Source organism: Nyctereutes procyonoides, unplaced genomic scaffold, assembly GCF_905146905.1.
Source record: "Nyctereutes procyonoides isolate TBG_1078 unplaced genomic scaffold, NYPRO_anot_genome, whole genome shotgun sequence".
Taxonomy (NCBI): Eukaryota; Metazoa; Chordata; class Mammalia; order Carnivora; family Canidae; genus Nyctereutes; species Nyctereutes procyonoides.
The window spans coordinates 1,249,219-1,321,307 of NW_026575037.1; the positions used below are offsets into that span (position 1 = coordinate 1,249,219).

The 72,089-nt window shown below is 38.2% G+C and overlaps 1 protein-coding gene and 1 pseudogene across 1 annotated transcript; both read right to left on the bottom strand.

Annotated features, from left to right (window-relative positions):
• Positions 1–6,411: 6,411 nt before the first annotated feature.
• Positions 6,412–11,781, bottom strand: LOC129505778 (cytochrome c oxidase subunit 7A-related protein, mitochondrial-like; annotated as a pseudogene).
• Positions 11,782–48,258: 36,477 nt separating this feature from the next.
• Positions 48,259–71,145, bottom strand: TNFSF4 (TNF superfamily member 4). Its single transcript, XM_055319022.1, has 3 exons — positions 70,993–71,145; positions 50,157–50,205; positions 48,259–48,608 (listed from the first exon to the last, which is right to left on the bottom strand). Exons 1-3 carry the CDS (start codon positions 71,143–71,145, stop codon positions 48,259–48,261), a joined length of 552 nt encoding a protein of 183 aa, XP_055174997.1.
• Between the last annotated feature and the right edge of the window lie 944 nt (positions 71,146–72,089).

The following is a 72,089-nucleotide window of genomic DNA, read 5'->3' on the forward strand; positions in this document are numbered from 1 at the left end:
TTATAATCCCTTTCACTAAAACGTTCTACTCAAAGTGTTAAACATTGCTCTCAACCTTTCTGATATTCAGGGCTTGCAAACAGGAACTGAATAATACAAGAATCTATCTGGAGTAGACTCAGTACAGACAAATTGCTCCTTCCTTTGAAATAAAGCCTTGGAGATTCCACATTATTACTTCTTGTTTTTGTTTCACAAGAAAAAATTTGCAAGTCAGAAGGCCCTTTTACTCTTGAAGTAGAGTTTTGCTAACACATATGCCTCTTTGGAATGTTCACATCAGCTCTAAAGATGTTGCTATGGGTATTATTTCATGGAATATTCTCATTTATAGACCAGGAGTCAGACCACACACACACAAACTAATATAAAACATTGCTCTGCCCATTGCCTACCTTCCTCTCCTGCTGGAGCACCAAACGTTCTGCCACAGCTTTCCATCCAAAATGAATTTTGAGGTTTCAAATAATAGGATATCTCCCACTCAAACAGATGGTAACAGACTTTAAGGCCACCAAGCCAATCTATAAGCCCCATGGTCTAAGGCTGGATTACCATAAACTCTAAATTATGTTCTATTAACTTTACCAATCCCTCTTAAAAGAATTATCAATCACTAATTTGGGATTTATAAAGTTTTGCCTTCAGATTCATTTCTCAGAATCTGAGGATATAAATCAATTAATGATGCTATAGGGCTCTGGACTTTTGGAAAAATAACCAACTCCACAAGAAATGTATAGAGGGGAATCGCAGAAAAGGGACCAAGGTTTTAGGCATTAAAAGGAAAACATGGGGGTCTTAAATACTTCAAATATACTGATGTAACTGAAAATTCCTGAAAGATGTATGACTAACAGATGGATCAGGCAAGACTATGACTCAAAGTAGTGCTGTGTCTAAACAAGAGGACATTTTAGAATTAGGCTTCCTACACTGAAGGAAGCATGAAAAGATTACATGAGAGTAGAAGGGTGGAGGGAAGAGGCTGCTCATAACTCCAGGAGGAGAGTCAGAGAAGGAGAGAAAACAAGATTTCTCATAATAAGACCACACTAGCTGTGTTGTATGACTCTGTGCATTTGATAGCATCTTTGGGTATGATTTGGCCTGGAATCCTTTTGTGAAAAATTTTGCAGATACCATATTTCTTGCAATATAATTAGGGCAAAAAGCTAATTCTGATTAAGAATGGCAAATGGTCATGGCTTTAAAAAAAAATACCTCCCCTTTTTTATTAACCACTCAGGTGAAGTCTGTGGAACATGACAAAGCTGGGAGAAGAAAGAGATATTAGTCCCTCTAGATTCAGAGAGTATGTGGGGAGAGAATCTGGTGTACCTTAGCCTGAGAAGGGAACAAAAATCCATGGAACAAAAAGACAGGGCAAGGAGGGACAACCCTACTTGCTCCTATCTTTTTGTTTTGTTTTGTTTTTCTGAAGCACAAATTTTTCTCTGAAAGCCATGAGAAAGAGGCAAGAAATTTTCTGCAAACAGAGAAATGGTTTTATTTAGATCCAGAATTTCATTTCTAGTGTGATGCTTTCTTGGTGAATGAGCATTCTCTGGGCCAGTTTACCACAACACATATTTATCATCACTCTCTTGTGTGGCAGGTGCTGGAAATACAACAGAAAATATGAGGGCTTCATCTTTTTGAAGTCTGCAGTCTACTAGGAATGCTGTCTGATAAAAGTTGGTGAGTAAGACCAGTTTTGTGTTTCTCAGAACAATCCAAACTGTAATAGGTTCCTGGGGAGTTTTTTCTCAAGGGACCCTCAGCTGGCTGTTGGGATTACTGCAATCCAACCCCAGGAATTACATAACTATTCAGATAGTTTATTAGTTGAGGCTGTTGGGGGAGGGGGGAGGTTCTTTGTGTTTAGTTTAGTTTTGTTTTTGGCAATGCTATAGGTCTCTGCAATGCTGTTAGTTCATAGTCCCAAAAGCTGAAGCAAATTCTAAATCAACTCAAATGTGGTGATGGCCTAACCTCATGAAATGCTTCTTTCTTGAACTTGTGACCTTTTGATTGCTTTATTATTGTTGTCATTATTATTGTTACCATTCTTCTCATGAATGGAAATGAGTTGCCTCATTCTACAGGTGTGACTTTATCTTATCAAGTGACTGAGAGAAATGTAAACTCACACAGAAGCTAAAAACAAAATTTGAAGGAGTACCAAAGAAGTTTGTGGGTGTGAAAGTGAATCTATTGGAAGTTTGCTCATCCTGCTGCTTTCTTAGTTCTTCCTTCCCCAGAGTCTAAGGAGCTCTAAACTCAGGGAAAGGAACATCTACTGCTTCATTTTTAAGATTGCTATATTCTCTAAGGCACTCTAGAAGTCCCCTCATTTGTCCACGGTTAGCCCACCAGTGTTTTTCCAGACTCATTTCAAATGCATAACCTGTGATACCCTCCCAAAAACTTTGTGGAAGAACCAGTCATTCCAGCATACCAGTTGTTCACACCATTACCATACCACTTGCCATGCTGAATTGGAATTGCTTATGTTCAGTATCTCTTCTATTGAAGTGTGAGCACTTCTAGAGAAAAAGACTTATCTTATTCCCCTTCTTTCCTATAGAGCATAACAGAAGTTTGGTTCATTTTGTGGAATAAATGAATAATAATGTTTTACTTAGGTTCAAGGAAACATTCTGAAATCTGTCCAAATCAAAATAATAAATGCTCATCTTGGAAGAAAAGGAAGTAGTAAGAGAAATTAAGAAAAAGAAGTAGTTCAGCCCTACAGATGCATAGTTGACCAAATATACTGACCAGAGGTTTTTTTTTGTTTTATTTTGTTTTTTTTTTTTTTCAAGGAGAATCTCATAAGGATCAGCTTTAAGAGAAAATACTTTACTACTTTACAGATAGTAAAGCCATTGCCTAGAATGAGTAGTTTAAGTTAGTAAAATACACAAAAAAGTTGCCCTCCTTTCTTTTAGTAGTATAACAATAACACATTTCAACTAACTGTGGGAATTTGAGACTTGAAATTTGAAATGTTTTAGATCAGGAAAAGTCCCTATCCTTCTCAGAAATGGTAGTGGTAGAACCTTTCCTAAATCAGTTACTCTAATGCTGGACAGATGGACAAATGCTTACATCCTCTGAAGTGTCTAACCACTCTTCTACCACAAAATCTATTAAACTAACTTGAATAGGAGAGGATGCATAGGCTGCATGGTTTAGGCCAGATGATTTTGTACACTACTTTCAGTCTAGGAGTCTGTTTTATCAAAGGACAGTTGCTTATGATATTTACAGCCTGCAATAGCTTTCATGATTGATTTAGGATTTTTTAAAAAGGGCAATGAGACAATTCGGCAAGGAAAAGGAAATAAAAGGCATCCATGCTGGAAAGAAAAAGTAAAGTGCTCTCTGTTGACAGATGAGATGATCTTATATGTAGAAAATTCTAAAGATAGCACACACATGCACATGCACACGCACACACACCTGTTAATGATAACAAATGAATTAAGGAAATTTCCAGGTTATAAAACCAACACACAAAAATCAGTTGTATTTCTATGCACTAACAATGACTAATACAAAAAGGAAGTAAACAGTTCCATTTACGATAGTATCAAAATGAATAAAATAGTTACAGATGAATTTAAACAAGGAAGCAAAAGATTTGTGCATGAAAAGTTATAAAATTTACTGAAAGAATTTAAAGAATACATAAATAAATGGAAAAACATCCCACGTTTATGGATTGGAAGATTTAATTCTGCTAAGATGACAATACTACTTAAAGTGACCTACAGATTTAATCCAATCCCTATCAAAATCCCAATGTTTTTTTTTTTTTTTTGCAGAAATAGAAAAAACAATCTTAAAATGTATATGAAATCTCAAGGGACTCAGAATAGCTAAAACAATCTTGAAAATGAAGAACAAAAGTGGAAGAACTCCCTTTCTTGATCTCAAAACTTACTACAAAAAATAGTCCTCAAAATTGTATGGTACTGGCATAAGGACAGAAATATAGACAAATGGAACAGAATGGAGAATCCAAAATAAGCTTGAATATATAGTCTTGATTTTTAACAAGGATGCCAAGATCATTCAATGGGGAAAGGGCAGTCTTTTTAATGACTGGTGCTGGGAAAACTGGATATCCAGGTGTAAAACAGTGAAATTGTATGCTTCCTTATACCATATACAAAAATTACCACAATTGGATCAAACACTTAAACCTAAGAAATAAGACTCTTAGAAGAAAACACGGGAAAAAATCACATAACACTGGATTTGGCAATGATTTCTTATATATGACACCAAAGGCCTAGACAAGAAAAGAGTAGATAAATCAGACTTCATCAAAATTATAAACTGTTGTATATCAAAGGTTGCTGTCAACAGAATGAAGAGGTAACCCATGGAATAGGAGAAAATATTTGCAAAGCACATATCTAATAAGGGACTAATATCCAGAATATTTAAAGAGCTCCTACTACCTAACAACAAAAAATAAAGAATTGAAACATGAGCAAAAGACTTGAACAGACGTTTCTCTAAAGAAGATATACAAATGGCCAATAAAACACACGAAAACATGTTCAACATTACTAGCCATATGGAAACGAAAATCAAAACAATAATGAAATACCACTTGACACCTATTAAAATAAGTATTATCCTAAAAAAGGAAAAAATAAAAAGTATTGGTAAAGATGTGGAGATATTGAAACACTTGTGCATTGCTGGTGGGGATATAAAATGATATAGCTACCATGGGAAACACGGTGGCATTTTTCTCAAAAAGCTAAACAGAATTACCGTATGTTTCAGCAATTTCACTCTTTGATATACGCTCAAAAGAGTTGAAAGCAGGTATTCAAACAGGTACTTGTGTACCAGTTTTCATGGCAGCAGCATTCACATAAAACCCGGAAGTAGAAACAACCCAAGTGTTCATCAACAGATGAATGCATAAAAAAAATGTGGTATATACATGCAATGGAATATTATCCAGCCTTAAAAAGGAATGAAAATCTAATATATGCTAAATATGGATTAACATTGAAACATCATGCTAAGAAAATAAACCAGAACATAAAAGTTGACATATTGTTTAATTCCATTTATATAAAACTGGGCTTTTTTAGAGAAAAGTATGTGGGTATAAAGAGAATTTTTTTTCATAGAAATTAGTGGAAATGTCAGGGCCTTTGATAATGTTTTTGAAGATGATTTGTTTCTTTTAAAATTTGCTCTGACCTTAGTTCTATCCAGACATACTGGTGTGCCAAAATTCCTAGTAGTTTACTGTTAGTTGAAATAAATTTTTTAAAGAGGGGATTTATAATTCCTTTATAATCTTCTAGTAGTTAAAAGAGGGAATTTACAATCCCTTATACTCAAATATCTCAGATGGTATCTTAATTTAGTACATATATCCCATATATTACCCTGGTTAATTGCATTTGACTTTTGTCAACTTGTACATAACTGCAAGATTTGGAAAATTGAATCATCTAAAATATGTTCACAAATATTTTGCTGGTCACAATGTTTTCTTTCCAATCCTCACTTTTAATAAAACCATCACATCCAGTTCCTTAAAGATTCAATTCCAAAGTGGCTTTTGATTACACCAAAGACTAAAAATAGTTTGGTATGATTCATGATGTGGTTTTTTTTTTTTTTGAGATTTTTCATTCATGTATTTATTCCACAATCAAAAAAAATAATAATTTAAAGCCATAACATTTTGAAAAGATAAAGGAGACTTTGTGTCACAGTTGCATTAATAAAACACACTGGTCTAAAGTGCAACACTAAACAGGTGTTATCTGTTCCCGAGGTGGAATAAATACATAACAATTACACATAAAATTTCACTAAAGATCTGAGATGAGGCAAATAACCCTTGAAAAGAAACTCTCCAACGAACAGAGGCAGATTGCATGTAATTTTTCTTAACATTTTACCACAAGAAGGAAAAATTCTCACGGTGTCGACTAGCGCAAACCCCTCTTTCATGCTCCTGGCCTTGGCTTCTCTCTTCCTCGGTAGCATCCAAATCCAGGAAAGCCTCTGCCCACCCTTCCCCCCCATATTCAAAAACACAACCGTGGGTCCCTAAGGACTTCAGCATAGACTGCTGCCAATAAGCCTAAATGTGCAACCTTCCTCTAGAACCTCCAGGGAAGTCAGGAGCCCAAGGAGCAGCAGCATTGCTTTACACAATAGTTTTAACTGCCCAATGAGCTCTGATGGACCATGTGTATTTCATAAACAAACCAAAATATTGCCTTAATATCTTTCTACTTTTCTAGAAAAATATTAAGCAAACCATTCAAGTAAAAAAGAAAAATATTTACAGAACACTGAAAAATGAAAATTCAAAGGGTTTATGCCAGAACGTAAATCAGTCCTCTGCAGCCTAAGTCATTTGTTTCTGCGCTGCGAAGCCACGGAGAGAGCAATCAGACAGCAGATGGTCCCCCACCCCCACCCCCACAATGTCAGTGCCATGGTGGTCCGGTAAAGCATTTGGTCAGATAGGCCTCGTTTCGGGTGGATGGGCACACCATCAGACTTCTGGAAAAACTTCTGCAAAGTTCCAGAGGGAACTTTGTTTTCCCTAGCATAATCATATACAGTAAAATCAGAACTCAAGTTTGGTTGGTGTGGCAAATGTGATAGGCGGTGCTTCTGGGGAAACCACAGGCCTTAATCCCTGCGGGCTAGCATAGGCTTCCAGAGGCTTCGAAGCCCACATTCCAATCAACTTCTGCGTGAAGCCGCTAAACTCGTGATACAGGAGGCGGGTGCCCGGGAACCCCGCAGCCGGGCCTGCCCGACTGCCTCAGAGAAGGCGATTCACGAGGTTTGTCTGTATATGCTGCTTCCCCTCCCTAACCCTGACTGCTGACCATCTTTTAGCATTTCTATTAGAATGTGGACACATAGAAAGATAGATCCCTATTTGACAAAATATTCTCATAATGTTAATGGAAAAAAGTTGCTCTGTGATCAAATAAGTTGAGAAATAATTAATAGAATAGAGTTGGTATAAGAGTCTTTTTCTGATTTAGAGGGAGAAATTCAGCTTTTTACCATAAAATTTGAAATTAGAAATGGAATTTTTGTAGCTTCTCTACAAGGAAGCTTCCTTGTTTCTACTGTGTCAATTTTTTTTAAGATTGATTGATTGATTGATTGATGTGAGAGAGAGAGAGAGAGAGAGAGAGAGAGAGAGAGAGAGAGAGGCAGAGACACAGGCAGAGGGAGAAGCAGGCTCCATGCAGGGAGCCCGACATGGGACTCAATCCCGGGACTTCAGGATCGCGCCCAGAGCCAAAGGCAGGTGCTAAACCGCTGAGCCACCCAGGGATCCCCAAGTGGTTTGTTTTTTTTTTTTTAATCGTGAAAGAGTATTGGAGTTTGTCCAGTGCTTTTTTGTATTAATTGATCATATGCTTTGTTTTATTAATAGTATATTACTTTTATCGATTTTCACATGTTAATGTAACATTGCATTCCTGGGATAAATTTCTCTTGGTCGCGGTATATAATCCTTCTTATGTCTTGTTAGATTCATTTTGCTAGTATTTTTTTAAGATTTTATTTATTTATCCATGAGAGATAGAGAGAGAGAGAGAGAGAGAGAGAAAGAGAGAGAGAGAGAGAGAGAGAGAGGCAGAGAAGCAGGCTCCACACAAGGAGCTCGATATGGGACTCGATCCCAGGTCTCCAGGATCATGCTCTGGGCTGAAGGCGGTGCTAAACCGCTGAGCCACCCGGGCTGCCCCGCATTTTGCTAGTATTTTGTTGAAGATTTTTAGATTTACATCCATCAGAGATATTGGTCTGTCATTTTCTTTGTGATATCCTTGTCTGATTTTCAAAACAGGATAATGCTGGCCTCATAGAATGATTGTAAAGTGTTTCTTTCTCTCCTCCCTCCCCTGCAGTCATTTCAAATAGTCTAGTCAGTGAAAGACTGTACTAATTCTTTTTTAAATGTTTGGTGGAATTCACCAATGGAATCATCTGAACTTGGATTTTTATTTATGAAGTTTTTAAATTACTAATTCAGTCCTTAATATGTATGGGTCTAGGGATCCCTGGGTGGCGCAGTGGTTTAGCACCTGCCTTTGGCCCAGGGCGCGATCCTGGAGACCCGGGATCGAATCCCGCGTCGGGCTCACGGTGCATGGAGCCTGCTTCTCCCCCTGCCTGTGTCTCTGCCTCTCTCTCTCTCTCTCTCTTTCTCTGTGACTGTCATAAATAAATAAATAAAAATTAAAAAAAATATGTATGGGTCTATTCAGATTTCTTATTTCTGCTTGAGGCTATTTTGGTAGTTTGTGTCCTAGGAATTTGTCCATTTCACCTAAAGTTTTAAGACTTGTCATACAGTTTTTCATATTCCCTTATAATCTTCTCTAATATTGCTAGTATAGTCCCTCTTATATCCTTGTTAGTCTAGCAAATTGAGTATTCTCTCTTTTTATCTTGCTAGCATGGCTAAAGACTTCTCAATTTTGTTGTACTTTTTAAAAAACTAACTTTTAGATTTTTTTCTATTATTTTTCTGTTCTCTATTTCAGTTATTTCTACTCTAATCCTTGTTATTTTCTTCATTCTGTTTGCTTTCAGTTTGGTTTTTGCTTTTTTTCTGAATTTATTAAGGTAAAAGGTTATTTTTTTTTTAATTTTTATTTATTTATGATAGGCACACAGTGAGAGAGAGAGAGGCAGAGACACAGGCAGAAGGAGAAGCAGGCTCCATGCACCGGGAGCCCGACGTGGGATTCGATCCCGGGTCTCCAGGATCGCGCCCTGGGCCAAAGGCAGTCGCTAAACTGCTGCGCCACCCAGGGATCCCGTAAAAGGTTATTAATTTGAGATCTTTCTCTTTTTTAAATATAGGCACTTTTTTGCACCTATAAATTTCTTTTTAGGAATTACTTTAGCTGCATTCCATAATTTAGTATACTTTCTTTTTTTATTTGAATACTTGTCATTGTATTTTCTAATTTCCCTCATGATTTCTTCTTTGATCCATTAGTTATAAATTTCTACATATTTGTGAATTTCCCAAATTTCCTTCTCATTTTTGATACCTAATATAATTCCAGTGGTGTCAAAGAAAATAACTGGTATAGGTGTAAGTCAATGAAATTTACTGATGCCTGTTTTACAGTTTAGCATATAATTTATCCTGACAAATTTTTATATGCACTGAAGAAAAATGTATATTCTGCTATTGTTGAGTGGAACATTTTGTAGATGTTAGATTTAGTTGATTAGTTTTGTTCTTCTAATTCTTTCTTGAATTTTTGGGATTGAACTCTTTTACTTTTTTTTTTTTTTTTTTTTTTACTTTTTTGGGGGATTGAACTCTCTTTCAACCTATTTGTGTCTTTGAATTTAAAGCATATTTCTTGTACACAAAATAAAAAAGGATTGTATTATGTTTTCATATATTCTGCAAACCTATACGTTTTGATAGGAGTGTTTAATTCACTTTATTATAATTGCTGATAGGTATGATTTATATATGGCATTTTGCTCTTGTTTTTAATATATGGCTTATGTCTTTTTGCTCCTTTGTTTTTCTGTTACTGTATTTTTTTGTGTTAAATACATATTTTCTACTGTACCCATTTGATTTCCTTGTTGTTTCTCTTATTATATTTTTTAATAGTGGTTGCCTTAGAGATTCAATCAGCATTTTAACTTAAAACAGTCTAGTTCAGGTTAATATTAACTTTATTCAATAGTATATAAAACCTTTGCTTTGATATACCTCTGCTCCCTCTCCGTTTTTAGTATTATTATTTTCATACAGATTATATATTTATACATTCCAAGTACAACAGTTTTATAGTTATTGCTTTATGCAGTTATCTTTTAAATCAGATAAAAGAATAAAAGAGAAACAAAAATATGTTTATACTGTCTTATATTTATCTACCTACTTACCTTTTCTAGTGCTCTTTATTTATTCATGTGGATTTGAGTTACCATCTGGTGTCTTTTCTTTTTAGCCTGACGGGCTTCTTTTAGTATTTCTTATTGGATAACTCCGCTAATAACAAAGTGTCTCAGAATTTGTTTATCTGGGAATATCTTAATTTCCCCTTCATTTGTGAAGGATAGTTTTACTGGATATATCATTCTTGGCTGACAGTCTCTTTCTTTAGTATTTTGAATATTTCATCCCACTTCCTTCTGGCTTCTATGGTTTCTGATGAGTATCCTTTATATGTGATTAGTCACTTTTCTTCTTGCTTTCAAGATTCTATCTTTGTCTTTCAAATGTTTGTTTATGAAGTATCTTTGTGTAGATCTCTCTGAGTTTATCTTATGGTTTATGGAGGTTTTGGGATATGTTGATTTATTAATGCTTTTCATCAAATTTTGGAAGTTTGGGGTTATTATTTCTTCAAGTATTCTTTCTGCCCCATTCTCTTTTCTTTCCTTCTTAGACACTAATTTTTCATATGTTTATATGCTTGAGTGCGTTTGCAGGTCTCTGAGGTACCACTCATTTTTTTTTTCATTCTTTTTCTTTCTGTTTCTTAGGACTGGACAATCTTAATTGGCCTATCTTCAAACTCATTGATTCTTTCTTCTGCAAGCTCAATTATTTTAGCACCTCTAGTGAACTTTTTAATTTTAATTTTGTACTTTCCAACTCTAGAATGTCTGAGTTATTTTTTTTAAAAATTCCTTTTTATTGCTATTCTCCAATTGGTAAGATATTATTGTCATACTTTCTTTTAATTATATTATTATCTTAATATTTTAATAATAACTGATTTAAAGCCTTGTCTACTAAGTCCATGATTGGTTTTCCTTCAGGGACATTTTCCCTTAGCTCTCCTTTATTCCTGTGTATGTGTCATATTTTCATTTTTTTGCATGTCTCATAATTTTTGTTGAAAGTGGATACTTTAGATGCTATATTTTACATTATAATAACTATGGTATCAGATCCTCATCCCCTCCAAAGTTTGTTATTGTTACTGATATTCTGTAATATGTGGCCACTGAGTTCTCTGATAGGTTTCTTTTTTTTAAGTTCTCATTTTTAATCTGGACTTCTAAGGGTCATCTTTGAACCAATATTATTTAGTGACAGCCAACAATCTTTCATGAGATTTTCCTAAAAGCTTTACTTGTATGTCACCCTTCGCCAATGGGATCTGTGTGTGAAGACATGTCTTCAAACCTCGAGCAATTTATCAAACAGTCTTAGCTTTCATTTCCTGCCTATGCAGGAACTCAATGTCAGCCAAACATGGACTGGAATGACTAGAGCCTTCTTTTTTTCCCAGGTCAAGTCTTGCATACACGCTGTCTTCTAGATCTCTAGCAATATATCAGGGCTTTTTAAAGTTCCCCAGTTCTAGCTGTGGAAGGGTCTCAGTGGAAACATCCAGATGCACATACCTGGGAATCCTGAAGGATGGTACTCAGGTGATTCTGAAGTTCTTTCCTTATTTCCCAAGGCCTGTCCTTGGTACTCGAACATGTGGCCAAATTGTTGTTAGGAACAATAGACTGGTTAAGACCCAGTATCTGGTTGAAGTAGTTGCCACATTTAAAATATCATATAAATGCCATATACTGTGGATTCTAGCCACAGATGCTTACATGTCCTCCAAAAGGTTAAGTGAAGCCAGTTGTACCTGAAAGGTCACCAATGCAGGAAATATATCTGAGTGGCTTTCCACTGAGAATGAGAATAAGGTTTTAGAGAATGCTGCATACATTCCAATCACTTGTCTTACCTGTTGCCATGAGGTTACACTTGGCAAAGAGAGGGGGGCAGGAGTAAAGATGGGGAGATGAAATCTGAGAAGCATTTACCCAAAAGAGACTAAATCATTCAAAATACATTATTCAAACTGGAAAAGCCTGTGTTGCAAGAAATAGGGAATCTTTGTATAAGAAGAAACATGACTATGCCTTCATTGAGATAGAAGATTTCACTGCTTCTGTTTCCTGAGTCTTGAATGCCCTCCACCTCTACCCCTTTTCCACCTGACTGGCTACCTGTCCCTAATGAATTAACTTGAACATCTGTTTCTTATTCCCCAGTCTGAGTTGAAGACTGGTTCCCTGGCTCCCGCAGTACCTTACCCATCTCTATCTTCCTCCCACCAATACTGCATGTATTCACTTTTCTGTTTTTCCCACTGAACTGTGAGCTCCTGGATGCCTTTTGTCAGTGTTTAATCTAGTACCTGGGAAAAAGAAGTTATTCATTTCAGTATGTATGACTGAAGTATGTAGTACTGACTGTTCATTACTTTTTATTCTGTTTCTTAAATTTTATCACTTTGTACTTTTTATTCACTCGAATTATTGAGCACCTACCATAGATTTAGTACTAAATAAAATTCAGTCCTTAAAGCTGAAGAGCTTATAATTCTTTGGGGCAGATAAATGCAACTTCAAAATCCAATGTATTAAATACTTTAAGAAAAAAAAGTTGTGGGATTAGAATAGACAAAGCTCTAACTTTCATGTGGTATCAAGATAGATTTAATATAGAAGGATATGTTTTATTTGAACCTCAAAGAATAAGTTAAATTTCACAAAAAAATATGGATATGGTGGAGAGAATCACTGAACAGATGTGAATAGCAAGATTATTCAAGTTTACATGTTTATTTTTTTTCAAGTTTACATGTTTAACATTTATTATTCCATCCAAGACTTGAAAAGATGGAGATAGATTGACTAAAAGCCTCAACTATATTTACTAGGTGGAGTCTAGAAGATACTTGAATTATAACTTTATGTCATAATAACTATGGTATCAGATCCCCATCCCCTCCAAAGTCTGTTATTGTTACCATATTCTGTAATATGTGGCCACTGAGTTTTCTGAGAGGTTTCTTTTTTTTCTTTTTTTTTTTTTAGTTCTCATTTTTATTTTTAATCTGGATTTCTAAGGGTCATCCTTGAACTACTGAATTTCAATGTCAAGGTAATTTCTAAATAAAAATGCAGACTTAATCATCGTATCATTCCATCATTAAGTGGGAAAGGATTTTCAGTGTAACCTCTTCCAATTACATTGGAATGAAATGTAACTTCATTTCATTTCATTTCATCCATTTCAGGGATGAAAATGTAAAATTCTTCCTGAAGTATCCATGTCAGGAGTTCATCCTGTAGTCTGGCCCATACTCTGGCCATGTTTTCTCTAGAGTGAAATGCTGAAGAGAGACATGTACTACTTGGGCCTAAATGCCATCTTTATCCAAAACCAGAGACATTAAAGTGCATGAAGATGAAATCAGATGCATATCTGGAATTCTTAACATTTATTATGGTGTGAAGAAGTGAATAATAAAGAAGGACATTGAGATTTTCAGTGTGTGAAACTCTTGAATATTCATGTACACTACCTCGAACAATATCTTGCTTCTCTCTCTCTCTCTCTCTTTGTGTAGATTATATTCTATTTCCCTTTCTCTGGCTGAGTAAGTTTCTGCCTATTACTTGCTCTATTATGTTTGCCTTTCACTCAGTCACTAGTTACCCAATCAATAAACATTGAGCATCTATAATGAGATTTTAACTATAAAGGTAAAACATACACAATAATATAGAGAATACATAGCATACTACAGCATACATACAGAATCACAATGTCACACAGCTGAAACTAACATAACACTGTGTCAACTATACTCAAATAAAAAATTTTTTAAATAAAATAAGAAAGAATAAGCATCAAAAAATTTTAAAGATCAGAGTGGGCACTTGATGGGATAAGCACTGGGTGTTATGCTATATGTTGGCAAATTGAATTTAAATTTAAAAATCTAAAAAATAAAGATCAGAGAGAGAAAGGGGTATATGAGGTCAGAAGAAAGATAACAATCGGAAAAGGACAAACATTATATGGCCTCATTCATTTGGGGAATACAAAAATTAATAAAAGGGATTAAAGGGAAAAGAGAGAAAATGAGTGAAAATATCAGTGAGGGTGACAAAATATGAGAGACACCTAACTCTGGGAAATCAACAAGGGGTAGTGGAAGGGGAAGTGAGCAGGGGGTTGGGGTGACTGGGTGATGGGCACTGAGGGGGGAGCACTGGGTGTTATGCTATATGTTGGCAAATTGAACTCCAATAAAATAAAAAAGTAAAAAAATAAAAAGAAGAAAGATGAGGTGGAATGTGGGGATGGTGGCTTGAGCTGAGAATAGATGAAAAGATGGGGGGTGAGTGTTTACCTTTGAAGAGGAGACAAGAGGATGCAATTAAGGGAATGCAGAGGGCTTCTAATGAGCCAGCAAATTCTAGTTTTTTAATTTGATAATAAATATATGAACGTTCTTTTCACAATATCTTATTAAGCCATTCATTTGTTTTATGAAATTTTCTGTATGTGCTAAATTTTATAATAAAATAGTTTAGAAAAGAGATTGATGGGTGGGAAAAGGCTGAGTTAATTAAAAATAAGGTGTCCTTAAATCCTCTAACACTGGGAAGTCAAAGCTAAGTAAGACAAAATTGAGTTTCATGGCTATCCAGAGGCTCCCATTGTATACACCGGAAGGAGAGATGGTAACTGGAGATAAGTCTGGAAAGGTGGACCTAGACATGATCACAAACATTGTACACATGTTGCTAAAGCACTTCACTATCTTCCAATAAGTAATAGAGAACCATAAAGGGCTTTAAGCATATTTATGTGATGAGATTTTCATTATAGAGAGATAACTCTGGTCATAATATAGAATATGGATTGGGGAAATGAGGTAAAACTGAGGGTACAATATCTGATAAAGACTTATATTGTTCTAACTGCTCAGATACATGTTTTCCTTCTCTAGTAGTTTTGTGACCTGTTGTATCACAATCTTATATTGTCCAGAATAGTGTACACAATCCTTGTGAGTGAACACCAGCTGCTTTAATCCTTTTTGTTAGTGTAGAAAAAAAGAAACAGAAATACTAGTTGAATGAATGGACTGCTGAATTATCTTAATGTCTTGATACTTTTAAAAACTGTTGAGAAAAAGAAAAAAAAATAAAAATAAAACCTGTTGAGTTATGCCCAAATTTATCAACATTATTAGCTTCTAAATTTTGATATACTCTTAATTGCATTTATCCCGTCTCTATCTCCTTCAATCCCTTTCACCATACCAGGAAAATTTAAAAAGCAATTTATAGAACATAAGACCCTATAAGTATATATGTATATAAAAATATAAGTGCAATATAAGTAAAGGAGGACATCGCACTAAGCTTTTCTTGTAGGCATCGTAGGGTTTTTGTTTACAAGGTCACAGAGTCACTGACCAGAACCTAGGCTCGAGAAAACATTGATAGGAAAGAAGAGCAAAGAACTAGAAATCATGTTATTGGTGTCAGCAGTTCCTTAACTGTATAATGCTTGCATCATGTCTGTAGGGAAATATGAGAATATGAGGTATTTTTGAATTTTCTTTTCCATGTTCTGACAAGAACCCTTCCCTTTTTTTTTGTCTTAATGTTGTTTTTTTGTTTCTTTGTTTTCTTTTAAGTAAAATGCCCTAGCATTAATAGGAGGAAAGAAGTTCCAGAAAACATCAGTGATATTTTTTCTAGTTTTTTTTCCAATTTTTATAGGAATCTTGTGTGGCTCTGTACATATGTGTATAGGTGTTTTTGAGGTTGGAGTGAAAAAAAATGAGTGGAGTGCAGAGGACTTTATTCTTTTCTGCTAATTCTCAACATACCAGGATACAGGAAAACTTCAGGAAGGACCTAAGATAACACAGAATCAATACAAACTGAGGCCCTTTTTGAAAAGCTATATAAGACCTCTTACCTTAAACCAGCAAGATAGTAAAGATCAGCCAGTGGTCATATTTGGAAATCTCTAACTACCTCAGACAGTAGACTTTAGGATGGAAACTTCGCCAGGTATTACCCAGAAAGAAAAGAAGCCTATCTTATGGGGGAAACATCCTTCTAAGCAGATCTACTTCGAATATTCTCAGGTCTGGGTGTGGAAAAATAAATGAAGAACCATGTACTATATTCTAAATATTGGAAAGTTCTAAGTCAAACTAAGAGGCTGTTAAATTAAATATGTTTTATCATCTTACATGGAGTGTAATAGTTTGGAAGACCAACTTCAAGTTCGGAATTTGTATACTCTTCTCAGAGTTCTGTATTTGAATGTGGTAGGATGAGAGAGCTAGTCCTCACACCCTCAGCCCAAAGCTTTCTCCCTGTTTCCACGTCTGGCTGTGTTCCATAATACGATGAGCTAAGAAGACATGCTTAGGCACTCCAGCCTACCCACCCAAGCTCTGTCAGTATCCCCTGGGCCTACCCTTGGGTCATCTTTTGGATGAGTTTTAGAAAAAGTGTGAATTCATGGACACAGCATAAGTTACTGGTGTCTGGGAAGAGAAGAGCCAGGGGAGACTGAAGGCCCAAAACAAACTGTACTTTAACTTAATTGAGAATAAGAATACTTTCTCTGATTCAACCTTAGATTTCACACTTGACCAGCAGGGGAAAACAGGAAGAAATCTAGTAGAAGTGGTTGTTTTAGTAAGGGTGAGCTGAGCTCATTAAAAGAGTTGAAAGAAATGGCACCTGGGTGGCTCAGTCAGTTCAACATCCGTCTCTTGATTTTGGTGCAGGTCATGATTTCAAGGCTGTGATATTGGGCCCCGTGTTGGGCTCCGTGCTGAGTGTGGAACATGGTTAAGACATTCTCGAGGAGGGGTAAGACGGCGGAAGAGTAGGGTCCCCAAGTCACCTGCCCCCACCAAATTACCTAGATAACCTTCAAATCATCCTGAAAATCTACGAATTCGGCCTGAGATGTAAAGAGAGACCAGCTGGAACGCTACAGTGAGAAGAGTTCGCGCTTCTATCAAGGTGGGAAGACGGGGGGGGGGGGGGGGGGGGGGGGAGAAATAAAGAAACAAAAGGCCTCCGAGGGGGAGGGGCCCAACAGCGCAGGCCCCGGAGCACAGGGCGCCGGGACACAGCCCAGGATCCGGCCTCCCCCGGGACAGGCAGAGGCCGGGAGGGCCCAGGACAGCAAGGACGCTCCTGCCCCGAGCTGAGCAGATCAGCGGCCCCGCCCCGGAGCCTCCAGGCCCTGCAGGACAGAGAGCCCCGTAGTTCCTGCGGGAGGCTGAATCCAGGCTTCCAGAGTTGCCATAGCAACTGCGGCTGTTCCTCCTGGGGCCTCACGGGGTGAACAACCCCGCTGAGCCCTGCAGCAGGCAGGGGGCAGAGCAGCTCCCCCAAGTGCTAACACCTGAAAATCAGCACAGCAGGCCCCTCCCCCAGAAGACCAGCTGGACGGACCAGTTCCAGGGGAAGTCAAGGGACTTAAAGTCTACAGAATCAGAAGATACTCCCCCGTGTTTTTTTTGTTTGTTTGTTGTTTTTTTTTCTTTTTGATTTGTTTCCTTCCCCCACCCTTTTTTTTTCCTTTCTTTCTTTTTCTTTCTCTTTTTCTTCTTTTTTTTCTTTTTTTCTTCCTTTTTTATTTTTTCTTTTTCTCTTTTCTTTCCTTCCCTCTCTCCTCTCTTTTTCTCCTTTTCCCAATACAACTTGTTTTTGGCCACTCTGCACTGAGCAAAATGACTAGAAGGAAAACCTCACCTCAAAAGAAAGAATCAGAAACAGCCCTCTCTCCCACAGAGTTACAAAATCTGGATTACAATTCAATGTCAGAAAGCCAATTCAGAAGCACTATTATACAGCTACTGATGGCTCTAGAAAAAAGCATAAAGGACTCAAGAGACTTCATGACTGCAGAATTTAGATCCAATCAGGCAGAAATTAAAAATCAATTGAATGAGATGCAATCCAAACTAGAAGTCCTAACGATGAGGGTTAACGAGGTAGAAGAACGAGTGAGTGACATAGAAGACAAGTTGATGGCAAAGAGGGAAACTGAGGAAAAAAGAGACAAACAATAAAAAGACCATGAAGATAGATTAAGGGAAATAAACGACAGCCTGAGGAAGAAAAACCTACATTTAATTGGGGTTCCCGAGGGCACCGAAAGGGCCAGAGGGGCAGAATATGTATTTGAACAAATCCTAGCTGAAAACTTTCCTAATCTGGGAAGGGAAACAGGCATTCAGATCCAGGAAATAGAGAGATCCCCCCCTAAAATCAATAAAAACTGTTCAACACCTCGACATTTAATAGTTAAACTTGCAAATTCCAAAGATAAAGAGAAGATCCTTAAAGCAGCAAGAGACAAGAAATCCCTGACTTTTATGGGGAGGAATATTAGGGTAACAGCAGACCTCTCCACAGAGACCTGGCAGGCCAGAAAGGGCTGGCAGGATATATTCAGGGTCCTAAATGAGAAAAACATGCAACCAAGAATACTTTATCCAGCAAGGCTCTCATTCAAAATGGAAGGAGAGATAAAGAGCTTCCAAGACAGGCAGGAGCTGAAAGAATATGTGACCTCCAAACCAGCTCTGCAAGAAATTTTAAGGGGGACTCTTAAAATTCCCCTTTAAGAAGAAGTTCAGTGGAACAATCCACAAAAACAAGGACTGAATAGATATCATGATGACACTAAACTCCTATCTGTCAATAGTAACTCTGAATGTGAATGGGCTTAAAGACCCCATCAAAAGGTACAGGGTTTCAGACTGGATAAAAAAGCAGGACCCATCTATTTGCTGTCTACAAGAGACTCATTTTAGACGGAAGGACACCTACAACCTGAAAATAAAAGGTTGGAGAACCATTTACCATTCAAATGGTCCTCAAAAGAAAGCAGGGGTAGCCATCCTCATATCAGATAAACTAAAATTTACCCCAAAGACTGTAGTGAGAGATGAAGAGGGACACTATATCATACTTAAAGGATCTATCCAACAAGAGGACTTAACAATCCTCAATATATATGCCCCAAATGTGGGAACTGCCAAAGATTTAAATCAATTAATAACCAAAGTGAAGAAATACTTAGATAATAATACACTTATACTTGGTGACTTCAATCTAGCTCTTTCTATACTCGATAGGTCTTCTAAGCAAAACATCTCTAAAGAAATGAGAGCTTTAAATGATACACTGGACCAGATGGATTTCACAGATATCTACAGAACTTTACATCCAAACTCAACTGAATACACATTCTTCTCAAGTGCACATGGAACTTTCTCCAGAATAGACCACATACTGGGTCACAAATCGGGTCTGAACGGATACCAAAAGATTGGGATCGTCCCCTGCATATTCTCAGACCATAATGCCTTGAAATTAGAACTAAATCACAAGAAGTTTGGAAGGACTTCAAACACGTGGAGGTTAAGGACCATCCTGCTAAAAGATGAAAGGGTCAACCAGGAAATTAAGGAAGAATTAAAAAGATTCATGGAAACTAATGAGAATGAAGATACAACCATTCAAAATCTTTGGGACGCAGCAAAAGCAGTCCTAAGGGGGAAATACATTGCAATACAAGCATCCATCCAAAAACTGGAAAGAACTCAAATACAGAAGCTAACCTTACACCTAAAGGAGCTAGAGAAAAAACAGCAAATAGATCCTACACCCAGCAGAAGAAGAGAGTTAATAAAGATTAGAGCAGAACTCAATGAAATCGAGACCAGAAGAACTGTGGAACAGATCAACAGAACCAGGAGTTGGTTCTTTGAAAGAATTAATAAGATAGATAAACCATTAGCCAGCCTTATTAAAAAGAAGAGAGAGAAGACTCAAATTAATAAAATCATGAATGAGAAAGGAGAGATCACTACCAACACCAAGGAAATACAAACGATTTTAAAAACATTATGAACAGCTATACGGCAATAAATTACGCAATCTAGAAGAAATGGACGCATTCCTGGAAAGCCACAAACTACCAAAACTGGAACAGGAAGAAATAGAAAACCTGAACAGGCCAGTAACCAGGGAGGAAATTGAAGCAGTCATCAAAAACCTCCCAAGACACAAGAGTCCAAGGCCAGATGGCTTCCCAGGGGAATTCTATCAAACATTTAAAGAAGAAACCATACCTATTCTACTAAAGCTGTTTGGAAAGATAGAAAGAGATGGAGTACTTCCAAATTCGTTCTATGAGGCCAGCATCACCTTAATTCCAAAACCAGACAAAGACCCCACCAAAAAGGAGAATTACAGACCAATATCTCTGATGAACATGGATGCAAAAATTCTCAACAAGATACTAGCCGATAGGATCCAACAGTACATTAAGAAAATTATTCACCATGACCAAGTAGGATTTATCCCCGGGACACAAGGCTGGTTCAACACTCATAAAACAATCAATGTGATTCATCATATCAGCAAGAGAAAAACCAAGAACCATATGATCCTCTCATTAGATGCAGAGAAAGCATTTGACAAAATACAGCATCCATTCCTGATCAAAACTCTTCAGAGTATAGGGATAGAGGGAACATTCCTCAACATCATAAAAGCCATCTACGAAAAGCCCACAGCAAATATAATTCTCAATGGGGAAGCACTGGGAGCCTTTCCCCTAAGATCAGGAACAAGACAGGGATGTCCACTCTCACCACTGCTATTCAACATAGTACTGGAAGTCCTAGCCTCAGCAATCAGACAACAAAAAGACATTAAAGGCATTCAAATTGTCAAAGAAGAAGTCAAACTCTCCCTCTTCGCCGATGACATGATACTCTACGTAGAAAACCCAAAAGTCTCCACCCCAAGATTGCTAGAACTCATACAGCAATTTGGTAGCGTGGCAGGATACAAAATCAATGCCCAGAAATCAGTGGCATTTCTATACACTAACAATGAGACTGAAGAAAGAGAAATTAAGGAGTCCATCCCATTTACAATTGCACCCAAAAGCATAAGATACCTAGTAATAAACCTAACCAAAGAGGTAAAGGATCTATACCCTAAAAACTATAGAACACTTCTGAAAGAAATTGAGGAAGACACAAAGAGATGGAAAAATATTCCATGCTCATGGATTGGCAGAATTAATATTGTGAAAATGTCAATGTTACCCAGGGCAATTTACAGGTTTAATGCAATCCCTATCAAAATACCATGGACTTTCTTCAGAGAGTTAGAACAAATTATTTTAAGATTTGTGTGGAATCAGAAAAGACCCCGAATAGCCAGGGGAATTTTAAAAAAGAAAACCATAGCTGGGGCATCACAATGCCAGATTTCAGGTTGTACTACAAAGCTGTGGTCATCAAGACAGTGTGGTACTGGCACAAAAACAGACACATAGATCAATGGAACAGAATAGAGAACCCAGAAGTGGACCCTCAACTTTATGGTCAACTAATATTCGATAAAGGAGGAAAGACTATCCATTGGAAGAAAGACAGTCTCTTCAATAAATGGTGCTGGGAAAATTGGACATCCACATGCAGAAGAATGAAACTAGACCACTCTCTTTCACCATACACAAAGATAAACTCAAAATGGATGAAAGATCTAAATGTGAGACAAGATTCCATCAAAATCCTAGAGGAGAACACAGGCAACACCCTTTTTGAACTTGGCCACAGTAACTTCTTGCAAGATACATCCACGAAGGCAAAAGAAACAAAAGCAAAAATAAACTATTGGGACTTCATCAAGATAAGAAGCTTTTGCACAGCAAAGGATACAGTCAACAAAACTCAAAGACAACCTACAGAATGGGAGAAGATATTTGCAAATGACATATCAGATAAAGGGCTAGTTTCCAAGATCTATAAAGAACTTCTTAAACTCAACACCAAAGAAACAAACAATCCAATCATGAAATGGGCAAAAGACATGAAGAGAAATCTCACAGAGGAAGACATAGACATGGCCAACATGCACATGAGAAAATGCTCTGCATCACTTGCCATCAGGGAAATACAAATCAAAACCACAATGAGATACCACCTCACACCAGTGAGAATGGGGAAAATTAACAAGGCAGGAAACCACAAATGTTGGAGAGGATGCAGAGAAAAGCGAACCCTCCTGCACTGTTGGTGGGAATGTGCAGTCACTCTGGAAAACTGTGTGGAGGTTCCTCAAAGAGTTAAAAATAGACCTGCCCTATGACCCAGCAATTGCACTGTTAGGGATTTACCCCAAAGATACAGATGCAATGAAACGCGGGGACACCTGCACCCCAATGTTTATAGCAGCAATGGCCACAATAGCCAAACTGTGGAAGGAACCTCGGTGTCCATCGAGAGATGAATGGATAAAGAAGATGTGGTTTATGTATACAATGGAATATTACTCAGCCATTAGAAATGACAAATACCCACCATTTGCTTCAACGTGGATGGAACTGGAGGGTATTATGCTGAGTGAAGTAAGTCAATCGGAGAAGGACAAACATTATATGTTCTCATTCATTTGGGGAATATAAATAATAGTGAAAGGGAATATAAGGGAAGGGAGAAGAAATGTGTGGGAAATATCAGAAAGGGAGACAGAACATAAAGACTCCTAACTCTGGGAAATGAACTAGGGGTGGTGGAAGGGGAGGAGGGCGGGAGGTGGGGGTGAATGGGTGACGGGCACTGGAGGGGGCACTTGACAGGATGAGCACTGGGTGTAATTCTGCATGTTGGTAAATTGAACACCAATAAAAAATAAACTTATTTAAAAAAAAAAAGACATTCTCTCTCTTCCTTTCCCTCTGCAGCTACCCCCACTCTAGAAAGGGGGCGGGGGAGAATTGAGAGAGCTTTGACAAAGAAGAAAAGAATATTGAATTTTGGTCCCAGATCTATCACTCACCAACAGGTCTACCCCCAAAATTTGTGGATCCATAGGTAGAGGACAAAGGGAGGTCCTACACTGTATACCTAGCTGTGTAAAAGTTAAAATCAAGTATCAAGCTGTTAAATAAAATATATTCTGTCCTCTTACTTTGACAAATATGCCCTCATAATGATTTGAAAGGCTGTTACAAATTTGAAATTCTTGGCCTTTTCAAAGTTAGTATGGAAAATGATGGTGCCAAAAGTCTGCTCCAGACCTGATCCTCAACCCTATCCTTGGTTCCTCCTACACATTGAAGGATCTCACCTGAATGTGTGTCGACACCTTAACTTACACATCCAAACAATATTCAGAGCCATCCCCTCTCCCAACCTTTCCTATCCTTGAGGCAAACTGCTGCTCTGACCACTCTGAGGCCTAAGGATGTGCACACCACAAGCATGGTTCACTCTCTTGTGGATGGACATAGGGAAAAAACCCAAACAGGTAAGCCCAGAAGCAGGTAAATGAAGTAGTCCTCATACTCCAGGTAGGTATATCCACTTGGCTGTCTAAATCCTCACCAATGAAGAGCGCAGCCAAGGAAAGGCTAGCATGTGGCTCATGTGCTACAAGTACTACCTACACATGTACCTGGCCCCTGGTGACAAACTGCCCCTGGAGGCCATCATCAAGAATCTTTGAAAGCCACTGTGATTCAGGCTTCATGGCCTCCTCACCCTGAAAACTAGTCCAATGGAGACAAGAAACTGGGAGCTAAAAAGCCTGACCAGTTCAGACTACCTGCTGAGGTCATAGCCACCAGACACTGGAAAAACAAAGTTCTTCTAGATCTCAGGGCCAGAGGTATCTGAGGCTTGATCCTGCACAAGAAGTTGTAGCTGTGGCATTTAATAACAAATAGTGAAGTTTTTTTAAAATAATTTCCCAGCTATGGTTAATAAAAACAAATTTTGTGTTGGTGAAAGACTAGACAAATAGGTCAATGTGGGGATCCCTGGGTGGCTCAGCGGTTTAGCCCCTGCTTTCGGCCCAGGTTGTGATCCTGGACTCCCGGGATCGAGTCCTGCATCAGTCTCTCTGCATGGAGCCTGCTTCTCTCTCTGCCTGTGTCTCTGCCTCTCTCTCTCTCTGTGTGTCTCTCATGAATAACTAAATAAAAATATTTAAACAACAACAACAACAACAACACAACAACAAATAGGCCAATGGAACAAAATAGAGAACTCAGGGATAGACCCACATGGATACAGTCAACCAATCTTTGACAAAGGGACAAAGGCAATACAATGGAACAAAAATGGTCTTTTCAAAAAATGGTGCTGGAACAACTTGATACCTACATGTAAAAAAACAAAATTTAAACATAAACATCATATGTTTTACAAAAATTAACTCAAAATGTAAAAGACGAAAGTGTAAACTTCCTAGAAGATAATATAGGAGAAAATCTGGATGACCTTGGGTTCAGTGGTGACTTTTTATTTAAAAAATTTTTTTTAGATTTATTTATTATTTGAGAGGAAGAGAGACAGACTGTGTGGGTGGGGAGAAGCAGAGGGAGAGGGAGAAAAGGATCTCAAGTGGACTCACTGCTGAGCGAGGAGCCTGACAGAGGGCTCAACCTCCCAGTCCTGATATCATGATCTGAGTTGAAACCAAGTTGGACACTTAACTGACTGAGCCACTACGATGCCCCTCATGATGACTTTTTAGATACCACAACAAAAGCATGATCCATGAAAGAATTGATAAACTGGATTTCATTCAAATTAAAATTTTCTGCTCTGCAAACGACACTGTCAAGAGAATAAAAGCACAAGTCACAGATTAGTAGAAAATAATTTGCAAAACATATGTCCGATGAAGAACTGTGACCCAAAATATACAAAGAACTCTTAAAACTTAATGATAAGAAAACAAACAATCCAATTAAAAAATAGACCAAACATCAAATAACTCACCAAAAAGATATACAAATGAAAAATAAACATATGAATAGATGTTCCATGTCATATGTCATCAGGGAAATGCATATTAAAACAAAATGACTTACCACTACACACCTACTAGAATGGCCAAATTCCAGAACACCAACATCAAATGCTAGTGAGAATGTGAAGTAAGGGGAACTCTTCATTCATTGCTGGTGGTACGGCCACTTTGGAAAACAGTTCGATAGTTTCTTACAGAACTAAACATATTCTTACCATATAATCCAACATTATACTCTTTAGCATTTACTCACTGAAGCTTAAAACTTATATCCACACAAAAACCTACACATATAAGTTTGTATCAGCTTTATTCATAATTTCCCAAACCACGAAGCAACTAAGATGTTCTTCAGTAGGGGAGTGGATAAACTGGGGGGTATATCCAGACAATGGAATGTCATCCAGCACTAAAGAGATGAATGGGAGAAAGTGGGGCAGAAGGAGAGGGAGAGGGAGAATTCCAAGAAGGATCCATGCCCAGTGCAGAGCCCAACACAGGGCACAGTCCCACGATCCTGACTTCATGATGACCCAAGCTGCAATCAAGAGTCGGACACTTAACCGACTAAGCCAGCCGGGTGCCCCTGAATTTTATTTTTAAAAAGATATTGCTGTAGTCTGATTTGTGTCCCCTCAAAATTCATATATTGAAATTTTCATCACTAATGTAATGGTATTAGGAGGTGGGGTTTGGGGGAGATTATTAGGCCATAAGAGGAGAGCCCTCCTGAATGGAATTAATGCCCTTATAAACACATACACACACACAAAACAGAGAGCTCCCTCACCCCTTCCACCATGTGAAGACACAGTTAGAAAATGGCTATCTATGCTTCAGGAAGTCCTCACCAGACACCAAATCTGCCAGAACCTTGATTTTGAACTTCCCAGACTCCAGAACTCTGAGAAATTAATCTCTGTTGTTACAAACCAGCCTGTCTATGGTATTCTGTTACAGCAGGCTGAACAGACTAAGACGGAAATCTAGGAAGAAAACAAAAACCACAACACAGTCGATGGTCAACCTACTCCCACCAGTTTCTGTAAAATACTTGTTAATAGGTTTTTTTTTTATTTTATATAGCTTATCTCCATGTAATTTACTTTATCCTCATTTCAGTGATGGGGCATGAAGAGGTTAAAGAATGTGGCAGAAAGCACACAGATAGATAGTACTTGGTGGGACCAGGACTGAACTCTTGTCTGATTTTCTAGAACACACTCTTTAAGCCCTGGGCCTCACTATCTTCTGGAGTTGAAAAACCTGCATCCTACCTAACCCAACAACTAGCCTTGCCATCTTGGGCTGATGTATTTAATCTTTCTGTATTCTTTTGTAAAATAGAGAAAATTATGTCACTTTCCTAGGACTGTTCTAGGGCTGGAGGATTCAAGCCATGAAAAGCACCTATGAAAACAGAATGCTAGGTATGCTGTAAGTGTTGCTTCCTCCTTTCCCTCTTTCCTTCCTTCCTTCCTTCTTTGGCTTGTTGGCTATTTTCTCTGACTACTTTCTTTTGACTCTCTGAATGTGCAATTCACAGCAATGATACTGATTTTCCTTTTGGCATACTTGTCCATGTTCAGGCTGACAGGAGCCCCCGGCCTCCTGAGGACCTGCTGTGAGGCTTCCAGAAGGATGTGAGGCATAGTCCACAGTGACAGGAGACCCGGCGTCCTCAGGACCCGCTGACTATGACTCAGGAACACGTGGGGCCACGTCCGCCCTCACAGGAGCCCGGCTTCCTCAGGACCCCCTGGAGGACTCTGGAGGCGCCGTTGGGGGCCACGTCCACATCAGAAGGGACTACTCAGAACCACAGGACTGTTGTGCCCAAGACTGTGAATCCGAGAAACCACCGAGAAGCCGACACCAGTGCAAACACACGAGGGTTTATTTACAAGGTCGAGCTTGTGTCCAAGTATACCCGACACAGCGGAGCAGGGACTTGGACCCCGAGCTCACTCACTCATCAGGAAATGCATCTTTATGGATTTGGAAAGAACTGAGAGACATTATTACCAATGGTCCTATTATTATGGGAAGGATTCTTCCCTGAGATTCTTCCCCTGTTTCAACTGACACTGAAACACTGTGAACTCTTTGGATGACAAATGTCAAGGAAATAAATATAATTTATTAAAAATAAATAAATAATGAATAAATAAATAAATAATAAATAATTTAAAAAACCCACTTCCCTCTACCTGTCTTAAGTCTTCTTTTCGACTGTGATCACCTTGTTGCACATTTTGTTTTTGTAATAGGCCACCACAAGTCTTTTGTTCTATGGGGAAGAATTACAGGGTGTAATTTACAAATTATGAGAGTAGGAGGCTCTCATAACCCTGTCATTACTCCTGGAAATGATCTTGTAAGGCACATACCCTTTCACTGAAGTCAGCAGTTCTGTTTTGACGCAGAGGGACAGAAAAGCCTCCTGAGGACGTCTGTTCTTCAGTTCCTGCACATACAAGTTAGGGGCTGGCACTTACTTGGTTTGGGCTGTCTTCTACTTCCTACAACTATGAGCCCCTTGAGAACTGCATCCTCTTGACTTTACGGGTGAATCACAAATACCATATGTGAAATCAAGTTGCTGGCACAGACCTGGAGGATCAATCTCCTTTCCTGAGGAGAACAAACTATTTTATTCTCTGCTTAATGTGGTCGAAAGCAAGACCGGTCTATAGAAGGAGAGAAAAAAAAAATCAACTTAAAATCAGAGGAGCTGAGTGATTGGGAACAGACTTCATCCCCGAAGCTGTGTCTCCATTCATTGGGTGGATTGGAGAAAGCAAAAGTCTGAGTTGCTTGCTCCTCCCACCGGACAGGGATGCCAATTTTTATCCTAACTGAAAGAAAATCCCCCCTGACTGTTCCGCCCACCAGAGATTCCTCCTGGGCGGGCCCAGGCTGTTTGCATCACTCCTGCTTGCACAGGACCGGTTGCATCACTGAGAAGCAGAAGCCCTGGAGGGATCTGTCTCTGCCAGTTTCTCTAAGTTGTTATTACTTTTAAAAGTGAAACCAACCATCTGCTTCCTCCATTTAGCACATTCCTGAGGAGCTGCAGCCACATGCTAGATTCGCCAGGCAAGGGAGGGAGCCCTGGGCTCAGAAGTAAAGGCCAGCTTCCTTCTTTTGTGATTCAGAGCCTAATTACAGCTCAAACCTCTGCCAACCTGCCTTTAATTCCCCCCAACTGCCAGTTTTTCTAAGTCATCGAAGAGGTCCTGTCTTCCTAATACCCAAATAAGGAGATTCAGGTGGGGTCCTGCTCTCAGAGAGACTGAAGGGCTTGGACTAGACTGGGCCTAGGGTTCAGTGCCAAGATGACCCTGGCACCCAAGGATTTGGAATAATAATTCTTCTTGAAATCATGCAAAATAAGCCCATGAGACACTGGCTGGTACCTAATTAAGGCAGCTTTGCAAGTACCAAGTTTATTCCCTTCCTTGTTTTTGAGCTCCTTGTTATGTAAAGCCTAAGAAGGTTTTTTTGAATAAAGAAAAGCTAGAGAGGAAAACCAAACATGTTCTCCTTTGTCTTTGGTGTATAGGTTGAGGGGGATTCCAGTTTGAAGACCTGGCTATAAACATCCCATGGTATTCATCTTGTGCCCCAGCTCCTCGCCTCTACTTTTACCTACTTCTCTTTGAATTTGCTGAACCAGGGGCACCCTTTTCAGCTGCTGTGTGGTGCTACGTCATGGGGTTCCTCTGTTCGCTGGCATCGTGCAGACTGCTCAGTCTCTGCCTGCCCAGAAGTGGAGAGAGCTGAGCCAGCTTCTTATGAATGAAAAGGAAGGAATCATCATAGTCACACCCCACTGCTTTTCCCAAGCAGCTTCCCGGGTATTAACTTGTGCTAACAAATGAAAGGGAAATTTCTTAGGTATAAATTTCCACACCTCAACTCCAAACAGCACAAACTTGCTCCATCCTGAAGCCTAAAAGGAATGTTTTGCAGATAATCAGTATGTTCTAACTTAATTCTTTAGATGCTTTCTTGCATTCCATTGCTGGCCTGGATTTGTACCCAAGAGGCAGTTTGCAGAAGGATAAATACTGAACAAGGCATATGTTTTTCCACTGAATCTTCCAAACATATTACCTTTATAAAATTCAGACTATCAGATATTTTCTAAAGCTCAGGACTCCATCTTAATTGCTGAGACTTAGCCTGGAAAAATGTTTTTTAAATAAAAGCCTCAAAAAAAAAAAAAGACTTTCTTTAGGCACTTTTTTAAAGGACAAAGCTAGAAATAACTGGATGCCACCTGTCCTTCACAGTCACATGCTATTCCAAGAAGGCAAACTGAAGGGAGTGCTCTGGATGGCATGCTCTAAATGGCACTTTCACCGGAGACCAGAAAGCCATTGCCTTATTTTTGTGTAATGTCTCACACACAACCCTTAAGGATAAGGAGGAGTTAGCCAGGTTAGCAATGTAACAAAACCCGGCTGGAACTGGAAATTCAATGGTGCCAAGACTCTCTTTCAGTCTTTTTCTGATTTATCTGCATGTGGACCTCATCCTCTCTCACTGCTGAGTAGTTTTCTACACGTTTGGGTAAAACATGCTCACCAACTCTTGAGTTTGACCTCTTGCAACTTCTACCAGCTGAGATGGTATCTTTTCCTCCACCTTCATTTTTTTCTCTCTCTCTTCTCAAGCCCAAAAGTCCTTTGGCAGAGAGTTCATTGATTCAGTTTGGAAGACCCAGAGAATGGTTGAATCTGACCAGAGATTTGAAACAATGAGATATGTTCACGGGAAACCAAAATGTTTTGAATGGCTCAAGTGAGTAAGTCACTAGTGGCCAAGATCATGAATGGTCTTCTAGAACGTATTTGAGTTTTACTTTGAAGATAATGAAGGAGTCATCGGCAGATTTTAAACAGCAGCAGGATAAGAGTATATTTTAGTAAGCACACATTCACGTGGAAGACAAGACTTGCAAGGTATTGAGTTGGTGCAGCCATGCATCAACCTGCGAACTACCGTGTCGTCTCCTTTCTGCACATCTGTGCCTCAGGTGAGATACAGTGCCAGAGTGGCAATGACCTGGGCTCCACCTTTAGCCTTTAGCTAGACCAAGAGCCACAAGGCCTTGCCCCCTTTAATTGGATCAGCAGAATCTAGTGGAATACACTTAGGCCTGACCCAGGGTAAAGAGAGAATATCTGTGGGTCCTGATTCCAAAGAAGCTTTTTCACCACACTCTCTCTGCCCTGCTTGCCATAAGAGGATGCATCTGAGGGATTATGTTAATAGAAACAGCTTTCATTACTTTCTAGAGTCATTATGGCCCTCAAGAAAGGGGGGGAAAGTTCATTTTAATTGCATGTTTGGGAACTACATTAGAAGTGTCTCTACTTATGTGTAGGAGAGCAAAAAAATTTTCTTAAATCTCTCAGAGTTCCTAGCCGGGCCTGAAAATGAAACTGACAAAGACAGCACAAAAACAGATAAATAAATAAACGGAACAGAAAAAAAAGCCCAGAAATAAATTCTAATTATATGGTCAATTAATCTAAGACAAAAGAGGCATAAATATGCAAGTTTCTCCAGCAAATGGTACTGAAAAAACTGGACAAATACAAGCAAAAGAATGAAATTGGATGACTTTTTATGCCAAACACAAAAATACACTCAAAATGGATGAAAGATATGCATGTGGGACTTGCAACCACAAAAATCCTAGAAAAGAGCACAGGCAGAAATCAATGGAAAGAAAGAAAGCAATGATGAATCTTCAGAGGTCAAAAACCAAGAGAAAGTAGGAACCCAAAGAAGACAGGCAACACTTGGGTGCATAATGGCTGAAAATTTTCCAGAATTGCTAAAATTTTACTATCAGGTTCAGGACATCTCAAACAAGGTAAATGAAAGGAGACTTACACTCATTGTACTAAATATACTCATCTGCACTTGACATCAATTTCCACCCCCCTTCTATAGGTTTGGTTTGATTTGGATCCATTCAGTTCTGTTGTTCATTGGGAACGCTACAGACTACATTTCCTAGATTCCACAGCTGAGGTTCTGGATGTGATTTAGCTTCTGCTTGTACTCTCCTGTGCAACTTGGAAGACAAAAGGGAAGCAAAGCTGTCTCCCTGCTACAGCTCTGTCTGATATGAGTACAGTCCTAAGATACGAATGTTTCAAGATAACGGTGACAACCGCACTCAATGATGCAGAACCTGACAGGCACAAGCATGGCAATTCCACAGGTATCTGAGGCATTTAGGCTGTTGGACACAGCATTTCTCCATTGGGTCACCCACTCATAGAGCTTCCTGATTTCTAAACTGCAGCTGCATTGGTAAGTTCTGCACCCAGGAGTGAGGACAGACCCCACCTACCTTCCCCCATGTTAAATGTCACTTGTTCCCTATATTAAGTTTCAATCTCCTTCCTCCTAACCCTGAGGAAGCTAGCAGAGAAGAAATGAAAAATATATAGAAAATCATCACTCCCAAATGCTCTGTGTTCACTCTGAGGAGCAGCTGCCACTCCTCTGCCTCTGTCTCTGTCTCAGTATTAGATGGAACTCCTTATTCCAGGTGCCTGCCTGGAAGGGTCCCTGAATGGCTGGAGGGAAGAAGCTTTGCTTCAGCCGCTGCCACCTCTGATTGCCTGGATCATCTGCTGCAGTGCTGCACCTCTGCCGTCTGGCCCTCTGACAGGTTTCTGCTCTTTTTTCATAGAACTCTTGCTAACAGTCCCTTCTCTAGTGATTTTTCCTCCTTTTCATTTCCATTTGTTTTTTCCTTGATAAAGTTGCAGCCTTATAAGAATAATGATAGCTCTTGGGATGTGTTAGTTCTGCTGTAACATTTTTTGCTTACCAATTTATTTTTTTCAGATTTTGTTTTTTTCGTTTCCACTAATTTCCCTAGGACTTAGGCCTTTTCCTCCTACATAATCAAATTAAGTATTTTATTTGTTTATTGTCTCATTATTTTTAGCGGATAAAGCATTGAAGATAAGAATTGACCTCTGAGTATTTCTGTGACTTCATCCCAAAGGTTTTCTGTATTATGAGGAGCTCTAATTTTGAATTTATCCAAGGTTTGTTATTAAGTCATTGGCTTATGTATTTTTTAGTGGTTATACTGGGGAGTTTTAAAGCTTTTTTCATATGAATTTTGTCGTTATTTACTTGAATTCTTGCAATAATAATAGTAATAACAATAAAGTATTACTGATAACCATTTCTTGTTGTATTGCAATGTGACCAGAGAACACAACCTGGAGAATTTCTTCTGCTGTTCATTTATTTGGATCCAAGAAAAGTAATTCTACTTCTTAGAAATTCCTGAACTTATCTTACTGATATTCACTGATGTTCTCAAACAATGTGTGTAGGCACTAAAGCCAAACAAAGTGTGCAGATGTCTGAAGCCATGAGCCTCCCAGATGTCACTTGAGGTGTATTCACAGGATAAGACATCACAATCTAAAACTGCTCTGTAACAAATTGAAAGGAAACTCCCCCCTCAATAAGCCAAATTCCTAGCCTAATCTGCTCTCTCAATTTGAAAATTTCCCACATTTTCTTGTCAATCTGGTACTTGCAGACATTTTTCCATTGAGTTAATGTAGTTTGGTTCCTCTTAAAAATATCATTACTCATTCTACTCCTGTGGCCACATCACTTTAGCAGACTGGTTGACACCATCATTTCTCTCTGACACATGCCATTCTGCAATTATTGGTTTGCAATGATAAATCTGCCACACAGGGAGCAAGTACCATTTTTGGTTTATTTTTGCATCTCTAGAGCCTAACTCACTACGTACTACATACATGCTTGCTGAGTTCAGTTAATCAAATTTTGAAAGCATTTTGTTTTTTAAAAAACATGTACCTGTCCTTTATTTCTATAATAAGATGTTAGAAAGAGATGCTTGCCCCTTCATCTCACTTGTAGGAGTATGGCTTTCCATTAGGCTACTGAAAAAAAGCTTAATTTGTGATCACTGTATGTTATACAGGTTTGAGGTTTAATGTTCACCCAAAGATGGTTTCTGGGTGGTGCTGGATGGTGCTGAGTGGCTCAGTGAGTTAAAGCATCCAACTCTTAGCATCTGCGCTCATTGTGGAGTCTCCTTCAGAGAGACTCTCTGAAGAGAGTCTGAGAGACTCTCTCCCTCTCCCTCTGTCCCCCAATCATGCTCTCACTCTCTCATGCATTCTCTCTCTCTCCCTCAAAAAGAAAATAATTACAATAAAATAAAATATTCATCCAAAGAACCTCAACTTGAATATGAGCTAACTGCTCTGGTGGTAAGGAAACAGAACATACTATTATATTGAGATTGGCCAACAGTACTAGAGTTTGTCAAGGCAAAGATGTTGATGGGAACCAGGTGTGAGAGCTCACCTTGGGTGTTTGTCCTATACAGTCACCTAAAAGAGGCAGTGGAACCCCAGCAGCAAAAACCTGGAAATAAATGCCTACAGAGAGCACAGAAACTACAGAAAGCTCAAGTGACCGTCTAGATTAGAGAAGTATCTGCTCAGGATAAGGGAACTGAACTTTGAGAGACTTGAACCTAGTTTCAAAGAGCCACAAAAGTGCTTCATGAAAGACTCTGCTTTAAACACTTGCCATATTTAAACTGACTTTATTCGGTTAGTTCAATGGATGCTTTTTCTATTCTTTTACATTCCCACACCAGCAAGGAAAGAAGGGATGAAAAGAGAGTTAGGAAAGAAGTTAACCATGCCCTTCTTTCCTACCAAAAGCTTCCAGGCTGAAAGAGGCTGATCCATAGGTAGGAGGAGATGAGCCATTGGATCACATTGGATCACATTTTGAGAGCTCCTAGATACTGTAATTACTGAACATATTACTGTGTTCTTTACTTAAAGTGACCATATGTTCTGAGTAGAAAAGTCCTGGGTCTACCAGAATCTTCAGAATAGGGAAAGCTTGCTTCTGAATAAACATTAAAGGGATGAAGGGAGACAATGGACCTGCACTCTGCTTATATCATGAGTTATATAAGGTCACTCTACTGCTTAGACTTCATGTGGTCCATCCCCAGTGACAGATACAGGGCAGTTCTAAAGCCAAGAGTTACAAAAGCTATAAAGAGCCAATATAATGTCAGCAGGTCTCCTAGTTCCAAAAAGAGAATTTACTCTGGTAACTTTAAGCAGAAAAGGAATTTGTTACAGGTTAATAGCTCAAGGGGATGGAGAAATAAACTTATGGTTGGGTTTCCAGAAACTCCTCTCAGAACCTCACCACAGAATGGTGCTTCTACATTGACCCTGACCTCAGAACCAAGCCACAGCCATCTACGCATAGCATTTTTCCTCACATAGCTCACTCTGAAGTTGCATGTCTACTTGATAGAATCTAGATGACCTGCCAGCATCATTCTACTCAATAAAGGTGGAAATCATAATAGAAGAACAATCAAAGTATAGACTCTGTTCAAAAGACATTGGAGGGACACCTGGGTGACTCATCAGTTAAGCATCTGACTCTTGGTTTCAGCTCAGGTCATGATCTCAGGTTCCTGAGATTGAGCCCCACATTGGGCTCCATGCTCAGCGTAGAGTCTGCTTATTCCTCTCCCTCTGCTCCTCCCCTTCCACTCTCTCTCTCATAAATAAAGTTGTTTTTTTTTTTTAAAAGACCTTGGACAGCCATACATGACAATGTCTTTAACTCACAGCATACTTAGTATGCTGTGATTCTGATTTCCCATCCTGTTCATTGCACTGTAGAGTAATTCTTGGCTTTTTTCCAAAGCCTGGAGGAATGTCTAGGTTTCATAGCTTTTTTTGATTATAGGAGGCTTGTGCCTGTTTAGGATCCACAAAGTTGGATCCTAGTTGCCGCGCTAACTGCCTTAACAGTTTTATTTTTTCTGCTATTCAGTCTTAACACTCAGCTATGGACCATCGTGTCCATGCAAACTTCTCAGGGAACTACAACTCACGAGGACTTCTTTTTCCAGTACAATAGCAGTCCGTATCTGTCTCATTCATCTGCACTTGTAACATCTTTCACTGTGTTGTTATTTAACTATTATCTTGTTTGTAAAGGCGGCTAGAATGGAGTGAAGAGAACTCTCTCGAAAGTTACTTCTCTTAGACATTCATACATGAACATGACAAGCGTTCAGAAACTATTTGTATAATTGTCACATTTAGAAGGCAGGACACCACTGGATAGTAAGCTTCTGAAAAACAATCCAAAGTCATGTGATCAAAGTTTTGCTACTTTTTCAGTGTGTACCCACCTTTCCTATGGCTTATAGGGAGCCTGCCCACACAAAGTATCTAACTCAGTGCTTGTTTGCCACTCCCACGTTTCAGTGTCTCTGCCCACTTCAGTATCAATCCCCAAAGCATGGCTAGCTTCCAAATTATTCTTCACAATTCTCTAAAGAAAGCTTCTGTAATACCAGTGTGAGCTGTGAGGACATGTCATAAGCAAGCTATGTGACTTGTGACATATGCTGTAGGTCAGTGGCTCCTGAAGAGCTTCTGGGGCATAAGTGAACCCTCACAAACAACTTGGTCTGAACTAGCATCAAATGACTCCCTTCTATGAAAACCAATCTCTTCTTCCTCATAAGAATTTCTTTTTACACTGTTTTTCTAATCAGAGGAATCAGTTCGGTTTGTTACCTTTGGTGCCTCTTTTTTATGGTATAGGCTTTCTTTAATGGTTTGGGCTTTTTTGTACTGAGGATCCTGGTTTTAGGTCTGCCTATTCTGGTTACCTGCCTCTGGTCATTGTGAGAAGGGACAAGGGCATGAAGCTGGACCTTAGTCTTACTCTCTGCTTTCAGAATGTACATATACCACTGCCCACTGCATCACACAACAGCCAAATTACTTCAGATATAACAGTTTATAATTTACAAAACTCTTATGATTATCTCATAAAATTCTCACAATTTTGTCATGAAATGTTACAAATAAAGAGAGAGCAATTTGAGAGTGTGGTGACTTGTGCAAAGTCACACAATCATAAATGAAGGAAATGAGATCCATGTACTCTATGCAATATAAGTAGGTCACAGGAAGCCCAGTTTTCCTGCAAAGTGTCAAAAGTTCCGTTCACATCTTCTTCCCCCATTGGAACAACTCTCTTACCTATAGGACTCACATTCCAACTCAATCCCTTTATTATGTTGACTAGAACTTTTGATAACGTCCATCTCCATGGTTAGTCATGGTCAATTTTTCACCAAGTTTTAAGCATTTTCAGTACTTACATTTTTAATACTTTAGTTACAAAGAACCCTTCTTTATCTTACTAATGTCAATCAATTTTAGCATCTACCTGAACACTAGCTTAACAAAAACAATGAAGTTAGCTCAGGCATGACAGAAAAGAATGTCTAGATCAATAAGCAATGTCTGCCATGAGGTGGAGGGGATGGTGACAGCTTTGAGACACTTAAACCTACAGTTCTCCACTTATTCTGCCTGCATTTCTCCTCACAATGACCTGTCTTTCCTGCTGGCTAAGTTTCTTTTAGTAGGTATGAGACTCAAGTATATTATTATATACTTATATCAAAATATTTCTAGTTTGTCAGGACTATCTGTCTGTTCCACAGTGACTTTTAAAGGATTTCACTGACTTTGACCAAATTTGCTACAGTTACAAAAAGAATCCAGATATGCAGCGAGTTTTATTTATATTTCAGTCTATTTTGACTTTGACCAGGAAGGTAGGAGTAGGTGACTATTGATAAAATTTTTCAATATGTGAGTAATTTCATTAGGTAATTTTTAAACAAACACAAACAAAAGTTGATATATAAGTCTCAGAATGCAGCATCTCTGGTCCTTGGTCCCAAGTCTTTAGAATTCCAGAACTCCATTTGAATACCTTAAAAGGAGAAAGTTCAGAAAGTACTCCTTTATTCAGTGATAGAATCTAAAGCTAAGGGAAACAAAGAACTGATTTTTTAAACTCTTGAAACTCAGCTACTTTCTTTGGTCAGTCTTTGAGGGTGGATGTTTTATTACTTGCCCAAATCATTGGAATTTTTGGAAATCCCAGGTAATTCCTCTATTTTAAGTAACAATTTTATGTTATCTTACACTCACAGACTCATCCACGTAAATCACAAGCAGTATAATTCACTCTTCACCAATAAGTATTTCCAACCAGTTTTCAATCTCTCCCTAGACACAGACCCCAGGATAAACTAACTTCTGACAAATTATTTTTTCAGAAAGAGAACAAAGAACAAGAAAGTGTGAGTAATAATAAAAACTGCAAAATAAATTCAAACTTACGCAAAGAGTTAATGGTATCAGTACTGCATCTGGCACAAGGAGACATATTCCTCCAAACTCATTACTTAACCTCAAAAGAGCCAAACTGACTTCTTGGATTTTGTTTGGTTTAAATTACAGAGGATGTTTTCTTTGAAAAAATATTCATCCTTGAATGAATTTTCTTCTAAACCATGGAGTGTGGAAAGAGAGGAGAACAAGGAAGAGGAAGAGTGAGGAGTACATATTGATAATGGCAGATTATAGACAAAAGTGGAAATCTGCCATCTCTTCTTCCTCCTGTGGAACAGGAGTCTATGTTATGTAATATCAGGAAAACAAAAAGGACCACCCATCTCCTTCAGAGAAGCTACATTCAGAACTCCTTTTATAAGGCAAAATAGCCTAGTTAGTAGCTCATTTGAATAAATTCATAATTTTTACTTTGGTGTGAATTTGTCCACTAATTTATTCATTTTCATTCACTTGTCACCGTACATTTACTAACTGGCTCTGAGATGCCTGAATTGCTGCTAGATGTTAGAGATAAAACTGTAGACATGACATAGCTATTGCTTTCACTGAACCTAAATTCCAGTAAAGGGAGCATAGAAGCAATTTATCAATTACGGTGGATAAGAGTCAAGATAGAAAGTATAGGATTGAATGAATGAAAAGGAAGTCTTCCTGGAATAAATAATAATTAAGACTAGAGAGAAAACAAACATTAAACTAATTATAGAGAAGGGAAGGGAAGGGAAAGGAAAGGAAGGGAAGGGAAAGGAAGACAATATCTTATGTAGAATATAGCAACCAGTTTAAGGAACCAAAAGGAATTTATATTTGAGATGTAGGTCTTTGAGGGTTGATGGCAAAAGTAGGTAGGCAAACTATATAGCGCTGAAGAGATAGGTAGACATCAGACCTTAAATTCACATATGTCATTTAGAAACTGTGTAAGGATGTAAGAGAAGTCACCAAACAGTGGTTTAAATAAGACACAGGGTTATTTTTCTCTCATGTACCACAAATCCAGGAATAGGCAGTCCAAATTATCTCCATGATGGAGGAACCATCAAAGACCTCAGCTCATTCCATCTTTCAGTTCTTCCATCTTTAGTGTGGGACTTCTCTCCTTAAGACCATTTTAAGGTCCCAAGATGGCCACTTCAGCTTCAGCCACTATTTCCTTCAGTCAAGGAGATGGAAGAAGATAAAAAGAACAACAGATTACATTCCTCCCTAGTCAGTTCCTTTTTGATGAAACTTTTCTAGATGCTACACTTGAAATTTTGGCTTCTATTCCACTATTCCATTGACCAGAACTTAGTCATACAACCGTTCCTATCTATATGCAAGGAGTATTAGAACATATGGTTTCTTAGCTAAGCACAATTGCTCTAACAAAAGTAGGCTCTGTTAATAAGGAAGAAAGAAAAAAATATATTTTTTTGAAAGAAAAAAATATATTAAAGGCAAGTCTAATCTTTGCTTTACCACACCATTTTAACTCTACCCTAAAGACTATGAAGTCTTCCAAGAATCTCAAGTTAAGAAATGACATGGTCAAATTTGTATTTTCAAAAGGATCACTTTAAAAATAAATATATATATATATTTAAGAGAAGGAGAGAAAGAACATAAACGGGGAACAGCAGAGGCAAGGGAGAAGTAAGCTCCCCACTGAGCTAGGAGCTCAATGTGGGGCTCTATCCCAGAACCCTGTGATTATTACCCAAGCCAAAGGCAGACTTTTAGCCAATGGAACCACCCAGGTACCCCTCAAAAGGACCTCTGAATACAGGGTAGAGACATGACTGGAGGGGACATGATTATTGGCCAAGGAAACCTGTTAGGAAGATGCTAAATAAAACCAGGCAATAGGTGATGGTGGCCAAAAAGTGTGATTTGGTAAGGACAGAAGGTGAGACCAGAAGGAAACCTAGAGGATGAAGGAGTAAAGACAAGAATCTTGTTGGCATCAAAGACAAATCTCGTCCACTTACCATTGTATCTAATATGACTTATCTCCATGTAGTCTCATTCTTCTTGGCAAAGCAAGCCAACATGCATTTAATTCAGCTATTTGAGTTGTTACGCTACAACTGGGATAATCAGAGTGCTTATACCGTGATTTTTAAAATACTACAAATTCATTTCTTTTTTCTATTTGAAATAGTTTTATGAATTTTAATCATAGCAAATGTGTTTTAACAGTAGTCATAAAATCAATATTGCCTGTGGAATCATGACAATGGTGATGATAGTGGTGTTGGTGGCAGTGCTGATGATATCTTTTCCCTTAAATATGGCTGCTTCTCTACTAGAATGTTAGTGTAGTCTCTAAAATTTCACCAGTCTCTAGCATTCTCAACTGATTCCTTGATGCTCTGAGGTTCTAAACTTGGCTTTGTGAGTGGTTCTATATATAATTAATTTCTTATTTTCTCCAATTATTTTAGTTAAGCAATCCTACTTAATGTAAAAGAAAAATCCCCAAACCTCAATGACATAAAATACAGGAAATTTCTTGCTTTGTAGATGAAATAGGTGTTTTCTGATTAAGACAAAAGAGGGAAAACTGGCTTTATTCCATGCAGTTGGTTGCAGACGCAGACTGCAGAAGGCTTCAAAGTTTCCCTGCAGGAATTTTCTTCAAGGTGAGCCCTGATGATTATCGGACACTTAGTTCATTCCACATCATACACAACAGTTTAAAATAGCAATTCTAATATATAACTAACATCAATACAATTAGTAAGAATAGCTTAAAACATATTTTAATATATCTTCCTCATTCTCCCCTACCCATTTTAAAGTTATAATATACCTACGTTGTCAGAGGATATAGCCATTATATACTATAATTTCTTCCTTTAGGGATCCCTGGGTGGCGCAGCGGTTTGGCGCCTGCCTTGGGCCCAGGGCGCGATCCTGGAGACTCGGGATCGAGTCCCACATCGGGCTCCCGGTGCATGGGGCCTGCTTCTCCCTCTGCCTGTGTCTCTGCCTCTCTCTCTCTCTCTCTCTCTCTCTCTGTGACTATCATAAATAAATAAAAATTAAAAAAAATTTCTTCCTTTAAAGCCTTATTTTTATAAAAATCAGATGTTTTGTGATCGCCACAAGTCCTTAGATCAATGTCTGTGTAGTTATTGTAGTTGTCTGGACATCATTTTCTAATAAAATTTTCATGAAGGGCTCATGGAAACAATATTTTCTGAGTTCTTAAAAGTTGAAAATAATTTATCTGTGCTCACTATACTTGAATGTCAGTTTTGCTGGATATAAAATCCTTAGCTCATATTATTTTTTCTTTTGGATATTTTAAATGTTTTCTGTTTTCTTCTGGTTTAAAGTGTTTGTGTAGGCTGCATAATGCTCCCTGCCCCAAAGATATTCATATCCTAATACCTGGAACCTGTGAATGTTACCTTATATGGCAAAAGGGATGGTGCAGATGTGATTAAGTTACAGATCCTCAGATAGAGACATTATCCTGGATTATCCAAATAAATACTAGACGTAATCACAAGTATCCTTATGGGAGGAAGGTAGAGGAAGACTATAGAAAAGAAAGAAAACAATGTGAGTGTTGAAGCAAGGGGAGAAAAGGTGAGGTGATATGGGTCTATTAACCAAAGAATGAGAATAGCCTCTAGTAGCTGGCAAATAAATCGATTCTCCCTGAGAGCTTCCAGAAGGATCTAGCCCTTTTTATATTTTTATTTTAGCTCTGTAAGACTCTACAGACTTCTGGTCTCTAAAACTGTAAGAATGAATTTCTGTTGTTTTAAGCCAATTAGTTTGTGGCAATTTGTTATTGCAGACAAAATAATAGTGTTAATAAGTCTGCTGATATTTTTGCCAAGACATTTATTGAATTCTTTACCTTTTTTTAAGTTCAGTAATTTTTAAAATTCAGTCATTCAGTGTCAATATTCCCAAGGTTAGGCATTATGCATTTTAATATGCGGTTTCAAATACTTTTTATTTCAGAAAGGTTCTTTTAATAATAGTTTTGGCATTTCTTCTGTTTTCTGTATTAGCTTTCTTCTTCAAGAACTACTGTTATTTTACATGTTGGATCTTCTTTGCCTAGTCTCATTACTGTCACTTTTTCTTGAACACTGAACCCATTAAAACAAGCTGGAACACACATCTGTCTCTAGGCACCATTGAATTTGAGGACACTGGTGACCTGCAGGGGAAACTAGATCCCTTTAACACAGAGCTACATTATGCCTGGTTCAGGACTTGGAGAAGCTTAGAAGATCCAGAAGGAGCTATATTAGCTGTGGGTTCTAGTGTTGCCCCACAGCAACACAGTGAGCTGACAGATCCACAGCAATGACTGTGAGTTGCCACAATACCTGGCACTGTATGCCAGGCTTCGGAGTATAGAAATGGCTGCACCTTTATTTTCACTTTATAAATCACATGCAGACTTCTTGTAACTCTAGGGAGAAAAGAATTCTAGGAAATATGCTTCTATCTTAGCTAACTTGTACTAGTACACACCCCACCACAATTCACTCCTTGGCCACATGACATCCTTTAATCATAATTTACTTCCAAATAAAGATGATATCAAAATGATACTTCCACACAATGCTGCAGCTGTTACCTTGTACAACATGCTTGTTCTCCCTCAAATAAGATTCAAAATTCATTCATCCATCTATGAATGATGTTCATTGTTTTTTCAGCTAAGTTACACCTTCTCTTTGATATTCTGTTACTTAAAATATAAGATGTAAAGTTAACTATCATTAACAGATGGCATAGGAATGGAGAATGGAAGGAAAACATTGATTAATATATACATCAATATAGTCATATCAAAATAAGGAAGAAATATAACTATTATATTCCTCATTTCTGAAACTGGTCACGTGGCCATGGATGGTATTTTTAACTTCCTTTTCCCACTATTCACCCCCACTCATTGGCTCTGCCAACATTTCTGGTTTCAAACAGGTGGTTTCTTCCAATTTTCAGATCTTGAGTTAAACATATTTCTCATGAATCTCTTCCCAATTTAAAGTGGATAGGCTTTTTTTTTCTCTTAATATTCTGATTTGTTCTTTTCTTGTTTTTGTTTGTTGTTTCTTCCTAACTCTCAAAACAACAATATTTTTAATGAATGAACAAATTAATTTCTCCCTTTATCTATGACCCACAACTTACCAATCAGTAGGTCTGATTAATTTTTTATTATTTATCAGATCCATTTTTTCCTTTACAGTCATCAACCCTTAGTTTCTTACCTGATATCTTGGCTTCTAGCTTCTCCCAATTCCAGTAAATACCACACACTATATTCAATACTTAGTGGAAAGAAACTATTGCATATTTGTATTTATATTTCTAATACCTAGCACAGTGGGCACATGGTAACACACAGTAGGAATTCAATACTTATCTGTGGATGAATGGTTAAAATTTATTCATTATATAAGGGATGTTATAAAAGAAATCTACTGATTCAACACTGGTCTCCTTATGAATTCAATACTCCAAGAATGAAAATTCATAGGCAAAATTATTTTGTACTTGCAAATGTCTGCTTTTTAAAAAAATAGCTGTGTATTGGACCTCTAATAAAAATGAAATTTGACTGTAAATGTAAGGAGAATTGCTTATTATTCACCTGAAAAAAAGTGCTTTTACATCAATTTTTAAGAGTCTAAAATAGTAGGAACATGACTAAAGGGACAGAAATAGTATTAATGAAGAATGTAAAAATAATGTGGCACACTTTCTCAATGCCTTTCATTAATTAAATAGGTTTTTGAAGTGCATATGGGTAATACATATCTGTTAGGGGCAGAATGGATGATAGACATGATAACAGCAAGTATGGGGGTTTAAGAGTAAAAGAAGATCAAGAATAACAGTTCATTTTCATTTCTAATGAGGAAGAAAGTATCACTAAATACCTAGCAGAATGCCTGGAATAGAGTAGGAGTAGAACAAATTTAGGTTGTCTGTTTGACTATTACTTGATTTATAATAGTGAAGATTTTTATGAATTGAAAGGTTCAAGTTGCCTTAAGGAATGATCATAGGATTATAGAATATTACCTCTTAAAAGTCATTATGAGTTGAAGATATAGATTATCACATCCTAAAAATCTCTAAGGTGAAATATGCTCTTGGTAATAAATAGTGCACCTTAATAAAAGTAGATAGCTGGACTAAAATGACCTTTAGAGATTACTTCCTGCTTGTATTTCTACAATATCAAGTCTTCCTGCCGAAACTTTGTTATTGTTCTTCTTTTAACCTCAAACCTCAAAAACCAAAGGTCAAGACAGCATAATCAGGAAGAAAATGAAAGATCTTTTGTATACATCAGCAATAAATAGTGTATATGAAAGTAAAAGCATTTTCTAAGCTTTGACATGACTCCAAGTAACCCAAATGCTAAAAGTCTGTTTCATCCCTTGCTCCCTCTGTTTACTCCCACAGATGGGTCCTAAAAAGACGAACAAAGTCAATCCATTCTGTTAACCAAAATGATGGTCACAACCACGTTTAACTGTGCCCCATGCACAATAGCTTCAGATTTCTCAAGGACTATAGCAGAATGCTAGAATACTCTGGATGCTTAGCATTGTCTTCTTAAGTCAACTCCCAGCCTACTTCTGGATGGAATGCTACCTTAATTGTCCCCCAGTCACCAGTCAGAACTAAAGAGCTTAACATCTCATGCTTTCAAGATTGAATGAGCCATCGACCAGCTTTTATTGGATGGGGGAGGGGAGTGGTGGTGGTAAAAAAAATTAATAGGCTTCATGTGTCAGCCCTCCTAAGTAATAATTACTTTAAAATTTTACCAATATCCTTTTACGTCTTGGTCCCATGGATCATGGATTGAATCAGCCACCATGACTAAGTTACTAGGGATGTTAGGGAGAGATTCCAGGCCCCCCACACACTCCATGAGTGAGGCTACTGCCAGGGAAAAGAATTTAGTCAGATAGATAGATGATAGATAGATAGATAGATAGATAGATAGATAGATAGATAGATAGACAGACAGGTGATAGATAAAGGCAATTCCAAAGCACTGCCAAAAATTTGAGAAATAGGATATATTTAAGACATATACAAAGAAAGAAATATGTCAGAATGACTGAAATCCTCATCAGTTATTTTTTAGTGCTCATAGCATTTCAGGTTGATATCTTAAAATACTACATTTTAGAAAATATTTAAAAAATAAAACCACCCAGTGTAGACTTTATTAAATATTGACTTTGAATTGAATAAGAAACTCTCTATGTCTTTTCCCAAAAGTATTAAAAGTGTGGTTCTTATAATGTTTCTTTTTCTCATTTTCTTCTGGTAAACGTAATTTGAAGCTTTTGTTCAACTGACAGGAAGTAAGGTACTCATATGAATTAGGTCAAAATTAAAAGTGATGTTGACAAAAACTTAAACTTTTTCCCAAACCATGATAAATTCTTCTTACTCAAAAACCTTCAATGTTTCCCTTTGTAGGACATGATCCAAAATTCTTAGCTTTGTCTTTATGCTTTCAGTATTTAATCCTCAAGCTACTCATTAATCCTATCTACAACCATGGCCAAACACAAATTCCTATCTTGGAAAAATAGAATGTGCTCAAATAAAAAAAAATGAGTGAATGAGAGCCATATCCATAGTGGTAGCTCCTTGTCCTCAGAAAACACCATGAGAATTCCTACACCTATGCCTTTGCATATACTGCTCTTCTTCAGCTATGTTCCCCTTCCCTCTTTTCCAGTGATCTCTCCATCCTAAGCCCTCATAATTCTTTTATTCTTTTGGCACTTACTTTTTGCCTTGCAGAGTAAGTGACTTTTGTAAATTAATAATTATTAGGTATTGAGACCAACCATGTCTCAGACAATATACTAGATACTCTCGTGTTCACAATAACCCGGAGAGTGTATATTAATATCCCCACCTTACAGATAAGGAGAGTAAAGTTTAGGATATAATTACTACTAAGGACAGGGGACATAATACTCAAAGAGATCATCCCAGGTTTATAAATGAAACAAGAGTTCCTGAGGAAAAGAACAGTGAATAGTAGAATTGTATTGAATACATCTTTTGAACTATGAGGAGGAGTTCTGAGGACTTGTAGTAAATGTCTTTTCAAAAGCAGAGATGGAGTATGGCAGCTTGACTACCCCCTGGACATAGTTCTAATGGCTAAAATTGAAGGCAGATTGGAAACCAGAATACTAGCTCCATCCTTCCCTCATCAGGGAATCAGCTGATCAGAGCAATGAAAGGAAGGGATGCCGTCCATGTGTATGACCCTTGATTTTGGCTCACGTCAGGATCTCAGGGTCATGAGTTTGAGCCTCACAATGCACTCTGAGCTTAGTGGGGAGTATGCTTGAGATTCTTTCCCTCTGAACTCTGCCACCCCACTGCTCACTCACCCTCTTTCTCTAAAAATAAAAAATAAGTCTTAAAAAAAAAGAAGAGAAGGAAGACAGTATAAATAAAAACTCTAGCACTTTAACCAGTAGTAAATTTTGAAACCTTTTATTTTTTCCATGTAAATATCAATATTATTATTAGCTATATTATTAATATCAATATTAATACTTCCTGAGAGCCAGAATAAGCACTAACTACAAAATCATGGCTTAAAATAGGGGACCTGCCCAGTAAGCTTAAGAACAAATTATGATTTGGATAAAGATCAGACTCCCTTATGTCATCCTCTAAATAGAAATTTACTAAGTAACAATTGGAACTGCTTTTGAAGGAACCATCCAGAAGGCTGAGGCAAGATGTTTGTCTAAGAAAAAAATTCCACGCAGTATGAGAGAAGGCTATACATCTTGACTCAGAGCAACTGGCAACCAGCAACACAGACATTTAGTATGTACATTCACAGCACTATGAGCATAAAATGCTAAAATCTCTTAACAAGAGAGGAAAACAGGATTCAAAAATGGGAAATTACTTGCCTAAGGTCACTTAGCTAGTTAGTGACTGAATCAAATTAGATTTTCAATTTTCTGACTTCTCATTCAGTTCTTTTTCTACAAAACTTTGTTGTGTCTGGAGAATGTTTAATTATCTTTCTGGAGGAATGACTTAAAAGGGACATGTATATTTTGATGGATGGAAGTGGAGGGTGGGAAGTGAAGCTGGTGTATAACAACAACAACAAAAAAATCCCTGCATGGCCAAAAGAGGCAAGCATGGGAAAAGCAAACCATGTGTACCCAAAAGGAGTGGGCATCTGTGAAGAAGGATCATAACAACAAAAACAGACAACCCACAGAACAACTATGCATAGGTCTGGAATGTACATGTTCGGGAGAAGTATAATTAGAAATTCCAAAGTTTAAAAAGTAAATACATATTTTCTTAAATATTATCTATAGTCATAAACATTTACTTATTAGATATCACCCATTGAATAGCTTCAACTTTGCAGACCATAGTCAATAACAAAGAAATACACACACACACACACACACACACAATTTAAATCCTCTGAATGGTCAAGACAAATATCACAAAATATCTTGCTCAGAACAATTCATGTAAAGCATTTAGCCCAAAGCTTGGCCCAAAGCAGACCCTCCATTAATGTTTATCTATGATTATGATCATGATCATGATTATTATGTGAGTGCCTTACCAGCCACTCAGAGCTTGTCACTCTTTTGCACAATTTCTCTTATTTAGCTTCTTTTCATGATGCATCTTTGTTTAGCTTCTTTCCATAAGAGATGAAAATAAAGGGGCAGGAATATAGTTGGAGATAAATAAACACTTAAGAGGAAGTGGAAACTGTGTTAAATACATAGAAAAAAAAATCCAAACGTAATTGAGACCATTTAGTGCAGGGGCAAACTATTTACCCCCTTTCTGGAGATCCTGAAGGTATCACTATACTTCAGCACAATACATCACTGTGATAACACAGAATTATCCATAAATAGTCTATGTTATTATGTTATGCAGTCTATTTAGAATGGGAGGAAAACATTTGCCGTTAAAAAATTTATCAAAAATTTAAGAATTTACAAATCATCTGGAAATTTGTCTACAGTGCCATAAGCCTGATGCATCAAGAGAGATATTTAAACTAAAAATAAAGGGATATTTTTTTCTCATTGGTATTGCTGATCATTGGTCATTCTAGTCTTTATCAGTATTAAATCATATGCAATATTACAGTGTTTCTAGACAGATGTCATTTTTCATATAATAACTTCTCAGTGTCTCAACATAAAGTTGCATTCAAGAATAGAATTGGTTCATTTTTTAAACTAGCAATGTGGTATACATGTACAAGAAATAGGGCTGTGTGTGTATCTCAGCATTAAGTGAGAAAATGCACATAAGTGCATGTGTTGCTTTGCCTAACGGTGGCAAAAATGTGTTTTCCTTCCCAGACTATTTAAATTCTTACTGACTTTTACCCTGAGATGTCTAGTTTTACTGCTCTCCTATGCGATAAAGATAACCCTCATGATAAATTATCTCACTTTCCCAACTTGGAAAAATCTCTCTGTTTTTCTAAAATGACTGATTAGATTTTTCACAGCATCACATCCCCAGAATGATTCTTTGAAGGGAAATTTCTGTTAAGAACATTAGAGGCTGGGAAAGCAAGCAAAGTAGTAAAGAAAAAAAGCCCAGAGCACAGAGTACTCCTTAGCTTGCTGTCTTCAAGTCCTGACAGTTATTCTCAAGATTTTCCTCCACCAAATGAGAGAGGTATTTAGGCACTATGCAAACAGCAACTAATTTCATCTTGGAGAGACAGCTTTGGCTGCCAAGGGTTAGTCCACACCACCTTTGGCAGATTCATAGTCCCTTCCTTGGTCCTCTTCATTTTGACAAAGCCAGATGTCAAATTTCCAACAAATGGTAGTCAAGTGTCTTTCAAAAGAAAGGTCATTCTGACAATTTCCTGACTAATAGAAATAATGTGCTTTAAGGAAGAAGCACCTATTTTCTCATTTTTGTAGAGGTGTCTAGTAGGCTTGAGGCAACCATGAGGGATGAGGGATAGGTGACTTAGAAGACATGAGGATAAATAAAATTAATTGGTGTAAAATAAGTTTTAAATATCCCTGAGTTGGGGCATCTGCTTCTGGTCACATCCCGTGTGGCCATATGCGGGGGCTAGTTAGGACAATTTCTCCACTCCCAAGGAAGAATCAGAGTCCTGTCCAAGCCCAGTTCAGTGTTCATGCTGGTGCTTGGCTTAGGTACAGCCCTCAGGTCCTCAGTAGGCACAGAATCCACCAGGATTTTGATGAATGAGAATCAATTCCCCACCATTCACCTGAATGTCTTTGTAGGAGGTACTGTGAGTGGTCACATTAAAGTAGACTTTGTCCTTGAAAGCCAGATAGGCCACTCCAATGGAGTCAACAGATGTGACCTTGCTCAGAGAGAAGAGGGGTCCCCGACCCTTTCGGTAATAAAGGCTGAGGCTGAGCTCCTCAGAGAAGTAGCCCTTCAGGGAGACGAGATAAAACCCATCACAGTTGATGATGATTGAATTGTCTTGCACCTTCATAGTTTCATCCTTGCTTGGGGATGTGATGATGCAACCTTTCTCATTCTCACACCCTAAAGGAGAGGAGGGCAAGAAGAAAAAAAAGTGATTCCTTAGGACGGCATTCGGCAACCTTCCAATATATCTAAAAATATGTGAAGAGAAAGGGATAGGGAGAGATTTAGAAAAGAATGAAAGAGAAAGTTGCATTTCTACATGAGGGTTGGAGTCTGCTTTACCTGTGGAATGGAAGAAGAGGCAAAGCCAATACTAGTGGCCAAGAGAGTTTCAGATGGGGTTGGGATTCAAAAACTGAGAAGTTTTAGCAATTTGCAGCTGTCACAACAGACCAGGGGCAGGAAATGGAACTTTGAGCTTTCCCTGATTTTTCAAAATCAGGAGGGATTGGTAACTTCAGTGCTTCCTTTCTTTTTTAATGGATAGATTAGGGCAAAGGATAGCAGGAGTGCCCCTTGCCAGGGTCACACCATACCACCTTCACACAAAGCAATTGCTTATTAATGCTTCCCTAGCCTCTCACCACCTGACCGTGAAATGCAAATTTTTCATATGCCCTGGACACTGGACTTCTCAACAGCATTTACTACTAGCCTTTGCCTTTAGCAAAGTCACATAAATTTAATAATGCTGTTATACACAGAATGTCTGTGTGCTTGGTTCTGCTCAGTAAGATGCAGGTGGGAGAGCTCAAGAACACAGACCTGCTTCTCCATTTTACCTTCTTACTGCTAGTTTTTCTTGAAAAAATGCCTTGGGAAGAGTTGCTACTACAGGAGGAAAAAATTGAGGAATGGAGGAGGACACAGATTGATGTCTTTGGTAGCTTTGTGTAGGGCAATTGCAGGTGTAAGGCAAAAAGACTAAATTTCTTTTATTTCTGCCTCAGCCACAGTATCATTCTGAATGGCCAAGGAACCACATCTCAGATTCCCCACTCTGGCCCGTATCCCTTAGTGATAGGAAAGACAGGACCTCACTACTGGGTATAATTAAGTTAATTCTTACTTTGCACCAGACCCAGGGGAATTGAAAATGAGGGCCATTTATGGAAGGTACGATAAACTTCCTTTTAGGCTCAGAAGAATTTGATAAACAAATGAATATCCATATAGAAACTATTGGTGATCATCCTAATATTAATAATGTATCTGAATAACACTATCCTGGTAGGTAGAGGATCACCTTGCCTTCATATTTGGGACCCTCTCGACTCTCGTTAAGACAAAATCTTGTTCTATAACTGATTTAGTGGGAAATGATGTGTCATACAGTCAGACAGCCTTGTAAAAAAAAGTAAAGCTTTAGTTTTCTTACCAAAAAAAAAAAAAAAAAGAAAGAAAGAAAGTGAGAATAATTCCTACGCAGGGTTCCTGGGAGGGTTAAGAAAGGCATACAAAGTGATTAATACAGTGACAAGCACATATTTGGTAACTAACTACTCCCTTTTCTTCTTTATACACCTTCTTTGTACTTAATGAAAACAGCATGGAATTGCAGGATTTGCTTCCCAAATGGTAGGGAGTGATTCTGTTTTCTGGAAGAAATTAAGAGACAAGAACAAAGATTCTCTTAAAAACATGAATCAATTGAGCAATACTTACTGGTAAATTGTACTCTGATACTTTGAATTGGAGGATACTGAGGTGGCACCTGAAGGAGGAAAAAGGATATATTTTTAGGAAAAAAAACTGAGCAAATGAAATTGACAAGTCATATTTTATGAAGCAGAAATGCAGGAGTATAGGAGGAATAGCTTGACAAAAGACTTCATGTTTTCTATGAAGATTAGATCCAAACTTCTTAACCGCCTCCTTGATTTTCTGGAACATCTCCTAAGATAAGCTAAGAGTATTCTACTCTGTCATGCCAGCATCTGAGTTCTGTCCTCACTTCTGCCAAACTCTTCCCGGCATTTTGCTTTGGTTCTCTGAGCCCCACTTTCCATTTTGGATGATGGAGCATTTAATAGTGATCTTAAGAAATCCATTCAGTCACAGAGATCCCCTCATGAAGAAGGCTATAACCAATCAATCCATCATGGTCACCAACTCTCAGAATGCACTAGGAGTGAATCCTGGAAGCTTCCTGGCTGCTTGTTCTTTCATTGCAATGCAGGAGTAAGATTCTACCATTATCAGGTCATATGTTCAAGAGAAACTGGTCTAATCCTTCAGAGTTCTGTAGATTTGAGTGTATATATTTCTAACACTGTTTCTTTCTCTTTTGTTTAATGACTTCAAAAACCTAACTTGGATCAAGTAAGTACTCAACAACAAGAGAAGTAAAACAATGAAGAAAGGAAGCCTGATAAAATATTGGTAGAAATTTGATGGGTAAAAGAACAAAGCAGTTCAATATGGAGCAAACTCCAAAATATATAAAGTGGGAAAAAAACAACAAAGAGAAAAATCATGTATAAAGTATATTACCATTTAAAAAACATGTTAATAATGCCTGCATGGGCATTGAATATATCTGAAGGAATACTCAGAAAACAGGTCAAAACGTTGCCTCTGGAAAATGGAATCGGAAGCCTGAGCCCAGAATTGGGGATACTTTCTTTTCATGGTTTACTTTTTCATATTTTATTTTATTTTATTTTATTTTATATTTTTAAGATTTTATTTATTTATTCATGAGACACACACACAGAGAGAGAGAGAGAGAGAGAGAGAGAGAGAGAGGCAGAGACACAGGCAGAGGGAGAAGCAGGCTCTATGCAGGGAGCCCCACGTGGGACTCGATCCCAGGTCTCCAGGATCACACACCCGGGCTACAGGCAACGCTAAACCACTGCGCCACCGGGGCTGCCCTACTTTTTCATATTTTAAAAATTTCTTACCATATGCTCATGTTACCCATTAAAAAAGGAATTTAGAATCAAAAACCAAAACAAAAAGCACCACCGATTGCTCCTGCCAAGAACAAAATTTTTCTCACAGGTTATTTTTGGTGAGACATCCTGATCAAAGATTCGGAGAAGGATTTATTTTCATACCCTGGGGTGTGGAATCCCTGCTTCCTACTCTCCTGGCACACTCAGCTGCAGTCAAGTGGATTCCACTGGGGACTGCCCACACAGATGAGGAATCCCCTACTTCTCTTCTAAGTCAAATCACAAGCCTTACCAATCTGAAAAGAACAGGCAGCAGAGGAAGGAAGAGTCTTTTGGCCTGACAGTGGGTAGACCTCAGAGGCAATATTACCTCAGTGGTGAGTACATGGATAGAGGTGTTGACTTGGATGACTTGAGAGTCTTTGGTTCTCTCCCCTCCATGAACTGTTTGTGACGGCTGAATTAGTGTCCTTTATGCTTAAGGAAGAGGGCCTCAGAGGGCATGTTACACTAACACTGTAATCCCCTAGGTAAATAAATGCCCCCACTGCTCTCCATTCGGTTGGTGCCAGCGTGAGTGGCCATGTTATTAAAATCACAAAAAGCCTGTGCAGTAGCATAAACAGCATAGGGCTCAGCACATGGCCACCTTCGTTTTAATGTCATGTTCAACATCAGGCAGGTTCAACATCATCTTGGGCAAGTTTCATAACTTCCCTAGAAATCAGTTTAATCATCTTTAAAAATTACCAGAAGATCAAGATGCCTGGGTGCCTCAGTGGTTGAGCATCTGCCTTTGGCTCAGGTTGTGATCTCGGGGTCCTGGGATTGAGTCCTGTATTAGGTTCCTTGTGCGGGAGACTGCTTCTCCCTCTGCCTATGTTTCTGCCTCTCTCTGTGTATCTCTCATGAATAAATAAATAAAATCTAAAAAATCATTACTAGAAGATCACAGGCATTCCTTCCAGCATTAACTGTCCAAGATTTGGATTTTAAAAGTTGCAATTTTAAGTCCATTTTAATAAAAGAGAAAAACACAAAGCCTCTTTATCCAAAGTTCCATCTCACTCTCAAATCTAAAAACTCTCATGATTTAATTTGACTGACTGCAGGATCTCTAAAAGTTCCTTACAAATCAAAGAAATTTCTGAATGTTTTCAGGTACTCTGGTGAAGTAGGGGTGGTAGTAACCAAGAGGACATTCTCTGAGACTGCAGTGCTGAGAGGCAGCAAAGAAAGCAACATATGACTTTCTCTCTAGGGCCGATCTAACAGAACTCCAGACTTAGGCTTCCTGTTCCTACTCCTAAAGAGTGCCCAGTATTAGACATTTACATATTCTCAGAAGTCTCTTACTAGCATCAATACCATCAAATCCACACAATGTTGTGAAATAAGATATTCCTTCCTTTCTCTTGCTTCCTGCCCTTGCATAACTTTTCCCTTCATCCTCCATATTTGATTACTTCATGCTCATTACCCCACCCCACACACACTACCACAGTGTCCAGTTCAAGACCTTCCATAGCTTGGCTCCAACCTCCCGGTCAAGTTTTATTGCCACATATATCCTGTCTGTGTCTTATGCTAGCTAACTGTTTTCTCTAATCTTTTTGCCCTCGACTAAAGCTTGGAAGACAAGACAGAGATCATAGACTTGGGAGTCAGATTCAGTTCAAACTATGACTTGTGCAGCTTGAAAACATTGTATATTATTTCTTTTTTTAATATACAAAACAGTACTATGTATGATCTTTTTTAAAAATTCAAATTAGTTAACATATAGTGTAGTATTGATTTCAGTAGAATTTAGTGATTCATCACTGACATATAATACCCAGTTGCTTATCCCATAAGCACCCTCCTTAATGCCCATCACCCACTTAATCCATCCTCCTACCTAGCTTCCCTCCAGTAACCCTCAGTTTGTTCCCTATAATTAAGAGTCTCTTATGGTTTGCCTCCCTTTCTGTCTTTATCTTATTTTATTTTTCCTTCCCTTCCCCCATGTCCATCTGTTTGGTTTCTTAAAATCCACATATGACTAAAATCAGATGATATTTGTCTTTCTCTTACTGACTTATTTCACTTAGTATAATACCCTCTGGTTCCATCCACATTGTTGCAAATGGCAAGATTCATTCATTTTGATGGCTGAGTAATATTCCATATATATATATATTGCATATACATATATATATTCCATATACATATATATATCACATCTTTATTCACTGGTTGATGGACATTTGGACTCTTCCCATAATTTGGCTATACTGTTGATAGTGCTGCTATAAACATTGGGGTGCATGTGCCCCTTTGAATCGGCATTTTTTTATCCTTTAGGTAAATACCTAGTAGTGCAATTGCTGGGTCATAGAGTAATTCTATTTTTAACTTTTTGAGGAACCTCCATATTGTTTTCCAGAGTGGCCGTACCAGTTTGCATTCCCACCATCTGTGGAAAAGAATTCCTCTTTCTCTGCATCCTCCCCAACATCTGTTGTTTTCTGAGTTGTTCATTTTTAGCCATTCTGACTAATGGTGTGGGGTGATAAATCATCATGGTTTTGATTTTATTTGCGTGATGATAAGTAATGTTGAGCATTTTTTCATGTATCTGTTGGCCATTTGTATGTCTTTGGAGAAATGTCTGTTCATGTCTTCTGCCCATTTCTTGACTGGATTATTTATTTTTGGGGTGTTGATTTTGATGAGTTCTTTATAGATTCTGGATACTAGCTTTTTATCCAATATGCCATTTGCAAATATCTTCTCCCATTCCATAGGTTGCCTTTTAGTTTTGTTGATTGTTTCCTTCACTGTATAGAATATTTTATCCTAATGAAGTACCAATAGTTCATTTTTGCCTTTGTTTCCCTTGCCTTTGGAGACATGTCTAGTAAGAAGTTGCTGTGGTTGAGGTCAAAGAGGTTGCTGCCTGTTTTCTCCTCTAGATTTTGATGCTTTCCTGTCTTACATTTAGGTCTTCCATCCATTTTGAATTTATTTTTATGTATGGTGTAACAGAGTGGTCCAGTTTCATTCTTCTTTATGTCACTGTCCAGTTTACCCAACACCATTTGTTAAAGATCCTTTTTTCCATTGGATATTTTTCACACTTTGTCAAAGATTAGTTGACCTTTTAGTTGTGGGTCCATTTCTGGGTTCTATATTCTGTTCCATTGATCTATGTATCTGTTTTTGTGTCAGTGCCATACTGTCTTGATGATTACAGTTTTCTAATACAACTTGAAGTCTAAAATTGTGATGCCTCCTGCTTTGGTTTACTTTTTCAACATTACTTTGGATATTTGGGATCTTTTCTTGTTCCATACAAATTTTAGAATTGTTTATTATAGCTCTGTGAAAAATGCTGGTGTTATTTTGATAAAGATTGCATTGAATGTGTAGATTGTTTTGGGCAATATAGACATTTTAACAATATTTGTTCTTCCAACCCAAGAGCATGGAATGTTTTTCCATTTCTTTGTGTTTTCCTCAATTTATTTCATAAGCATAAACAGCATAGGGCTCAGCACATGGCCACCTTCGTTTTAATGTCAATGCCCCTTTGAATCAGCATTGTCCTATTGTTTTCAGTGTACAGATCTTTTATCTCCTTGGTTAGGTTCATTCCTATCATCCCTAGGTATCTTACAGTTTTTGATGCAATTGAAAATGGGATTGGTTCCTTGATTTCTCTTTCTATTGCTTCATTATTGGTGTATAGAAATGCAACGGATTTCTGTGCATTGATTTTATATTCTGCAATTTTGCTGAATTCCTGTATCAGTTGTAGCAATTTTTATGATGGAGTCTTTTAGGTTTTCTACATAGAGTATCACGTCATCTGTGAAGAGTGAAAGTTTGACTTTCTTCTCGCTGATTTGGATATCTTTTAGTTCTTTTTGTTGTCTGACTGCTGAAGCTAGGACTTCTAGTACTACACTAAACAACAGTGGTGAGAGCAAACATCCTTATCATCTTCCTGACCTTAGGAGAAAAGCTCTTGGTTTTTCCTCATTGAGGGTGATATTAACTGTGGGTCTTTTGTATGTATTTATGATGTTGAGGTATGTTCCTTCTATTCCTTCTTTCTTGAGGGTTTTTATCAAGAAAGGATGCTGTATTCTATCTAATGCTTTTTCTGCATTTATTGAGAGGATTATATGGTTTGTATCCTTTCTTTTATTAATGTGGTGTATCATGTTGATTGCTTTGTGGATATTGAACCATCTCTACAGTCCAGGAATAAATCCCACTTGATAACAGTAAATAATCCTTTTAACGTACTGTTGGATTTGACTAGCTAGTATCTTGAGAACTTTTGCATCCATGTTCATCAGAGATAATTCTCCATTTTTAGTAGGGTCTTTATCTGATTCTGGAATCAAGGTAATACTGTCCTCATAAATGAGTTTGGAAGATTTCCTTCCACTTTTGTTTTTGGAACAGCTTTAGAAGAATAGGTAAGAATTCTTCTTTAAATAGGTAGAAGTCCCCTGGGAAGCCATCTAGCTCTGGACTCTTGTTTGTCTAGGAAGATTTTCAATTACTTATTCAATTTCTTTATTGGTTATAGGTCTGTTCACATATTCTATCTTCCTGTCTCAGCTTTGTTAGTTTATATGTTTCTAGGAATTTTTATATTTCTTCCAGATTGCCCAATTTGTTGGCTTATAATTGCTCATAATATTCTCTTATAATTGTCTTTTTTTCTTTGGTGTTGTTATGATCTCTCCTCTTTCATTAATGATTTTATTTACTTGGGTCCTTTCTCTTTTCTTTTTGATAAGTCTCGCTGGGGGTTATCAATTTTGTTAATTCTTTCAAAGAACAAACTCCTACTTTTGTTGATCTGTTCTACAGTTTCTAAGTTTTCCATATCATTTATTTATACTCTAATCTTAATTATTTCCCTTCTTCTGCTGGTTTTAGGCTTTATTTGCTGTTCTTTTTCCAGCTCCTTTTCGTGTAAGTTTAGGTTGTATATTTGAGACTTTTCTTCCTTCTTGTGGAAGGTCTGTATTGGTATATACTTCTATTTTAGGACTGCCTTTGCTGCATCCCAAAGGTTTAGCCTGTCATATTTTCAATTTCATTTGCTCCCTTTTATTTTTTTATTTCTTCTTTAATTTCCTGGTTAACCCATTCATTCTTTGTAGGATGTTCTTTAACCTCCGTGTATTGGTGGTCTTTCCAATTTTTCCTTGCAGTTGACCTCAAGTTTCACAGTGTTGTGGTCTGAAAATATGCATGGAATGATCTCAATTTTTTTGTAATGGTTGAAGCTTGATTTGTGACCTGGTATGTGATCTATTCTGGACAATGTTCCATATGCACTTGAAAAGAATGTGTTTCTGCTGCTTTAGGATGAAATGCTCTAAATATATCTGTTAAGTCCATCTGATCCACTGTGTCATTCAAAGCCATTGTTTCTTTGTTGATATTCTGCTTAGATAATCTGTCTATTACAGCGAATAGGGTGTTAAAGTCCCCTATTATTGTATTATTATCAATGAGTTACTTTAAGCTTGTTATTAATTGATTTACATATTTAGCTGCTCCCAAGTGGGGTCATAAATATTTACAATTGTTAGATCTCCTTTTTAGATAGATCCTTCTATTGTAATACAATACCCTTCTTCATCTCTTATTACAGTCTTTGTTTTAAAATCTAGTTTGTCTAAGTATTGCTACTCTAGCTTTCTTTTGACGTGGTAGATGGTTCTCTACCACCACCCCCACTTTCAATCTTGAGGCATCTTTGGGTATAAAATGAGTCTCTTGTAAGCAGAGTATTGATGGGTCTTTTTTTTTTTTTATCTTTCTGATACCCTATGTCTTTTGATTAGAGCAGATGGTCTGAACAGACTCAATTTTACATTCAGAGTAATTATTGATATGAATTTAGTGCCACTGTATTACCTGTAAAGTCATTATTCATATAGATTGTCTCTGTTCCTTTCCAGTTTTTGGTCTCTCTTTTCCATGCAAAGGGTCCTCTTTTGATAAAAAGAAAATAAAGGTAAAGAACCTATTCCTATTTCCACCAGAACTGAAGCTGATGCTTTGGAGCACTCTATAACCGGAAGACTTGGTACACGTGGGGGTGGGGGAGGGTCTTCTGAGGGAGAAACTTGCTGTGCTGGCTCACAGTCCAGACCTGCTTTAATAAAGATGCCGTTATGAGGCACAGGGGAATGGAGTTTGGTATGACTCCAGCCCCCGCCAGTAGAGGTGATATTTCATGTTAAAGTCCAACCATGCTGGAGGGTGGTGGGGGGTGGAAGATGGCATCACTCCACTCTCTCATCCCCAGGGAGGGGAACTAATGGCCACTGTTCAGGAGGCCCTAACAGAAAAGTGAGCAATCTCCTTTTCTCTGTCTGTCCTTGGCTTTCATCAGATCTTTACCTTCAACCATCTGTGCCTGACCATTAGCATGCCCTATTCCTCAGTTCTCCTGTGTTTTATCTCTGGCCAGCACCCGGGATTCAAAAAAGGAAATCTTAAAGTACGTGGCAGTGTGTGGACTCACTCCCCTCCTCTGGAGGAGTGCCTCCAAGAGATGTACCCAGCACCTTTATGCCCCAGAAAAAAAAAAAACAATCTAGAAATATTACATACTGTTGCTGAGCATTAGTTTTCATCTCTATGAAAATAAGGCAAATATTACTATTGGGATATTCCAGACGACTGTGAAGGTTAAGTAAGATAACATGTGAACACACCCAGCAGTTAGCCTGGCAAGCGTTTGAAAAATACTTGCTTCTTTTGTTCTCTTTGCCGAGAGTGTCCCTCTATCTGTGTCTACTCATCATAATATCACCACCTTCAAGGCCTAAATCAAATCTCTGATTTTTGGCTTCTGTACTCCCATAGCAAGTATTTAAAGTCACTTTATTCACATGGATGTTTATAGCAGTTTTGTTCATTATTGCCAAAACTTGGAAGCAGCTAAGATGCTCTTCAGTAAGTGAATAGATAAACAAACTGTGATACATCTAGCCATTAAACTATCACTCAGTGCCAAAAAGAAATGAAGCTAGCAAGCCATGAAAAAAGATGGAATAATCTTAATTGCATACTACTAAGTGAAACAATCTGAAGAGGCTACATACTATATGATTCTAAATATATAACTCTGAAAAAGACAAAACCACAGAGACAGCTGAAGATCAGCGATTACCAGGAGTTAGGGAGGAGGGAGAGTTGAATAGGTAGAGTACAAAAGTTTTAGAGTAGTGACACTATTCTTCATGATACTGTAATGATGGGTACATGCCACTATTCAGTTGTTAAAACTCATAAAATGTACAACACCAAGAATGGATCCTAATGTAAAAAAATAAAAACAAAAACACTCTATTGACTTCCATTCTACCACCATTGGATATAAGTCTCTCCTGCTCTACAAGACTATTTAGGTGTGTGACCCTGGTAAATGGTATACTACTTTGATGATTTTCAGTTTTTTCATCTGTAAAATGGAAATAGTAAAATTTATATCTTAAGAGGGTTGTTGTGAAGATTTAATGAGATAATGTTTTGTGAATTTTCAGCATTTGGCCTGGAACAGTGTAAGTATTTGACAAATGTCAGCTATTACTTTTGGATGCACATGGGAAGACAAGATCCATATCATGTTCTTAATTTATTCTGTGCAACATTACTCAATCTTCATATATGACTACAGAATGAGAGAACTAACAAAATAATGAATAAAGACTACCAAAGTCCCTGAAATATTCACTCTCTGGCTCTCTGTAGCCCAAGGAAGCAGTACAAAAGGATCTGGGCTTCATGAGAAAGATTATCAGAAAGCAACCAGGAAATATTTATTTTACCCACATGCAAATAAACATGGTCTTTTTTAATATCAAGAAAACCAAAATCCTCAGATCCTCTCCAAGTACTCAAAGAAAAGGGAAAATATAAAAGGTCCCAAAGAGTTTCCATATAAGAACAAGCTATAGAATAAAGTTTCTTCAATCTGGGTAGTCTGAAGAACCCACATAATTCTCAAAGGTAAAATGCAAAATCCTGTAGGTCAAGCACATCAGAAAAAGTATAGTCCTGATTGAAGGAAGTGGTTTCAAAAGCATGAGTATAAAAGAAATCATTTCCTTGATGCGAACAAGAAATGTTTTTCCCACTGAATTATTCGATAATTGATTGAATAATATGATTGTCATATTATTTGGTGGTTTAAAACAGCATCAAGAATTACTGTGTATCTGTTGTACGGCAAGCATTAGATTCAACTCTGGGAAGACAAAGAAATAGGACAGACAATTCTATTTTGACAAACTTATATGCCAGTTGAGGAAATAAAACCCTCCCTCTACATAAAAACTTTGTTGTAAATGTCAATAGACAGCGTATGCCATAAGGTTCCAGAGAACAGAAAAAAATGACTGCAGGCTTTGGCAGATCAAGGAAGAAAGACTTGGACAGAGGCCTTGAAAGAGAGAAAGGAGTCAGATAAGTAAAAGACATTCTGTGGAAGAAAGGTCTAGAAATGAGACCACTCTTGGTATTCACGAAAAAGAATAAAAATTCATTAAGAACTTACAACATGCCATGCACTAAGTTATTCTTTCTCAAATTCATTACCTCATTTGCTGCTCAAAATAATCCTAGTAAGTATGAATAATGATTACCCATGTTTTGCAGATAGGAAAATGAGAATCAGTGCTGTTAAGAACTTGCTCACGAATAAACAGGTATTAACTTGAGTTTGGCTGAACTCCAAGTTCCTGATAATACCCCTTCTTTTATCCTATATTATCTTAAGGGGGGGGGAAGCCCTATGAAAAGATTTGTCTGATGATCCAAGATTAATTTGAATTATTTCCATCAATACTGATCAGGATTAACATATTAGGTTTTAGACAGTTGTCAAAATATTCAGCTATATCTCAAAATATCCAAAAGTTCACCAGGAAAAAAAAGCTCTTCAGTCAACTCTACAAGGTTGTCTGTGTTGTACAATTTGGCAAAACTTTTAGCTGGGCTCTCGTTGGGTACAATTGTCCTGGCAAGGAGCAGCAGGCCCATGGACAAGTACAAAGTAGACAGCAAGAAGGTGCTACAACGAAGAGCCAGAATTAGGTCCTTTCCTGGCCTCTCTTAGGATCTCGGGCACTAATCTGTCCAAGAACATGGATGGGAAATATCTGATGTCTAGTGTTTACCTAGCAGTCTGTACCATGTCCTCAAAAAGGTGAGGCTTATTTCAAGAGGTCATCTTTGGAGAGTGTGAGTTTCTAATTCTGACTCATTGGGATGTGCCCTGAGCCTGCCAACTTTATGCTCATTTGGCATCTGTCCTAGAGAAGGGCATCTGTGGCAGGAGAGAATGACATTCATCAAATATGAAAGCAAAACGTGGGCTCTTCATTCACTGTGTGGGCCTTGCCCTTCCTCACTTGATTTCAGCCCACAGTGTCAAGATCCTACATGGGAGTAAGCTGGGTTGTGAATCAGTGTTGGATGGTGGGGAAACAGATCTGTGTTGGGGACTCCCCAGTTCACCATGCTACCTTCACTGGGATGTGAACCACTCCTTCCCCCTGCCTTGGGCTTCGTAAGTCAATAGGGGAGAGATGAGAGATCATGAAAGCACAACCTCACAAGCTGTCAGGATATGTTTCAAGGGGCCTCTGAAAAGAAAGATGGAATTTTTCATCCTTAACTCAGAACAGTAGGCTGGGAAAGTAGACTCTCATTCTGGGACACTTAATGTGTACTCAGTGGAAACAGCCTCTTTGCAAAGGGCCTACCTGTGATCAGGGAAGTTCACAAGCCCACTCAGAGAAAAAAAAAATGGGAAGAATGGGCAAAACCTGGTTATTTGCCCCCCCCCCGGGGGGGGTGTCTCTTCTATTCAGAAAACCTCATCCCAAAAGGTACATTTCTTACAGATGTATATGTGTGGCTTTGAAAACCTCTTTGAATAGTCCTTTGTGATTTAATGAACACAAATCAAAGCCATTTTAATTGTCATCCAAACTTTCTCTTTCTCCATTCCCACCCTTCACCATGGCTGCCAGCACCTTTTTCCTGTAATCTTTCTCTTAATGTTTATTCTCCTATCTACTACACAGCCCATGTGGTATCCTAAATGCAGCCTGCTCTCTCTAACCACTTCCACTCTTCCTACCAAATTTACTTAGTAATGGATATTCCTCAGAAAGGATACTGGCCCTCTCCTCTCTATCTCAGAGAATAAGAACTGTGGTTTCATTGTCCTGAATGCTTAGTAACTAACAGATTCCTAAAAGAAACTAAATGAAGGAGCAAAAGCATCCATATGACATGAGCACACCCTTCAAAATTATATGATTGACCTAATGCAATATTATTTATATCCTCCAGGGAAGGGTTTTCTTACATCTGGGTTTCCCTTTCCACATTAACTGTCCTCAAAGTACCCTGACAGAGGAATCTGCCAAATCATTTTCAAGAATTCCTTTTCTCATTTCAGTGATTTAGTTAAGTCTCCATCTAATATCCTCGTAGCAGCTTAGTGTCTAAGCAACTGGAAGGGTCAGTTTACAATATACCCACTGCATTATCACACATTTTACAATGCCTCAAACATAATGGCATAGTAAATAAATGTCTGCTGAGCTAAGGTGGAACTTAGCCCCTTAGATTGTGCCCAGATCTTAGCTAGTGGCTCCATAATCACATATCTGACACTGGCTCTAGGCAACACAATACATTACTCAAGGCTTTTTGAAATTGCCTTGTTCATCCTTGAGTACAAAGAGAATAGCAAAATTATTACAATCGATATCTTTCTATTTGAAGTCACTCATTCCCCATCTCACTTGCTATACAAAAAGGAAGGACTATTGATTTGGAAGGGCAACTTAGTAGAGCAAACAAGGTACTGGTGTAGGAATAGGAACACCTAGGTCTGGTCTTAAGCCAGAACAAGTCCTTTCCCTTCCTCAGTTTCTAATTTCTTCATCTTGATGTCTAACTTCAGTTAAGTTGGTGGAATATGCAGTATGGAATAAGAAATTCGTATTCCACTGTGGTGCAAGCAATGCCTATAAACTCTTCCATGTCAGAGATTAGGCAAATCACAGCATTCAAAAGAGAAATCTCAAGAGATTGATATGAAGAACTTTTGAACAGAGATCTTTACAACACAATAAATCCTCTACTGTAATAAAAGCAGCAAGCCTCCTCCCCAAATGGCTCCCTCAAAAATATCTCTAGTGTTGTCTGTGCAGTGAAGCTCTTAGTCTCATTTGCATAAGCCTAAATAATCCTCAACCTGTGCTCTGGGCCTAAATAATCCTTGACCTGTATTCTGATGGGTACTGAGATTGATGATGGGTGAAAAGCATCAGTAGGATGATGATGGTGGTGACAATGACAATGAAATTTTAAAGTAAAGCCTTCCTAAGGTATAAAAGATAGATGAGAGACAGAGAGAGAGAGGCATAAGCATGGACATAGGGATAGATGTAGATAGTGGAATATTATGCAGCCATAAAAAGGATGAGATCTTGCCATTTGCAACAACATGGATGAACTTAGAGGGTATTATGCTAAGTGAAATAAGTCAGACAGAGAAAGACAAATACCATATAATTTTACTCATAAGTAGAATATAAAAAAACAAAACAAATGAATAAAAAAAGACAGAGTCAGATCTACAAATACAGAGAACAAATTGATGGATGTGGGAAGATAGAAAAAAATGAGTGAAGGATTGTGGGAAGCACAGGCTTCTAGTTACAGAATGAATAAGTCATGGGAATAAAAAGCATAGCACAGGTAATATGGTCAATGATACTGTAATAGTAATATATGGGGATAGGCAGTAAGCATAGCAAATTGAATCACTATGTTGGACACCTGAAACTAATGTAACATTGTATGTCAACTCTAGTCAAATTAAAAAAAAAAAAGCTAACTAAAGAAACAAAGCACCTAATGCAAAAGTATGCTTGCTTTAAAATCCCAGTCAAGAAACTAGGTATTGAAGCTTTCTGTGAAACTTCTTACTGAAATTTCCTACTATACCCTACTTGGTTATCCATTACTTCTCACACAGTGTGTTATTGCTTCTTTAACTGTCTTGTTTCCCCACTGGGTTGGAAACTCTGGGAGGGCAAGGGAGAGCATATGCTGCCCACTGCTTCTCAGTGTCTGACAGGTAACAGTACTCCATGGATATTATTTTATTTTTTATAAGATTTTATTTATTTATTTATTTATTTATTTGAGAGTAAGAAAGAGAAAGAGACAGAGAGAGAGAGCACAAGTTGGGGGTGGGGGCACAGACAGAGAGGGAAAAGCAGGCTTTCCATTGAGCAGGGACTCCAGGATCATGACCTGAGTCAAATGCAGACACTTGACCGACTGAGTCACCCAGACACCCCTCCGTAGATATTGTTAAACAAGTAAGTGAATACAAGTAAGTTTGTAGTGTGTTAAATAAGTGCCACCCTGCCGCATTTCATATCCACCTCAAACCTCAGAAAGTGACTTCACTTGGGTCTTTACAGATGTAATTAGTTGAGTTAACATGAGACAAACTAGATTAGGGTGGGAGCTAAATCTGATATGACTGGTATCCTTAAAGCAAGAAGAGAGGACACAATGATATACATAGGGAGATGATCAGGCAAAGATGGAGGCAGAGCTTGGAGTAATGCAACTATGAGCCAAGGAACTGGCTGGAGGCCACCAAAAGCCAGAAAGAGGAAAGGAATAATTTTTCTCTAGAGCCTTCAGAGGGATCTACCCTCCAGAATTGTGAGAGAACAAATTTCTGTTTTAAAACAAGTAGTTTTAGGTAATTTATTATGGCAGCCCTAAATAGCTAATACATAGTTGAATAGTCATTTCCAAATAGTGGGCAAATCATGGTATCACATTAAAGTAAGTCTTTGAATCAGAGTGTGATGGAATGAGAAAGGTCCAGGGAGATTATGTAGTCTAATCTCCTTATTATTTACAACAAATAAAAATAAAAGAGAGAAAATAGGCTCAGAGAAAAGAAATAATGAGATAGTGCTCAATTTGAGGTCCCTTCTTGTCTATAAATATACAACACATATAATAATCCATCTTATAAAAATAATCTATAAGGTATTATGCAACTATTAATTCATTGATTAACATTCATTATGTCATCAATATTTGCATAAGTGGATTTAACTCTCTTCTGTAAAAGAATATTCCTCCTCAATACCAGGTCATAAATCTTTCCTTCAATTTTTCTTCATAAACAACTAATGTCAAAAATGGAAATAAATTTTATAACAGCCAGACAAAATTTTTAAAGCTTAGGGTCATAGAGTCAAGGCCAAGGGTAACAGAAAAAGACAGGACTAGAATTTAGACCCAGTCTTAATTTCTAACCCTGACTTTTCTACATAAACCTAGGTAAGTCTCTCATGCCTCAAATTTCAGTTGCGAAACTGAACAAATCTCCATCTAATTTCCTCTAAGGTTGTAGTGAATTACAAAGGACGAAAGTAGGAAAAAGATCTGCAAAAAGGAGGGGCTGTTATTGCAAGTAACAGCAGGAGTAATACCCCTCAATTGTCCCCCCCCAAAAGAGCTTAGAGTTCCTAGTCTTCGTCATACCAGATGCAGGGCGAGGTCAAGAACTCTCAGGGTGTTGGAAGCTAAAAACATTAAGCACCCAACACACAAGTAATTCAAAATATATTTTGTATTCCTAAACTGTAAAATGTGTGTTTTACAACTTATTTCATAACCCAACAGGTTTTTTATCTGCCCTTTTGATGGTTTTGCTGCTGACTTGTAATGTTGTCATTTACATCCAGATCTTTGATGGTTTCTGTGGTTCTCTAGGCCCATGCCTTAGCTATAGCTACAGGGAAGCCCAGCCCTGGACCCTCACTTCCCCAACAGTTTGGGAATGAAGGTTTTCCATCCATAAGTGCTTATTACATAGTGTTGGTAGAATTAAAGTTGAATCTACTTGTCCTTTTTTCTGTCAGGGTATGTTCTTAAGTAGCATTTACATGTTATCAAAGTTATACAAATTTAAACAAATTAATAATCCACCTAAGGCACATTTAAGAATGAAAGTCCTGATGAAAGGAAAAATAATTTTTCATTATGCTAGTCAGATCCCCAATGTTTCCAGTATTGTGAACAAGACAACATGCCTTTTCTAGACATAATTTTCTACCTGATTTGGCAACCAAGTCATTGGAGAATTGGATGAAATATATCAAACTTGAATGGGAGGAAAGGGGATGGGACAGGCCATGTTCTAAATACATCATTTTAGATCTCTGAACCACTTTCAGACACTAACACCTTATACCTTCATAATTCTCCTCTTCACTCCTCCTTTCCTCTCCAATGCAGTCATGAGCTCTTACTTAGAAATTTATGTTCAAAAATGCTAGGATTATTACAAGGGTTTTTTATTTGTTTTTAATCCTAAAAATTTCAGGAGCAATGTCAAGCTTCATGAAGTTAAGGTTAACGTTAACTATGATATGCTTTCTGAGGTTGAGTTACAGTGTGGGTGTCCACATGTATACATGCCACAAAGTAAACATCTTAATTAATAGTTAGTGGTCCTATGCCTATGAAAGCATGTTCATGAATAATAATAATCTCAGCATTTACAAAGCTCTGTGACACAACATTCACTCCTCAAAGAAACCAAATTCCAATTTTGGAAATGATTAAATGGATACCCTGGGAATTTCACAGAATTTACCCAAGGTCACAAAGTTAGAAGGCTGGATCAGGAACCAGTCATCTGATTCCTGCACACTGTTGCCTACACCGCAACAGCTCCTCCAGAAGGTTGAGACGTTGTTTTATAATTTCACGTAAGGAAATGTATTAATTCCTTTGCTTGAAAAGTTAAGGATATCAAAAGTATGGTGGCTAGAAACAAAACACATAAGCTATAAGATGTCAGGACTACATGTTTCACCTGTGACAGAGGGATAAGCTTTCCACTGTGTATTTCTGTTGTTGCCTTAAACTCACTAAGTATAACATAAAAATAACATTGTAGGGATCCCTGGGTGGCGCAGCGGTTTAGCGCCTGCCTTTGGCCCAGGGCACGATCCTGGAGACCCGGGATCGAATCCCACGTCGGGCTCCCGGTGCATGGAGCCTGCTTCTCCCTCTGCCTGTGTCTCTGCCTCTCTCTCTCTCTCACTGTGTGCCTATCATAAATAAATAAATAAAAGAAAGAAAGAAAGAAAGAAAAAAAATAACATTGTACATGGCTCCTCTAACCTAGCTATGGCCAAAAGATTAACATTCATTTTTTCCATGAATAAAGCCCTGAAAAGGGTGGAAAACTGCAGTTTCTCGGAGAGTAAAGGGCACAAACGTAATTGCTATTAAAGGAAATAGAATTAGAAGGGCAGGGTGGTCAGCCCTGGGCAAGGCTGGTTCTACTCTACGCTAGTAGCTGAGGTCAAGGGAAAGGAACTGGAAGGTCATACTCCTGGGTCTATACCAAAAGCCCTTCTGCTCACTTCCCAAATCTCCTGTGTGTATGCATGTGTTTGTTTGTTTGTTTGTTTTTCTGTATCTGTATACGTATATGGCATTTTCCCACATGATTTCCATCCAAATTACTCTGTCCTATTTTGAGTACGTGGGTCAGAACATGTATCTAAATTTTTCATTTAGAAGATATTACTACTTGTAAAGAGTGAACAATATTAGGCCCCCCGACAGTGTTCATCCTCTTACAAATGGATCAGCACTTGGCTTCCTGAGAAAAGTTTTCTAATCTTAATTCCTCAGGAAAACAGTAGGCTCTCTTTAAAACAAAAACAAACAACAAACAAAACAAAACAATAAATCTGAGAATGGTTAGTTTTACTGTGGTGCCCCCTAGTGCTGTAAGAGATTTGATTCACTTTCTGTATTTGCCAATACGTAGACCACACATGAGAGAAGCAAAATTTAGAGAGGCAAAAATTTTAGTAATTTATCCTGTGTTTTCTTTTGCATAGGATGGAGTAAAGTGTCCTCCCTCACCATGAGTCACAAGACCCTTTGTGATCTGCCCCCGCCTAGATTTTCAGCCTCATCTTCTGCCACTTTCCCCTGTGAACAAACTTCAACCACTCTGAACACTCCATGGGATTTGCTGAAGAATTATCACTAAAAGTCCCTCATTCACATATATAAAGTGCTACGGTAAAGGTGGTGCAAATCTTGGGAGAGCCTTGGCCTCCAAAGCCCTGAAACACATGGATGCAATTTACAAAAGCTTCACACGTTATAGGTCAGGTCCTTTCTACCATTGTTCCCAGCTGAAACCACAGGTACAATTGGGAGCCTCATACTTTAAGTGGAAGTCCCAATAAATATCCAAACAATGTGTATTGGTTTTGGTGACAGAAACACTCAATTTTATAGCTTGTATCATGGATATTCTTCTAGGGTATCCAGTTCTTTCCCCTTTCTAAATAAGGCATTTAGCTAACACAGAATAGGTTATATAAATATATGACATATAAATAACTACAGGGATGCCTCGGTGGCTCAGGGGTTTAGCACCTGCCTTCAGCCCAGGTCGTGATCCTGGAGTCCCAAGATTGAGTCCCACATTGGGCTCCCTGCATGGAGCCTGCTTCTCCCTCTGCCTGTGTCTCTACCTCTCTCTCTCTCTCTCTCTCTCTCATGAATAAATAAATAAAATCTTTTAAAAATAAATAAATAAATAAATAAATAAATACAGATTACAAATATATGTGTAAATTTTATTTCCCCCAGTCCCTTCTTAAGAAGTAGGAAATTCATTTGCTTAGACATAAAAATCTGTTTACTTATATTTTGTATTTCTCAAATCCTCATACCCATTCTACAAATATATATAAACTACATACTCACAGGATATTGAGCTAGACGAGATCTTTCTGATCATGTGATCCAACTGCCTTGTGTTAAAATGAGTATATCAAGGCCAAAGAGGGAAGTTACAGGAGTGGGTAAGATCTATCTTTTTTTCTAGCATCTCAAAAACTAAAGCTTCTGCTTTTCAGATAAGTAAATACAACTTAACAGAGTTGTGAGAAACAGAAGTTTACTAAATAAACTTGATTGAAGGGAAAGCCCACTGTCAAATGAGGTTTAATAGTTATATCTATATTTTTTACAGAGGCATGCATGTAGGCAGTTATTTTATAAAGCTAAAAGTTAAATCTAGGAAATAAGGAAAAGTCATGATTATTCTCCAAATATGTTTTCCAACAATAACAGAGATCCAGTTTAACTGGACAAATGATCAGCATTTCAGCTCAGTTTCACCCCTCAGACATGTATCACTGGAATATTATTTTTCTAAAAGTAGAAGTTTGATTTACATCACCACTGCCTCCATCCTTCAATCAAAATTCCAAACAATCTTATCAATGAGTTTAGAAGGCTACCAGTCTATGTCCCTTTTTCAACAACTACACAACACCCTTGTCTCTCTCTCATTCTCTCTCTCTCTCTCTCTCTCTCTCTCTCACACACACACACACACACACAGAGAGAGCAGAGAGAGAGAGAGAGAGAGAGAGCCACCATCACCATTTGATCAAATTCCAGGGAGAACACACATGAGCCACCTATGCTCTCCTTCCCCCTAATAAACTACATGAGATTAAATGTAAGGACCTACTGTGCTGCTCTGGGTCCTACAACAGTACAAGAAATTGTATTAGCTAAGACAGTCTAGCTAAGAAATAAGAAAAACAATAAAGGTGATGTAAAGTGAAGAATTTCAAATATCTGTGCCAAAAAAATTCTGTACTCCAAGTATATGAGAGCACATTTCTTAAGCAAACAGCTCTAACATACCTCCTATGTCTTTGCTTCCATTTCTGTGCCAGGATCAAAGAAACCTATTCTCTCCCAAAGATCAGCTCACTGAATTCTAGAATCCTGGAAACCCGCGCTTAGCTTTCCCTCCAGGCTCTGTCACAGAGTCACTGGGTGACTTGCCAGAAAGGATTCCTCTCTTTCTCAATATCTCCTAGGTATTGACAGTCCCTGGGCAGCCCCGCCACCAGTTGGCTATATATCTGTTTCACCTTTTCCCCTCTCCTGCTCAGAGCCCTAGTACAATTGTTAAGCCCTGACTGGGGCCATCTGTCCTGTCTTTCTATCCCCCCATAGTGTATGGAAATACGTAACACTGTGGTTGTTTGAAAAAGCACTCTCAGGGCTCCTGGACCTGGTGAATGCACTCAGCTGTTCTATTTTTGGTCATTCTCTTTGTTTTCTTCTCAGAAAAGCCTGATTCCGGTCTGTCTTAGGCATCCTGCCATGGACACGTTACTCCTCCCCCACCCCTCCCCCCTAATCTCCTACTCTAATTTCATCGAAGGGGCTCTGCATAGAGAAGGAAACATGTGACAGGACAAAGAGAGGACTGGCCCATTGTGCTCATCGGCCTGCAGACTTGATATGACACCAGCTATACTTCTGGAATTTAGGAACATGAGCCCTTTCTGCGGTACAATGATCACAACCACACTCCCACCAGCCTCTGTGCACCAAAAACCCCTACTTCCTGTAGACAAAGACAAGCCCAGGCATTGGTTAGGACTCTGCTTATCTTATCCTGGTCTAATTTGAGGTACCCAGTCTCTGACATGGCCATCAGAAATTAAAGTTCCTCTTGTCTCACCTTTACCAGGGAGAGACTTTTCTAACCTAAAACCACCTGCCAAGGAAACAAAAATTGTCAGACTAGCCCCACCAAGGGAACATGGGAAAACTATACGTTTATTTTCTTTTCGGTGGAATCTCCTGCAGTCAAGAGCATCCTTAATGACCTAGTAGTGTTTGTAGCTATAACAAGTTAAATAAGAAAAAATAATATAGAAGGAACCAGAACAACGAGAAGGAAAAAGGGAAAGAATATCTTCATTAAGTGGGGGAAATATTTAGAAAGATGGTCACCCACTACATAATGCACTGGACAGAGTAGGGAAAGACAAAGTGATGTCTGTAAGTTGTGACTAGTAGAGAAAGACTGAAAAACAATCTCTGATTAAGTTGTTGTGGTAAATATTTGGCCACATGTGAGTACACACGTGAACACAGACCTCCCAGCCTTTAAAATACACAGGTGAGCTAAATAAAGGACTATTGGTACCTTCAGCATTCTTCAAAAAGCAAATCGCCTGTGGGGTTTATGAATACAGTCGCAAAGTGGAATTGGTCCCTTTCTGATTTCCTCTTTATATAAATTCCCTGATCAGATGCTCACTAGCAGAATGGGTAAAGCAAGTGTGTATCAGTGACTCCAAGCTTCAAAGCGAGAGTTCATAAAGGAATACCAGGATTCTTGCATTGCAAAGAAAAGAAGAATCCAGAAGCAGTGCCTTTGCCCTACCTACCTCTACTGTGCCTCACCACCACCACTACTGAAAGGAAGGAAGGAAGGGAGAGACAGGAGGGTGTTTGACCACACTTTACAATCACTGAGGGACAGGTGAGGGGCAATGAACAGTTTTGGCATCAGATTATTTCCAAGTGACTGGAGCTGCTGGAGCTGCCATCAGCATGAGCTGGAGGAAACAAAGTGCCTACTGGAGCATCCGTCTTACCTGAGAAGCATAGAAGTGCAGGCAGATGTAGGTGAAACACAGGAGCAGACCCAGCCCCTGAATTATGGCTGCCACCAGCAATACCTTGTTCTTCTGGAATCTTCGCCCTGGTGTGTTTCCCACATTCTGGTCCAGGGGTTGGACCCCTTCCATCTTCACAGTTTAGATGTAAGGAAGATGAAAACTGTGGCAAAGGGGAGCAAGCCTGAGGGAGACTGACCTCTTCTCCACAAAGGAGGAGAGGGAGGGAAAACAATCAATCGTAAATACACAGAGGTCCCAGGAGCTGAGATAAGAGGCAATTGAAAGAGCAGAACGCACTCTCTCAGTTTTAACACTGCAGCTTCTGCAGGCAGGCGGGGGAACTTCTTTGTGACTAATCTGAATTTCCCCTTTACTTTCTTTCTTTTTTTTTCTCTGGGCTAACAGGGAGTTGTTTTTGTGGCATTCCAGTTCTGATTTGAGTGACTGTGAAATGACAGTCATACAAGTGTGCTAATTTCTTAATTTCTCATTGCACCAGTAACCAAATTGTGGGTCACTTGATAGAGATAAAAATCATCATCCGTTGATGTGGGAGTTCCGCTATCCCTTCCCTGAGGTGTCTTAAATCATAGAAGAGATTTGAGGGAAATGTTGGACTTAATTTCTCATCTGTGTTTTATTGGGTAACTAAGCTTTGAACCATTGTACAAACAGACATACATTTATACACATACATTATATACATCTATATAAAAGCACACACAGACCATTCTCGAAAGAGAGAAAAGAAGAAAATAGGATGGTGGATCATGTAGCAATAAAGGGAGAAGATCCTCTAGTTTTAGTACATTACATTATAATAAATAGTATCTTGAGCATCCACTATCATCAGACACTGTGCTCAGCAGCTTTACAATCTTTTTCTCATTTGATCTCTTGAGACAAGTTTAGGAGACATTTAAATAATTCATTTTAAACATAACAGAAAAGAACAGAAGAGTATCCTTACTTTTTCCCCTTCCTTCCACTTTTCATTTTTCCCCTTACCTAATTTTTACAGGAATGAAGAAATCAATAGCTTCAAATAGATTGTTCCTTTGAGGTCAGGGGTG

Excerpts from the sequence above, each read along its gene's own strand:
- TNFSF4 (XM_055319022.1), bottom strand. The coding sequence starts at position 71,145 with ATGGAAGGGGTCCAACCCCTGGACCAGAATGTGGGAAACACACCAGGG. Across the intron at positions 50,206-70,992 it reads TGCACTTCTATGCTTCTCAG|GTGCCACCTCAGTATCCTCC; the intron begins GTAAGACGGATG and ends TTCCTCCTTCAG. Across the intron at positions 48,609-50,156 it reads TATCAGAGTACAATTTACCA|GGTGTGAGAATGAGAAAGGT; the intron begins GTAAGTATTGCT and ends CCTCTCCTTTAG.